Genomic DNA, 72,089 nt, shown 5'->3' with positions numbered 1-72,089 from the left:
GTATAAAAAAGGGGATTCACTCCAGAAATAAAGAGATTATTCTTCCACTCTACAAGACTCTGGTCCGGCCACATCTGGAGTATGCTGTCCAGTTCTGGGCACCGGTCCTCAGGAAGGATGTGCTGGAACTGGAGAAAGTCCAGAGAAGAGCAACAAAAATAATTAGGGGAATGGAGGACATCAGCTATGAGGAAAGACTACAAGCACTGAACTTATTCTCTCTGGAGAAGAGACGATTGAGGGGGGATATGATATCAATGTACAAATATTGTACTGGCAACCCTAGCATATGGAAAAAACCGATTCAGAGAAAGGGAATACAATAAGACACGTGGCCACTCACTAAAACTAGAGGAAAGGCAGTTTAACCTTAAAATACGCAGGGGGTTCTTTACTGTGAGAGCAGTAAGGATGTGGAATTCTCTTCCGCAAACAGTGGTATCAGCAGGGAGCATCGATAGTTTCAAAAAACTATTAGATGGGCACCTTAAAGACCACAACATACAGGGGTATACAATGTACGGTTAGCAGCAAACACACACACACATCATAGGTTGAACTGGATGGACTGATGTCTTTTTTCAACCTCACTAACTATGTAACTATAAGGTGGGGGAGCAGTGTGTCAGAGGGGGAAGCAGTGTGCCAGAGGGGGGGGAGCAGTGTGTCAAAGGGGTGGAGTTTGTCAGAGGGGGGAGCAGCGTGTCAGAGGGGGGGTTTGTGAGAGGGGGGAGCAGTGTGTGTCGGGGGGGAAGTTTGCCAGAGGGGGAAGCAGTGTGTCGGGGGGGTTGTCAGAGGGGGGGAGCAATGTGTCAGAGGGGGGGAGTTTGTCAGAGGGGGGGAGCATTGTGTTGGGGGGAAGTTTGCCAGAGGGGGAAGCAGTGTGTCGGGGGGAAGTTTGTCAGAGGGGGGAACAGTGTGTGTGGGGGGGGGGTTTGTCAGAGGGGGGAGCAGTGTGTCGATGGGGTTTGTCAGAGGGGGGAGCAGTGTGTCAGGGGGGGAAGTTTGTCAGAGGGGGGGAGCAGTGTGTCAGGTGGAGTCCACACTGACCAGTAACATATACAGTAATACACAACACATGCACCAGCCTCACCTTCCCCCCAGCATTGCCTCGCACAGCTCACCTTCCACCTACTCGTGGGTCACGGCTCAGGGCTCGTCCGCCTGTTTTATGGACTCCCTCCAGGGCAGCCAGATCCCCCAGTGCAACTGCCAGCAGCTCCCTCATCTCTGCCTCCTGCTCCACTGATGAAACCCGGAAGTAGCGGCGCGCGGAGCTGCACATGTAGTTGGACCGGGCGCTGAGAGGAGGGCAGAAAGGGCTGCACACCTAATGCCGGCCAGGAGGGAAACTATTGGCTTGCTACTAGTAAACGGGACAAAGGGGCGGAGCCCCACATATCCACTCCGCCCACCCCGACATCAGTTTGATAGCTCACAGCTCTGCACACTCCACACTCCCTCTCATTGTGGCCACCCCCTGCTTGCCCACCAATCAATTATAGTAACGCCGCATTTTATTGTCAGTAATGGTAACGGCGTTACTAAGGGGCAAACAGTAATTAATATGATTACTCGTTACTTACAAAAATAAAGCTGTTAGTAACGCTGTTTACTTATACCAGCATTATTCCCATCACTGATCTTCTGTTTGAAGTGGTTGGCGATCTCCTGGGCAGTGAGTGAGTGAAATACAATCCTCTGGCTCGCAGCTGTCAGTGTAGTAATGGACGTGGGTGAGATTCAGATGTCAGCTCCTGCTTTGGGACGCGTATAATCTTCAATAGACTTCTTCAGTGGTATCATCTTCAATAGACTTCTTCAGTGGTATCGTCTTCAATAGACTTCTTCAGCGGTATCGTCTTCAATAGACTTCTTCAGTGATATCGTCTTCAATAGACTTCTTCAGTGATATCGTCTTCAATAGACTTCTTCAGCGGTATCGTCTTCAAAAGACTTGTTCAGTGGTATCATCTTCAATAGACTTCTTCAGCGGGGGTTAAGATTATTCGCTTGTTTGGGACTGATCGATTGTTAATGGAGAATTTATTGTCTTTTTGGATTTTTTTTGTGATGCCAGTTTATTTTTTGATAGACAGGTATATAAAAAAAAAAAACACTTTTTTTAATTTTATTTATTTCACTTGGGGTGTGTTGTGATTTAGTTATATTTTGACACAGTTTATATATGTTTATACATACGCTTTCACATGTGTAGCTAATTTTGTGAACTTAGATCACTATTTTGAAAGAGATGATAGCGCTGTACTAATTCTATATTTATATTGTTGTGAGTGAGGTGAAAACACCTGTTGAGTACTGGCAGCAATCATTTTACGAATTTTCACTTTATTTTATCTAGATTTATTTAATTGCGCTGAATAAAATATACATTTTGTTGTTGGGGTCTAATAGACCCCAAATCTCTCCATAAAGAGGACCTGTCACGGCCCATGCTATCACAAGAGATGTTGTTCATCCCTTGTGATAGCAATAAAGTTTGTACCAAAAAAAAAAGTGTAAAAAAAATAAATGTAAAGTGCCCCCATCCCACCGTGCTTACGCGTAAATGCGAACTCATATGTTACAAACAAACAAAGAGCTGGGGGGGCACACCCCGAACATGCATTTCTAAAGCTGGTGCAGCTATGAACCAAGCAACATGCATATTACAGAGAATAGCGCACACATGCAAAAGAAATGATTATCAAATACTGTATAAGGGCAACCCATAAATAAAAATGGGGATTTAGTCCCACCATATGGCCATATCTTGCTCAAGCCCACCACTACATCAAAGTAACCCATTGTCAGTGGGTCCTACACTATCCATAAAAAAGAAGGATGAATCCAGCCTCTCTAACCATTGGAGATACTTACTCCTTACTGGGAGAGATGTGCAACTGCACTATGTTACTCCCGCACGCATATATAAACAGTGATTGCACCACACGTGAGGTATTGTCGCAAACGTCAGAGCAAGAGCAATAATTCTAGCACCAGACCTCCTGTGCCACTCAATTGGTAACCTGTAAAGGCGTTTAAAGTATCGCCTATGGAGAATTTTAAGCACTGTAGTTTGCCTTCATTCTACGGGCGGATGCAATTTTAAAGCGTGACATGTTAGACATCTATTTACTCGGTGTAACATCATCTTTCACATTATACAAAAAAATTGGGCTATCTTTACTGTTTTTTTTTTTTAATTCATGAAAAAAAAAAAATTTTTCCCAAAAAATTACGTTTGAAAAACTGCTGCGCAAATACCGTATGATAATACATAAAAAATTTGCAACACACACCATTTTATTCTATAGGGTCTCTGTTAAAAAATATATATATATATATATATATATATATAACGTTTTCTGTGTTCTAAGTAAATTTCTGGCAAAAAAAAAAAGGTAGAGGAGGAGCGAAGTGTCAGAATAGGCTTGGGAAGGAGGTGGTTAAAGCGATCTAGTGAGCTAGCCAGAACCACCTCTGGAGGGAGTCTATTCCACATGTTCACAGCTCTTACGGTGAAGAAATCTTTCCGTATTTGGAGAAGATACATTTATTTAGTCTCAGAGATGCAAACATAATGCTGATACGGCCTGCAATGAAATTGAGTTTGACTTTCCTGGTCTAAGAGTTATACTAGTCTAGAAAAAAGGGGTGAGTGCTTTCACAAGAGCAGTACAAAATGCTAAAATAAACGTTGGGAGGTTAGTGCCCACTGGATATCTCTCCGCTGTGACTGATTGAACACAGAACAAAATGTGGCATTAACCTGTTCCCGCCCGCCTGTCCTCAAATGACAGCAGAGTGGTGCGGTTCTCATTCTGGGACATAATATGATGAGGCCAGCTTAGCCGCAAAGGTGCACACCATGGCGATCATGGGCACGCCGTGTTCCTGGGACACAACGCGACCCGAATCTCGGCAAAGAGCCACGGCTGCAGCTCTTTACCCTTGTGATCGGCTGTGTCAATCACATCTGATCACATGTAAACAAGGAAGTGCCGTTTATCGGCTTTTCCTCTCTCCTACTGACAGTTTCCTTACAGGGAACACTTGTAAAGGTAATCAGGGCACTGATCATCAGTGTCCTGATTACAGTACAACCCCAACAGTGCCCATCAGCGATGCCACTGTGTTTCCATCAGTGACACTAGTCTGTGCCCATCAGTGCCACCTATCATTGCCCTTGAGTGCCACCCATCAGTGCCACCTATCAGTGCACCTATAAGTTATGCCAAACAGTGCTGCCCATCAGTGCCACCTATCATTGCCCATAAGTGGTGCCCATCAATGCCACCTTTCATTGCCCATAAGTGGTGCTTATCAGTGCCACCTATCAGTGCTGCCTATCAGGGCTGCATATCAGTGCCCATCAGTGATGCCACTGTGTTTCCATCAGTGCCACCAGTCTGTGCCCATCAGTGCCACCTATCATTGCCCGTGAGTGCCACCTATCAGTGCCCATAAGTTATGCCAATCAGTGCTGCCCATCAGTGCCACCTATCATTGCCAATAAGTGGTGCCCATCAGTGCCACCTATCATTGCCCATAAGTGGTGCCCATCAGTGCCACCTTTCATTGCCCATAAGTGGTGCTTATCAGTGCCACCTATCAGTGCTGCCTATCAGGGCTGCATATCAGTGCCCATCAGTGATGCCACTGTGTTTCCATCAGTGCCACCAGTCTGTGCCCATCAGTGCCACCTATCATTGCCCGTGAGTGCCACCTATCAGTGCCCATAAGTTATGCCAATCAGTGCCGCCCATCAGTGTCACCTATCATTGCCAATAAGTGGTGCCCATCAGTGCCACCTATCATTGCCCAAAAGTGGTGCCTATCAGTGCCACTTATAAGGGCTGCATATCAGTGCCCATCAAAGCTGCATATTAGAGCCAACCCTTTAGTGCCCATCAGTGCAGCCTCATCAGCACACATCAGTGTAGGAGAAAAATTACTTATTTAAAACATTTTGCTGACAGAAGCTAAGAAAAACTATTTTTTTTTTCAAAATGTTTGGTCTTTATTCATTTTTTTTTTTTTTAGCAAAAAATAAAAAAACCCAGTGGGGATTAATTACTACCAAAAGAAAGCTCTATTTGTTTGAAGACAATGATAAAAAATTTAGTTTGGATGCAGTGTTGAATGACCGCACAATTGTCATTCAAAGTGTGACAGCACTGAAAGCTAAAAATTGGCCTGGGCAGGAAGGGGGTGAATGTGCCCAGTATTGAAGTAGTTAAATAACATTTGATAAAAGATTCTAGGCAGAGGAGACTTAATTGGCTAAAGTACCTGCATCGCTTTGGATGGAATCCGATGTTCTTAAAACTGTGCATTAACACCATTTTGACAAACCTAATGGCTACCTGTGTTTTTAACCACTTGCCGACCGCCAGCAGTACGTATACTACGGCAGGTCAGCTCTGTCCCGCGAAACAACGTGACTGTACGTCGTCTTGCGGAACCGCGCGTGGGGGCGCACGCACGCCATCGGATGCGCACGCACACGCCTAATTGCCACAGGGGAAGCTGATCTGCAGTTCCAGTGGCCGCAATTGCCGCCGGGCACCCGGGATTGCTCCCCCTGGAGACAAAACGGCGATCTGTCCACTGTTCTGTCAGCAATGAACACAGGGATCCTGTTTTCCTCCTAATGAGGAACACAGGTCTCTGTGTTCATTCCATAAGTCCATCCCCCACACAGTTAGAAAGCACCCTCTAGGGACACATTTAACCCTTTGATTGCCCCTGGGTTAACCCCTTCCCTGCCAGTGTCATTTTTACAGTAACAATGCATATTTTTAGCACTGATTACTGTAGTAATGTCACTGGTCCCCCCAAAAGTGTCAAAAATGTCAGTTAGGGGTCCGATCTGTCCGCCGCAATGTCGCAGTCCTGCTAAAAATTTCCGCCATTTCTAGTAAGAAAAAAATAAAAATGACATAAATCTTTCCCCTAGTTTGTAGACGGACTAGTTTGTTGATTTTTTTTTTTCATTTTTTTTTTAAATTGGGAATGATTTATAGCAGACAGTAAAAAATATTGTTTTTTTTTCAGAATGGTTGCATTTTTTTGTTTATAGCGCAAAAAATAAAAATCGCACAGGTGATCAAATACCACCAAAAGAAAGCTCTGTTTGTCGGAAAAAAAAGGACATCAATTGTATTTGGGTACAGCGTTGCATGACCGTGAGATTGTCAGTTAAGTTTTGATCATTTGGGCACCTCACCGAAAATGAAAGTTTTATTATCTCTTGATCCTGCCAGCAGATATGTTGTTTTTCATTTCTATAGCAGGCTAAGCTGTCCAGAAAAAATGGGGCAGTGGAGGTAAACTACTGTATATAACTACTTCAGCCCCAGAACGTTTTACCCCCTTAATGACCAGGCCGTTGTTTGCGATTCGGCACTGCGTTACTTTAACGGAAAATTTGCGCGGCCGTGCGACGCTGTACCATAATCCAATTGATGTCCTTTTTTCCCCACAAATGGAGCTTTCTTTTGGTGGTATTTAATCACCTCTGCGGTTTTTAAGTTTTGCGCTAGAAACAAAAAAAGAGCGACAATTAAAAAAAAAAAAAAAAAAAACGCCATATTTTATACTTTCTGCTATAAAACATTCCCCATAAAAATTTTTTAAAAATGCAATTTTTTTTTATCAGTTTAGGCCAATTCGTATTCTGCTACATATTTTTGGTAAAAAAAAGTGTATTTTAATTGGTTTGCGCAAAAGTTATAGCATTTATAAACTACGGGATAGATTTTTGGACTTTTTATTTATTTATTTTTTTACTTGTAATGGTGGCGATCTGCGATTTTTTGTGGGACTGCGACATTGCGGTGGACAGATTGGACCCCTAACTGACATTTGTGACACTTTTGGGGGTACTAGTGACATTACTACAGTAATCAGTGCTAAAAAATATGCACTGTTACTGTAAAAATGACACTGGCAGGGAAGGAGTTAATACTGGGGGTGATCAAAGGGGGTAAATGTATGCCTAATATGTTTACTCACTGTGTGTAGGGGGGTTCTGTGACAGACACATAGAGATCGCAGTTACAGCTTAGCTGAAACTGCTGATCTGTCTCTGCCTGTCTGAGAGAAGATCCGCCTGCTTTTTTTTACATAAGCAGGTGGGTCTTCTCTCGGTTTCTCGGACGATCGTGGGAGGCTCCTCCCGCAGCCCGCCTCCCGCTGTATCTAAACACAGTGGGAGCGCGGCTCCCGCGGCACGCGCCCGCATGCACTCCAGTCACATAGTACTACGTGACTGGTAGTACTAGGTGACTGGACGCACCCAAGCCGCCCTGCTGCAATAAAAAGTGGATATTATAGGTGGGTTTTTTTTTTTTTACAAAAGTCAGGTTTTATTTTTATAGCTTAAAGCGAAACTAACGTCAGCTAATACTAACCCCCCTCAACAACAGTCCTTTTGCCAGCGCAAGATCTTCTCCCCATCTTTTTCCAGGTGTCAAGTTAATTGGCCAGTGTAGGATGACATAACTCTGATTTCTTCTAAGTCAGACAGCTAGCAGACAGACAATTTTACTCAGTGATCTCCAAACGGTGGCCCGTGGGCCAGATGCGCCCCTTTGCTTGCCTTTATTTGGCCCTTGTGGGACCATTCCTCTCACTGGTATGAGGCACTATTCATCCCACTGACACCAACAATGAGGCACTATTTCTTCCACTGACACCAACAATGAGGCACTATTTCTTCCACTGACACCAATAGTGGGACATACAGTCAGGTCCATAAATATTGGGACATCAACACAATTCTAATCTTTTTGGCTCTATACACCACCACAATGGATTTGAAATGAAACAAACAAGATGTGCTTTAACTTTCAGCTTTAATTTAAGGGTATTTACATCCAAATCAGGTGAACGGTGTAGGAATTACAACAGTTTGTATATGTACGTCCCACTTTTTAAGGGACCAAATGTAATGGGACAATTGGCTGCTCAGCTGTTCCATGGCCAGGTGTGTGTTATTCCCTCATTATCCCATTTACAAGGAGCAGATAAAAAGTCCAGAGTTCATTTCAAGTGTGCTATTTGCATTTAGAATCTGTTGCTAAAAGCTCTCAATATGAGATCCAAAGAGCTGTCACTGTTCAGTTTGCTATATCACATCCCATGGTACACAGAACATAAAAATTAAATTATTTTAGTACATATAAACTGCTAAATACCTTTTCTCATCAGTAGTATATAGCAGTCTTATGACTTCTAACAGTAACTGGCCAAGCACTGGTTAAAGCTTGTAGGAGAAGTTTTCATTCTCCTCTGACTGCTGCATGACCCCTGAACCTCTGTCTAGACAGTGCTGATTGGTCCTGTGCTGATCACATGTACCCTTCCGAAAAACCTCTCTAGCAATACACACAAAACTGAGCATGTGCAGAGTGCCTCCAAGGCTCTGTTCTATCAGCAGGTGAATTGGGGACAGTAAAAGAAGGGGAGGATCAGAGAAGACAGGATCAACCCCCCTAGGTTCCACAGTGGGTATAACAAGCATGCTTTACTGCATATACAGACTGAGTTTACTGTTGTGGGTTTAGTAATACTTTAAGAGAGGTAGATTTCCTAGCTTTTAAAAATGTGGTAATTACAGACTCAGTGATCCAATCTTTCAAGACTGGGTTTCAATAGCCATGGTGTTAACGCATTGATTGTGAAGCAGAGTGGTAAACTGTACCTTGAGAGGGGAGATCCGGTGGACAGGAAAAAGCCCTGAAGTGTCTGCCAGAAGTGCAATCATGTCTGAGTACCCTTCATCTCTATTCTGAGCAGTAAACGAGTCTGGGGTTCTAGAGGAGGAACGGTTTAGGTAGGGTTGTTCTGATCCCCCAGAGCCATCAAAGCAACCACTGCTTCTGCCAGAGAATCTCTGCATCTGGAGACAACCTCCTAAATTTGGTGTCTATGACAAGGGTCCTGAAACACTTCCGGTTGCGGATCCAAGCGCCACTGGATGTGGTAGTCTGTCTGCAAACTGTCCACACTTGGAATGGTGGACATGGCAGGATCGTGGAGTTTTGTCCAGGCTACCTCTATTACTGTGGGAAGAATTTGGTTCCTTCCTGATGATTGATGTACTGTATGCCATTATTGTGGCATTTTCCAAATAGATCCTCACCAGATGATCTTCCAGTTTAGTCATCCAGCCATGCATGGACAACCAAATCTCGCAAATTCAGAATGTTAAATAGGGAGATGAGATTCCTGTGACAACCAAGCTGCCTGCACCGATAAGGTGTCTAGGACTCCTCCCAAGCTGGTCAGGCTGGTATCCATTGTGAGTATCTTCCAAGATAGTAGGAGGAATGATTTACCTAAATCATATTCCTAGATTCCTGGGTGACCAGGCCAGAGACAGGCTGGTCTTCTGTGTTAAGTGGGGTACACACTAGTAGAAAAACTGCCGAAAATTCCCATCCAAAGTAAAATCGTATGATTTTCAGCTAGTGTGTACACAACTTTCAGCAGCTGATGCCGACATTTTCAACCAAAAAAAACGGAGGGACAAACAGCAAAATTTTTATCCTTCGTCCCCAGACGACCAATTTTCGTTTAATGTGTATGCAGTCTGTCCGTGAAAAATCGGATACGAAAGACCGCGCACGATCTGAAGTTGCTGACGACCCGGAAGTCTAGGAACAAATGTCCCAAAAAAAAAAAAAAATCGGACGAGAAATTTTGTGAACATTTATGCACTGTCAACTAAAAACGGTTATGCATGCTGAGCAAGAGAGAGAAAAATCGGAGGATATTTCGTCCGATTTCCGTCAAGTGTGTACGAGCCTTTAGGCGTATTGATTTGTTGAGATAATGCACATTCTGCAGACAGAATGTGGTGTTGTAGAGGTTTGGAGAGTGGCTCAGGAGGCTACCTTTAAGCTCAGAACTCTCATGCAGAATCACAGGGTGGTACAGCTCCTGGACTGTAGAATACAAGTCTGGAAGTGGAGAGTCAGAAATTTTCCTAGGAATAGAAAACTATGGTTTGAGCTGTGTTTAGAACTAGACCAAGATAATCCAGCAATGTGTCAGTTCAAGTGCTGATTTCCGAAGGTTCAGAATGCAACCAAATCTTTTTATGGTCTGGACTGTCCACGTCACATTGATAAAGTTTGCAGTGGGCTTTAATTACAAGAGGACGTTGAAGTATCCTACAAAATGAATACCTGGGAGCTGAGCAAAGCTAGCCCAGAGGTCAGAACCTTTTGTGAACACTCAAGGTGTAGATGAAAGCTCAAATGGTAGGGCTATAAACTGGTAGTGTAGATGCTCTGAAAAGATAGGAACAATATGCATCCTTGACGACCATCAAGACTAGGAAGTCTCCCTGATGGAGGGAGGCTATGACATACTTGGTGGATTCGATACATAATTTTTGAACTCATAGATATTTCTAAACTTCAAGTCCAGGATAGGGCGAATTACCGTTTTTGCTTTTGAAAGAGTGAAAAGGATGGAATATAACTTCTGAAACCTTTCCTCTAATAGTAAAACTGCAATAACTCCTTGGTTCAAAAGATTTGCAAATGCAGAATGGCGGTCTGCTAAGTTGGATAATATGAAGTATGGAGGAGGAAGAAAGGGGGAACCCTACCTTGTAGCCCATGGACACCAACTACCTGGTATTGGAGATGCTTTCTGACCAGGTATCCACAAAGATCAAGACATCCCCCACACTTTGAGAATTAGGGGTGTGCCATCATGATGAAGAGGACTTGTATGCAGGCTTAAAGGAGTTAGTGGCACAAGGCTTGTGGTTGTACTTGGCCCCTCACCTAGGCTTGGTTTTGAAGCAAGAAGTCTAGGAGGAACTGTTTTCCTTCAGAGGCAGGGTGAGGTTTGTCAGATTGAGGCTTAGGCTTCTTCTTCCTTGGTAAATGAGTACTTTAACCATCAGTTAATGACTCACTTTATGAAACTGTCCAGCTAAGCACCAAAAAGCTGCTATCAAAAATAAGGCTCTGGAAAGGGCTTCTAAACGTTATCAGTGGAATCCTTAAACACACAGAGCATCCTCGAAGGGTACAGTCTGTGTTTTGTTAAGGTAGGATTTTGCCAAATCCAGAGTTGGGACAGACCACTTTTTTTTTTTTTTTTTCGAAAATTCTTATAAAATGGATATTGGTCTTGAAATATTTTGGAGGAATAAATACCTTGTCATGAGTATCCCAGTCTTAGGTCCTTTCAGGGATCCCAGGCTAGTAAGAGCATTAGGAGAAGTTACTGGATGCTCTATTTTAAATGTGACTTGCAAATCATCATTAAGAGTGTAGCTATGGTAGCCTTCATTCTAGAAGCAGACTGAGGCTCCTCAAGAATGATGTCCCCCATTACCGATTTGTGAGACTCTCTTTCAGACAGTACATCTGCAGCAGCAATTATTTTTGTAAGTTGGTCCATAACATCTAGCATAACTGCAGAGAACTCTTCCCTGAGTAAAGAGGAAGAGGGGAGCACACCTGACAGAGCTATCAAAGACTTTGAGAGCTGATTTGACTAAAGTAGAGGACAAATCAGGCTATTGGTATTAGGCCTCTTAAGGGGGACTCTGCATACGGCCCTGAAATTGTTTGTGCATCATGACCTGGAGAGCACTGCAGGACTGCTGCCCTCGTGATCTGACATGTTTTATTGTGTCAACAGGTACAACCAAAAGAAAACACTAGGTGAAAACCTTGGTTTACTCACAAGAAACTGCCAACGCAAAAGATGTTAAGGACCACAAGTAACCAGGTAACAGTAGACAGCAGCAAGGACTAACCAGGGTGTGCACTGCATCTCTCTTGGGGAGCAAGAGAGAAGAAGCAGCTACTGCATTCTGAAGGAAAAAGAGCAGAAGGAGAGTGGTGAGTGCGCAAATGTGACACTCAACTAATGAGGCAGCATAGAATTCCTTGGCATGTTAACCCTTTCCAAGGAACTAACAAAATTTAAATGTTATGATGGTTTTCAGTGTTTAGTCTAGGTACCCTCATACAACTGTCCAGTTCATAAGCTTGAGTGAAGAGAGTTAACGGACATTGGGTCATAAATACTTTAGTTGGAATCCACATATCTGTCTTCCGGTAGAATCCATCATCCCAGTTTGTCATAATTTCTGAAATCATGACAGTATAGCCAGAATAAATTCATACATACCTTCATCAGTTATTGGATAGCATAAACACCCTATGCTAGGAGGTACCAGAGTGGATTAGGCCCCCCACACCCCTCCTATGAGAAATAGATATCAAAGACCTGTCATATCTATATCCATTGCAAAGCTGATTTCATGCTGGACAATAATATGCTGGGTAGCCGACTGTACCCTGCAGATATTAAGAGATATTAATACTTATAGAAAACTATCTGGGACTTGGTCACAAACGTGGTGACATCCCAGCAACCACCTCTTAGACCAGATGATTGGTCAGATGGTCTCGGTCAACACCCACCTTGATGTGAAGAAAAGTGGAATGTATCCACATTGTGACAGCTCTTGTGTACCATCAAGCAAAAGAAGACCCGTCAAGTTATGAGAGCCAATAGATCACTTTGCTCACGGACTGAAATTTGCTGAAACAAGATTTTCAAGTATTCTTCATTTTCAACTCATTTTTTTCTCTGTTGCTTTATTGTCTCTTTATTACTTTGTAACACCCTTTTTTTGTAAATATTACATTTTCACCACTTTGACCTTTTCATTATTACACAATATTTTGAAATGTGTTAAAACTAACTAAACTAACTAAACTAACGCGCTAATGCAAACTCAAAGAATCCCTGTCTCTTGAATAGTACTACTGTAAATCTCTAAACAGAGGCTGCCAAGTTCCAGGACTGCATACCACAGATACTCATATGCTGAGATACTCATAAATACGGAATTATTACTCCTTCTCTACAACATATGATCCTCTGTCATTATACTTTCTCTAAATCTTACAGGTTTACTATAAACCACCTATACTACACAAGTGAGGTTTTTGGAGTGGTCCTTATTGGGCTAATTGTTCGATCATCGTGGTGCCCCGGTGGTCCTCCAGGGCAACTACTACATTTCTTCTCTTTTCCTCATCTTTGCCTTCAACTGGCTCGTTGGAACTTGGGCATTCCTCCCCACGGTATTTAATTACCGTTTTTAATCGACAGATCACTCCAATCCTTTGTATAGACGCCAAGGGCATAGTAGGACCTTTTGGAACTCTGGTTGACCCCTGAGGAAGGGCTGTTTTAACGCCCGAAACGCGTAGGGTCTCTTTTCCGGTTCAAGGCTACCATGTGCACCTGAGCGTCTTCAATGTGGTCTGGTACATGGTCTGTCAATTGCATGCGATTTTTATATGCCCTGTCTTGTATGTGATGTTTACATTCTTCATTTGTTTGATTTATAATAAAATTTAACATTTTAACTGTGACATACAGTGTCTAGTGGCATTCATAGTCCCACACCATTGGGGATTTTTTCTATATATACTGATCAGGGATGATGGCCACTAGCACTGGGTACTAGGTGTTGGGATTGCTGTTTCTTCTACTGTAAATCTCTGAACATACAGTACCTGTCTGTGGTGACAGTGTGTGTTACAGACGTTTATTCTAAAATCAGTTGTTTTTACTAAGATTGTGAGTTTCCACCTTCTCAGGTGCCAATTTAAAGGGTTAATTGCTCAATTAACTTAACCCAGTGACAATCGCTCTAAGGCTGCTGGCAACTAGATTGTGGTCCTGCAAACTGGAAAATCTTTGTGCAGGGTGCAGCTGAGAGTGGCATTGTTACATAAGTGACAGCACGGCGTGAGATTGTCCATTTCTTTGTTACAAGTTGGTGATATGATACCGCATTTCGTCACAGTCAGAACCTTATATGGTGCACTTGAGCTGGTGCTTGGTTGCTGGAGTCCGTGTTGCATGTGTTTCTCCACACACCTGAGCTGAAGCCTTGTGATGGAGTTAATACTGCCTTTTCTTTTCTCCCACAGATTTGTGCTAGCCTTTTTTGTTTTTCTTCCCCTGCCTCTACCTTCATCTGTCATTTTTCGTATGTGGGAGCTATTTTGTGGGTTTTTTTTTTCCTTTCATCTGTGGCATTTTCTGTGGCCGACGTGCGTGCACAATCTGGTCCAGGTTTTGTGGCTGTTTCCCGTCTCATGGCCAGTTATGGCATCTATGCATGCACTGTGCAGAGGGCCTCGTGTGGCAGCCATCTTTGTTATGGTATGTCCAGGCTCACACGTGTGAGGTTGGTTTTGCACTGGAAACATCCTCTGTTTTCCCTTGCTTATACTGTATGCTGCAGGTGAATGGGGGGAAAGGAAGGCGATTTTGGCACGTCTATGATTGTAAAGGAAATTTGTAAATTCTATATAAAAATTGTCTTCTATTTTGTATGCTTTGCTTATGTATTGCACACTGAACTCATTGTGCACACGGCACTAATAATGTTTTCATTCTTCCAAGTCCTGATTATAATTTAGCCAGCCTGTTACACCCCTTGTTACCATAAAAGTACATTTGTAATATTCATCTGACACCTAAGTAATCATGTGTATAAAAAACTTTGATTGCATCTAATAAACAGAAGTTATTTTGGAAAGATGCGGAGTGTATCTTTTTGTATCTGTTCACTACTGCAGTAGTTATTATTCATTTGGAACCACTAATCAATATGAGGATAGGAGTTGCCCATCTAGAAAATTTCCAGAACAATGATCTGCTTGCTTCTTTCTCTGAGTCTCTTTCATTTCATTTTTCTGTGCAGTGCTGATATCTTTGCTCCAATATGCGCTGACTTTGGACTTGATAAAACACATTGGACCAACACCAGCAGATGACATGGCTCCCCAAATCATCACAGACTGGTCCCAGCGTCTGGAGGAAGAGTGGAGAGGCACAGAATCCAAGTTGCATGAGGTCCAATGTGAAGTTGCTACGGTCAGTGATGATTTGGGGAGCCATGTCATCTGCTGGTGTTGGTCCACTGCATTTTTATCAAGTCCAAATTCAGAGCAGCCCTCTACCAGAAAATTCTACAGCATTTCATGCTTCCCTCTGCTGACCAGCTTTATGGAGATGCTGATTTAATTTTCCAGCAGGACTTGGCATCTGCCCACAGTGCAAAAAGTACCCATACCTGGTTTAAGGATCATGGTATCACTCAGTGGCGGCCGGTGCGTTGGGGGCGCAGGGGCGCCGCCCCCTATCCATGCGTCCGGCCCCCTAATCTGCATGCAGTGGCGCCGGACGCATGGAGCTCAATGGGGCTTTTTTTTTTTGCATCACCTGGTTAGAGCCAGAGGCTCTAATAGGCTGCAGGAAAGGGTGGACCCGGGGCGCAGAGCAGTGCGCCCTGAGCCCACCCATTGTGTGACAAACACTGCTCGCAGCCAGTGAGCCAATCAGGAGATAGAGGGGGCGGGCCGAGTCACAGATCCGTGTTTAAATGGACACGCAGAGCCGCGTCTCAGGAGTGCGCCTACTTGGGCACTTAGTAGGAGGGAGGGAGGGACCAGGAGCGCCGGCGAAGGACCTGAGAAGAGGAGGATCAGGGCTGCTTTGTGTAAAACACTGCACGGAGCAGGTTAGTATAACACAGGGCTTGACAAATTTGCTTGAAATCTAGAAGCCACCTAAAAAAGTTAGGAGCCAGTTTTATTTTGCGCATGCCGAATGGACGGCTTCTGTCAGACCAGCTGCCATACACACGGGCCCGATGGCGGCCAGTTTTTAATGAACAGGCTGATGTTGCCTGGCATTCGACCTGTGTAATAACTCTTCTGAGAGATATTAAAGGAACACTCCAACCACCATGAACACTTCAGTGATTTAAAGTGGTGATGGCGTTAGGAGTCAGAAACACTGCACCAGCTGGGATATTTAAAATGACGTGCTGGGGCTAGTTACACCCCTAGCACATGTGACTTACTGCTGGCGGGTACTGCTGGTGGGTAACTCTTGCCGGTTTATGCTGGTGGTTACTGCTGGCTAGTACTGGTGGGGAGTACTCCTTTCAGGTACTGCTGTGGGTACTCCGTGCTGGTACTGCTGGGGGGTACTCAGTGCAGGTACTGCTGGCGGGGATCACGGAGCGGCGCAGTAGGAAGTATACAGAGCTGATGCTTCCTGTATCTCTCCTGTCACAGGCGGAGTGCATTTGATATCACTCCGCCTGTGACAGGACAGAGCGGGAACTACACAGAAAGCATAGGCTCCGTTCTGTCACAGCTGATAAGACACCGTTCTTTTGCCAGACATCCCAGGTCTCCCCCATGCGGGCACAGCACTTGCGGGTGTCAGGGAGCCGCAGCATGCATGCAGGAGACTTCCGCACCTCGCAGGAGACTTGGTATGTCTGGCAACAAGACACATGCCGCAAGGTAACCCAGGCGCCAGGCCGCTAATTCTAGTCGCCAATTCGACCTGGCACCTAGGGTTTGTCGAGCCCTGGTATAACATGTTTGTTATTTTATTGTTAAAAAAAAAGAAAAGGAGGGTGTAGTAATACTTTAAGTTGAGGGCAGGGAAGGGCATGGCATGCAAAATGTCTATGGAGACATTTGCAAAGCAGCAGACTGGTTGCCTCAGTGCACCTGCCTCAGGCTCCACAGGAAAGATCCAGAGCTCGTATGTCAATGGACTTCAACAAAATGACGGTATAGGCTTCCATGTCCATTGCAATAAGTTTATTTATACTTTTTGGCCCTGCCCGTTTAGCTTGTTATTCATCACATGTATGCTGCCATGTTTGCGTCAGGAAAATTGTTTCAAATACTTACCATCATTTTCCTTTCCTGATGCCAATCCAAGGCAGTATACAAACCCTCCCTTTTTGATCTTGTTATCTTTACTAAGAATGGGGGAGGAGGTTGCTCCTCTACCCTATTGGCTTAGATTACCTAATCCTGTGTCCCTTACCCTTAACAATAAAGTTAATTTTTTTCTAATAATGGATAGTGTGTGGAAGGGCTATCAACCCTGCCAGGTTTTTATTGCTGTGTCCTCACTAGGAAGATTAACCTTCTCCATTTGCCACCAGGAAAGTGGAGAATAAATCCAAACTTTGGTTGCCACTGGACCAGGACTCCATCCAAAAAACAAAAACAAAACAAAGTTTTGCCTCATGGCAGCTTTAGGCTTGTTTCACATGGGCTTGTAAAAGTGCAAAGTGAACAGCAAGCTTTGGGACAAATCTTTCAGCAAGCTTTATTGAAGCGTTTAAAGTACCATTCAACTCCAGTTTGTAAATGTTGAAAGCAGATCCTAATAGGAGTGTTGAAGCGTGCTAGCAGTTTGTTGAAAGTGGCAATTAATACTCCCATTAGGATCTGTGTTCAACATTTGCAAATGCATAGGTGAATAAAGAAGGTCCATCTCTCCAACGGGACAGAAATTAGGGGTTCTAATCAGTCATCGCTCTATCCAAAACTGAAAAAGTTTTGGTTTTAGATATGCCTAAAGAAAAACTAAAGGCAAAACTTTTTTTTTTAGTTTTGGATAGAGTGTAGAGGAAATAGAACGCCTGGCAGTTTTTTATTTTTTTTTGGCGGTCTGTGTCCCCATTAGAGAGAATGACCCTCTCTATTTGTCCTATTTACCATTATCATTGACAGTAAAAGAAAATCCCACATTTTGGGTTGTCCCCAGAAAAGTAATAGAGGGGAAATCTTCCGATAGGGACACTAGTTCTGATGACCTGGGGGTCCACAATGAATTCCCTTCTTTTCAGGGATGTCCCCTCACTTCCTGTTTGGCTATGGGACAACACTTCCTGTTTGGCTATGGGAAATGAAATACAGATGGCAAAAAAAATAGTTGTAGTTTAAAAGGCAGGAAGACATCTGCATACGCTCTGTAACATCAGCAACTGCAGCTGTATCATGATGTTGGTCATTCAAGAAGCAGAGAGGATAATCCAGGATGCTTACATATTCCCAACAAGCTGGACAATCTCTGTAAGTGGTAATGAGCTCCTCTGATGGACGAGAACATTTGTTACCGATTCTCAGTGTAGCCCAACACTCACCTTGTCCACATTCCCCTAAATTGATCCCTGATGTAACATTATTTATGGTCACCCTAAACTTTCTTGCTAGAGCCAAATGCATAAATCTGACTCGGACTTAATATATTTTACCTACTATGCCTGAAAATATTATTATTAAAAGTAAAAGTGCTTTTTATACAATGATGTGTTTTAAGTTTGATCACTAATGTCACATGATCGATCAATTAAAACCCTAACCACATTGGTGGTACACAGAAGCACAATTTAGGAAATGTTGATTTGACTATTTTTTTTTTACGACAAAGCCACTGAGATGAGGCCTACCATTAGGACTGTTCATACCCTTATGAATTCAAAAGATACAAGCCTGCACATTTTAACAGTGATTTTTCAGCAACTGGATTTTTTTGACCATGGGGTACACAGGGGACATTTATTCTTAAGCTGCTGAGTAATATATACTACTTGTTGACATCCACATCAGTGACGCAAAAAAAATGGCTGATAAGAAAAAAAGGTGCTTCCCAACAAGAGGTTAAGGAAGCTCTGTCAGCACAGAAAAATAAATTAAGCCCCCCTGCAGAAGAAGGGATCTAATAAGCCCCTTTCCAACAGGCAGGGAGTCAATATATGATACAGACGCTGCCAGTATCCAACACACTACACCTGGGTGTGTTTAATATCTGGTCCCCTGCTGGGTGCTGTGGTCCCTTTTGCTGGACACTACATCACTACAGGATGGGGGATAGAAATGTAGCAGCTGATGGGAGGAACCATGGGTCTAACCGGGGCCAGCTAACCACATAACTAAGTGTAATGGGTGCCCTTACTTCTTTGAAAAGAAACCAAATTTTGGCTCACAGTCTGCCAGAAAGGTAATCACTCTCTTTTACTTGCGTTTTCATTTTCTTACTGTAGCAAAAGGGTCACTTTAAATGACTCATCACTTCACCTCTGGAAGATTTTACGCCCCTTCATTACTAGACTATTTTTTGCTATTCAGCACTGCGCTACTTAACTGCCAATTCTAGATATGAGAACTCCGTGCTATGGTATGTGTACTGAATGTAGCTGCCTGCGCAATGATCACCTGTTGAGGGGTTCATCTCTAAATAACACCAAATATGTGTGGTGCTACCCCAAAATATTTGGTAAAGTGCTCCAATCAACTTAATTCATAATAAGTTGTTCTGTGACCTCGTGCCAATATGTAACTACTCGCATGAATTCATACAAAGGAGATCATATTATATATATATATATATATATATATAATATCACATAAATGCATATATAAAAGTGTTCCATGCTTGTGACTAAATCAATTTATATTTAATAAAGTCCATAAATATAAAGAGTTCTAATACTTAAAAATTCATAATATTCAGTGCTTCATGTACAACACTCCGCACTCACCACACCAAAGGCACTTTTCCACTGCAAGTACCGGCTAGTACCGGCTCGGCTCTACTCGGCCCTGCTTGGCCTGGTTTGCTTTTCCACTGCGGTACCGCATGGTATAGGGTCGGAACGGTTCGGTACGGTACGGTATAGGTTTGCTTTTCCACTAAAGCAGTACTAAAGTTAAGTGGGTGGGATAACAACGGGGTGGGTGGGATTCTCTGACCAATCAGTGGCTAGTAGTGACTGCATGCAAAGGATTGTGGGATATGGTACCAGTTTGGTACCTGTTGGAACCACAATCGAGTAGGTACTGTTTTTTCAGGGCCGTACCGTACCGTACCGTTCGGTTCCATGCAGTGGAAAAGCAAACCTATACCGTACCGTACCGAACCGTTCCGACCCTATACCATGCGGTACCGCAGTGGAAAAGCACAAAAGGGTGCCGAACCGGTACGGTTCCATGCAGTGGAAAAGCGCCACAATATATCAGTGCTTTGTATAAGATCAACAGCTTCTCATTTAACTGTCCCCGCAATTCCTGTTTGAATGGGCAAGTCTCCTCTGTAATATTCCATCAATCCTCCATCATACGTGCATGTATAGGGAAACCCTTAATTCCATTTATTAAAATGTATTAAAAAAACATACAAAATGCTACTCACAATAAATGATTGCTTGCAATAAACAAGCTACATGTGCATGTACCATTCAGCAAGCAATCTGCATTTCATGTTCTGGAACCATACAAACAGAAGGGACGCCAGCAAGCCCCGCCTAACGTGTTTCGTCACACTAACGTCAACGAGAGCGGCTCTGATGTTAAGAATTATGAAGCACATGGACTTTATTCACAAGCACAGAACACTTTTATATACGCATTTATGTGATTTTTTTTTTTTTATATATGACCTAATTTTTAGGAATTTATGTGAGTAGTTAACATATTGGCACAAATTCACAGAACACCTTATTATTATGAATTATGTTGATTGGAGTACTTTACCATATATTTTGGGGTAGCTCCGCACATATTTGGTGTTTAACTTTCAATTGCCTGGTCATGCAATACCGTACCCAAATTACATTTTTCTCTTTTTTTTTTTTCTACAAAGAGAGCTTTCTTTTAGTGGTATTTGATCACCACTGGGTTTTTTTTTTATCATACCTAAAAATAGATTAGGTTGAATACCTAATACCTTGAAAAAAAATATTTTTAACTTTGTTATAAAACATATCCAATAAAATCCAAGTTTCTTCATAAATTTAGGCCAAAATGTATTCTGTTATATTTGGTAAAAAAAATGAAATTGTGTGCAAGTAATAGCATCTACAAACTATGGTATAAATCAGGGATTCCCAAACTACGGCCCTCCGCAGAACTACACATCCCATGAGGAATTGTAAAACTCTGACATTTACATACATGACTAGGCATGATGGGAATTGTAGTTCCTGAACAACTGGAGGGCCATAGTTTGGGAATCCCTGGTATAAATAATGGAAATGATGACGCTTTGAAGCAGCTCTGACTGACTGCCTATCACATTTCTAGTGTGACTGTGATAATGTGGCAGGCAATCCGGGACTGGCGGGGACACTGGCTGGGAGGGACACAATCTGACGTTGCTAGTGACACTAATACAGTGATACTGCTGTACACTATCACTGTACTAATAACACTGACTAGGTGACAGGGTGATCAGGACAACCAAGGTGTTAACTGTGTGCCTAACGAGTGTATGTGTGCTGATTTTACTCAATGATGATTCGCTTTCCTCCCTCATCCCAGCTCTAAACGGTAAGTGAGATCAGGGAGCAATAAAACAGCCAGATCTACGTTCTGTCGTTTATAAAACACACTGATTTCTGTGCTGTGGTTGGCCACAGCCATCAGCAGGTTCACAGCCAAAATCATTGGCTGTGAGCCTGCTGACAAACACGTGCTGTGTCCAACCACAGCACGAGCAGCAGTGGGGGCAAACACACGCCTATGAACCTGAAAGTTCCCCCGTGACATATAGGTATGTTACGGGAAACAACAGAGCCACCAGCCAGCAGTAAAAGTGCTGGCTGGCAAGTGCTTAAAATCACTGATGCAGATTAACCTTTAGTTAATAGGGTAAAGATTAATGTGCAAAAAGTGCACCAATTTAAACCAACCAGATTTTAGTTCAGTCAGACCATCAAAGAGGAAGTAAACCCTCCCCAAAAAAAAGAAAAGAAAAAAAAAACCCTGTAAGACAAAGGCATAATGAGCTAGTATACATCACATACTAGCTAATTATGAAAACCTTACCTTAGAACAAAGCCCCCCGCAGTGCCGCCCGCACAGCGACAGGACGGGAGACATGTTCGGCCGTCCTGCTTCGTGCAGATGGCCGGAGGTACGATTACATCACGGGAGCTTCCGTTCACGGCACAGGGCTCTGAAGGAACGGCACGGATGGTTATTCCTTCAGAGCGCATGCGCCGATGACGTCATCGGCTGCATTAAAAGTAAAATATCTCCTAAACAGTGCAAGTTTAGGAGATATTTACAGTACCTATAGGTAAGGCTTATTAAAGGCTTACCTATGTAGTGGAAATTAATAGGGCTTGGAGCATAGAAACCCGATCAGTGCGCTCAAGATTAACACGCACCAAACACCATTAAACCCTTGTACTGAAAAGTGCAATGTACAGCTCTTTTGTATAAGGTTATCCAAGCGCTCGTCAGCAAAGAAATGAACAGACACGCTTGCTGTAGTCAATTCGATACCATCTGGAGGGTTCCCTGTGAATGACTGTCCCATCCAGGGCAGAGCAGGTTTATTTAACAAAAGGGGGTTAAAGGGAGTGGCTTCAAGGCCACCAATCACAGAACATGTATACATCAAAAAGTACAATAGGAACTGTGGAGTAGATGCCCATAAATGGACACCACTGAACACAGAGGTTCCCCAACTGCCACAAAGGACAGAGCACATGGCTTCTCATTGTTCATTCATGTCAATCCATAAACATGGATCCATTACCTGTTCGTGGATCCCATTAAACTTAGTATATATATATATATATATATATATATATATATATATATATATATATATATATATATATATATATATATATATATATATATATATATATATAAACCAAATCTAATATGAGTGTCCATTCTATTTGTTCAAGTTGATGAGGCTTTATCTGCATAAGATAATAGCAGCAGTATTTCAGTCATACGGATCAAATATGACTAAAAGATGCCATCCATTAATCTTGGTAAAATGATAAGAATTCCATATCACAAACATATCTCCGCAGTACGGGGCCCCGAATGGCGGGTATAGATTTGTGCGATGGACTCTCTTTGCTACAAGTATTGTGCCATCTCATCTTAATGGAAGTTTTTCACTAACAAGTCTTTCCGCAATAACAGTTAAAGCAATAATCGCTGTGAATAGCGATTACCGGTAAAACTGACACTGGGAGACATTATGACTATTTAACTAAAGAAATGTCCACAATGAAATTTCCACAACACCTATAGGTACAAGTTCCAAGAGTGGGTTTACAACCTCTTTAATTATTGCACTGTGCCTTATTAAATATACCTCACAAGCGAAAATATATTAGACAGTGACTGAAGGAAATTTCCGTTAGACTAAAGAACAGCAGAAGATTCAGGTGGTTACAGCAATTTTCTTGCCACAAACTGCATGTCTGAGAATTACATTTTAGTAAAGAAAATTTAAAAAACCTTTTCATCTCACGGCACAAATGGTAAATTACCTCTTTTTTTATTTAAATTAAAAGCCTTGTGAAAGCTAACATTGTAAATACAACATAAGTAGTGCATACTGTACAGAGAAGGGAACAAGAATTCTTCTGGTGCAGATGCCCAGTAGAAACAAGTCTACAGGGGTAAAAGTCCTGAACTGGCACCTGGTAGAGCGGATGTGCTTGCAGCACAACTGTGTCCCCCAAAACAACATTAAAGCATATTAGTGGAAGTATAATTAAGCTTGCATGTTCAGGGTTACTGGAAGAGGGGAGGTAATAAGGCACCTTCCTGCAGGGGGATGGGGGGTGTGGAGAAGTATAAAAGTGGGAATGTTCTGGTCTAGCCAACAGATTGGCGTCGGGTAACACACCCTCTCCCTTCAAGCCTATCAATGTATGATGTGCTGGTAAATAGATTACCCTTACATTTTACCAGGTAGAAAGTGCCTTTATAGTCACACAGTCACACTTTGTTCCCAGCAGGAAACTCCATATGACTGTCAAACACTCACACACTTCAGCAATACATAGGCTGCTACAGATTTGTACTTTGTCAGGCTAGTATTCCACAGAAGAAACAATGCTACTATACTGTGGCCCCTGCATTTCTCGATGGGGTTCCCAGCTGGAGCACAATAGCATCGTGTTCGGGGTCCTACATAGTTAGGGTGCGTTTTCCACTAAGCCTCACAGCTTCTTTGGCACAAGGTGTGTCTTGAAGTGCTTGCTGACGTGGTCGCTGCGAGTAAACCTCTTCTGACAATGAGGACATTCGAAGCGCTTGTCACCTGTACAGGGACAGCAGAGTAAAAATCAATACATGTCATGCCTGAGGGCCAGTTTGTCTTACATGTGCATTTTGTGCGTTCATGTTTCACACACCTGTGTGCGTGCGTGCGTGCCTCTGCAGCTCGTCGCTGCGGGTGAACCTCTTTGTACAGAATCCCCAGTTGCACACAAATGGCCTCTCCCCTGTGTGTAGACGGACATGGGCTCTCAAGAGTGATGTCTTGCGAAACGTTCTGCCGCACTCAGGAATGTGACACACGTGCCTCTTCCTGCCAGGAGGTCCCCACCTGCTGAGAGTGACAAGTGTCTCTCCTCAGCCCAAAACATCTGTCCCTTTCCATCAACCCTCCCCCACCCAGGCCCAGCACTTTATCAGCCCTGCATCCTGCCCAGTGCCCACTCTCACCCCTTCTCCCCGTCCTTGCAGTTCGGACATGTACAGGCAACCCTCCTCCTCTTCACTCCCGGCTGAATTTCCCCAGACAAGGCCTGTTCCATTTGCAGCTGTATCTGGGTAGGGCTGAGACCACTGATGGCCACGTTATTACTGGACACATTCTGGACACTGAGCTGTGGTTGCCCTAAGTAGACACATAAACACAGGAGTGGGTTGGTTTTATGTAACAAAAAGAAGAAAAGCAAGTTAAATGAATCTTAAATTTACTTTTATTTGCCTAACTGTACAACTCCTATATCATGTTACATAATCATACTGGGATATACACCTGAAGCATTGGTGATGGTAACAGGCACCCCTTGCACCGAGACTCCATTGATGCTAAAAGTTTGTAGTGCCTGGGCTGCCAACTGTGCTGTATTCAAACTAATGACGCTCCCTGCTGGAGCTATTTTGGGTAAAGACCGTTCTTTGCGATTGATGTTCTTCTTGCCAGGTATGGCAGATTGTGTTGCAAAGCTACTGGTCCCTCCTGAAGCTCTGGGCTGAGGCATAGAGGGAACATCTTGTGTTACCAATGGTTGTAGCTCTCCCGTAGATGTGCGGAAGTAGATCTGTTAAAAAAGAAGAAGAAGAGCACGTGAGGTAATAAAAATGTATTCCAAAACTAGGGGCACACAAGAAATATACAAAATAAAAAGACAAGTGACAAAAACAAACACGTAGAACCCTCTCAAGAAGATATGAAAATAGAGAAAATAAAGTAATTCTAAAGGTTGTTTTTTTAAAAATGACAAACATGATATACTACTTACTAGTGATCGACCGATATTGGTTTTTCGTTGCCAATACCGATATTTTGGCCATTGCATATCGGTATCAGCCAATATTTCCGTACATTTAACAAAAACATTTTTTTTTTTATCACTTGACAGGTACTCTTGTGGAGGGATCTGGGGGTCTAAAAGACCCCAAACCCCTCCTCTGCACTTCAAAGCATTCAAAACGCCAAGTTTGGCTGTTTTGAATGCTGTCATTTTTTTAAATCTGGCGCCAGTACCCGGAAGTAATGGCATGACATCACTTCATTGCTTACATCTTTAATTTGTAGATATGTGAGTGGCATATTCAATAATATTTGTAAACGGAATTATGCTATGTGACATCATATTACCCTCAAATGAGCAATATTTGGAATATTGGCCAGTTCCGGACCGATATAGATATATCGGCAAAAGTCAATATCAGCCCTGCCGATAATCGGTCGATCCCAAATACTTACCTGCTCTGTGTAATGATTTTGCACCGAGCAGCCCCAATCCTCTTTTTCTTGGGTCCCCCGCCGGCAGCCCTGGCTCCTCCCCTGCAGAGTGGCCCCAAAAGCAAGCCTCCCACTCCCGGGCTGCACTCCTGTGTGTCTATTCATACACAGAGAGTGGCTTGGACCCGCCCTCTGTTCTCTCCTAATTGCCTCACTGGCTGTGCTAGATAGCAGCAGGAGCTAATAAGGAGAGAGACCCAGGAGAGCTGCTGCTCTTGTGCACATTGCTGGATCAAGATGGGGCTGGGGAAAGTGTAAAGCCCCGTACACACAATCAGATTATCGAACTATCTGTCGGCCGTTTTTTGTGGCATGCCAGTCTGATGTGGAAAGTGAAGAGGTTATTTTCATACGAATTTTCCCGTACGACAGAATTCTACTTCAGAAGTGATGTCATGTGTTGGATTGCTTTGTATGTGTTCTTTCTCTCTGAGCATGCCCAATCTTGCTCTTAAGATTTTTTTCCGTTGAAATCTGTACTAATGAGACGAAAATCGGACGTTGATTTGACAGACAACAAAAATTTTATAGCCTGCACATCAGGATTTTGTTAGCCGAAAAGTCGGAGTCGGCTGTCGAAAGCACCATACTAACAATCCGAAAATCGACAGATTGGTCATCGGATGAAATTTCCCTACAAATTTTCTCATTGTGTGTACGGGCCTTAGGAGGGGGGGGGGGGCTGAGGAGCTGCACCCAGAGAGTGTTTTCCCTAATGCATTAGGGTCAAAAACCTTGAGCATTTACAACCACTTTAAAGTATACATGTTTGTCCTATCATAAAAAAAAAAAAAAAAAATGAAAACGGTCCTTATAAGAGAAAAAAAAAAAACTGCATGCAAGACGATTAGACCCAATCTCAACCTTATATTCCTTTTTTCACTTCTTAATGGTCAGTGAAGCCATCCATCATATTGAATGCCCCCATATGCATTTGACTTTTCTGTGTACAAATGAAATAATTCCAGATTTGCCCTCGCTGGTGTAATTTGGTATCATAGCTTTTCCAATCAGCTTTCATGTATATTTAACAAAGAAAATAAAGATTCTCATTTACGGTAAAATCTTTTTCTTGAAGTCCAAGGAACACAGAATACAAATAATTCTTGGACATGTCAAGCTCTACTGCTGCCTCCAACCAATTTGGACACTAGCAACAAACGTTATTCCAGACCATGTAAAGCCGCCTCCAACTGCCATGCCTCAGCTTAGTGAGCAAGCAAAAAAAAGGGTAGGACCGGTGTCCGTCAGTTGACGTCAATGAAAAGTTCTGAAGTACAAAAAACATTTGTTTATTGTCCACTGAGGAACACAGGGTAGTCGCAGTTCTTGGGCATGTGGGACATCCAAAAACAAGCCCAACTGAGGGGTGGATAAAAGTTACTGACTGATGCCCCATACACACGTGCAGATTATCTGCAGACTTTTGTCTGCAGACTTACCTTTTCTATGTAGTGCAAGGGCCTGCCGGATTGCATACAAATTGAAAGTGTTTAGGTTTGACCTCATATTATATGGTTTTGGTAAGTCTGCAGACAAAAGTCTGCAGATAATCTGCATGTGTGTATGGGGCATGATTCTACTGAAGTGGAATCTTACAACAAAAAGGTAGGAAAAATCAATGCCTGAACAAGGGCTTAAAAGGAGAGGAGTCAACCAAACATAGAAATGGTCATTTGTCAAGGGAAAGACACCCAAGAGAGGGATTTACTAAAACTGGGGAATGCAAAGAAACAAATCAGCTTCCAGGTTTAATTGTCAAAGCCTTATTTAAACAAGCTTAAGTTAGAAACTGATTGGCTACTATGCACAGCTATACCAGATTCGGAGTGCTCCAGTTTTGGAAAATCTCCCCCAAAGGATCAACCTAGTGTTCCAGTATTGAAAAGGGGAGGGGGGTGGTCAAACAGGTTAACCACTTACCGCAAAGTGACGTATGGGTACGTCGGCAGACTTTGCGGTGTTATACCGGGATGATGCCTCTAGCTAGAGGCACCATCCCGGTATCGTAGTTGGGAGCCGCTCGATCGTTACCCAGGTGAGCGGGAGGGGACGTCCCCCCCCCCTCCCGCCGCGTTCCGTGACTTTGACCCGAGCACCCAGCCGGCGCGTCCGCCGGCTGGATGAAGCCCCGATCAAAGCCGGAAACAGCTTTAATCGGGTCTCCGATGACGTAACCCGGAGGTATCGTGGTTGGGAGCCGCTCGATCGTTACCCAGGTGAGCGGGAGGGGACGTCCCCCCCCCTCCCGCCGCGTTCCGTGACTTTGACCCGAGCACCCAGCCGGCGCGTCCGCCGGCTGGATGAAGCCCCGATCAAAGCCGGAAACGGCTTTGATCGGGTCTCCGATGACGTAACCCGGAGGTGGCGTCCATGACGTCACTTCCGGGTTACTCTGCTGCAAAAGGCGGCAGATTTAAAAACGGTTGTATGCAAAAATGCAGTTTTCGGCGTTTTGAATACATGGAAGTGTAGTGGAGGGGTCTAGGGTCTTTTAGACCCTCGATCCCTCCATAAAGAGTGCCTGTCACTGCATATTGGTGTCACAAGGGATGTTTACATTGCTTGTGACAGCAATAAAAGTGATCACATTTTTATTTTTTTTTTTAAAAACCTGTAATAAAGTTAAAAAAATATAAAATAAATAGGAAAAAAAAAAAAAATTTTTAGCCGCCCTCGTCACTGTTAGCTCGTGCAGGAAAAAAAAAAAAACGTATACAGAAGTCAAGCCGCGAATGAAATCGCTGTTCAAACCACACATGTGAGGTATGGCTGCGATCGCCAGAGCACGAGCAATAATTTAAAAAAAAAAAGAGCTACACTCTAACTCTAAACTGGTAACCATACAAAATGGCGTTTTTAAAGACCGCTGCGCAAATACCACGTGACAAAAAATATTGCAAAAAATATTGCTATGACCGACATTTTATTCTCCAGAGTGGGGCTTAAGTGGTTAAACAATAACCAGAGTAGGAAAAATAACCTAGACCACCAGTGTAAAGCTGGTCAACCAAAAGTAGAGTCACTGTATCGGCTTTCTATGGGGCCCTATAGACACAGACAGGCATCTATAGACACAGACAGGGCGGCTCAGCCCTGCCCCCTCATCACAGAATGTGATTGACAGCAGCGGGAGCCAATAGCTCCCACTGCTATCAATCTGCTCTCTAAGGAGGGAGAGAGCAGAGAGATCCACTGCTGTCATGCACAGCACTGGATGGAGAATCAGGCTCAGTTTAAGTATTTAGGAGGGAGATTCTCTGGCACAGACTTTTTTTTTTGCTTTAAATGAGATGCAAAGTCAGAAGGTTTTTTATCCTAATGCATGATGATAAAAAGCTTTCTGTGTGTAGCAGCCTCCCCAGCCCCCCCTAATACTTACCTGAGCCCCCTCTGTCCAGCGATGTCCACAAGTCCCTTGGCTGTCCAGGACTCTCCCTCCTGAATGGCTGAGACACAGCAGGGGCACCATTGGCTCCTGCGGCTGTCAAAGTCAGTTAGCCAATCAGGAGAGAGGGGAATGCGTGGTCGAACGGCAACTCGGTGTCTAAACAGACACACGGAGCTGCAGCTTGGCTCGGGTGCCCCCATTGCAAGCCGCTTGCTGTGGTGGCACATGATAGGAAGGAGGGGCCGGGAGCAATGAAGAGGGACCCGAGAAGTGGAGGATCCGGGCTGGGCTGCCCTATGCAAAACCACTGCACAGGAGGTGGGCATAACAGGTTAGTGTTTTTTTTTTTTTAAATGAGACATTGCAATCACTTTAATGCATGATGCATTAAAGGTAAAAAATTAAAAAAAAAAACCTTCAGCCTTTACAACCACTTTAATACTTGACTGCCAGAAGAGGGAAATTATGTAATGGAAGCCATCTGAGAAAAAAGTAAAGTAAGAATGGATAACTAGAGCCCTCTGATCAGCAAAAATCGGCTAGTAACCCTGAATCCTGTAGAAGGATAGGGGGAGGTGATTAATCACAACTATAAAATGGATAACCTGCCCGACTGGGCATTAAAAACTGTATGAGATTGCAAGAATGTGTATACTTGGGTCTTGTAAGGGGCCAAATCCACAGTAGAGGAGCCAAGGTTAGGAATACACCTACAAGCACTTGAATAAGTGAGAAAAATAACAAAAAGGAGAAATCTTTTAGGAACCAGACCTCGTGCAGGTCCCTAGACTTAGAATATCCCAAGCAGGGAAAGGTGCACAGCCAAAATAAAAAAAATATATCTGTCTGTGGACACTCCGAGGAGATACAGACTTTAGTGATGGATGCTTCCTTAAGAGGAGGAACAAGAGGAACTTACAAGGAGGTCCCTCACGGTTTAGCTTGGGAGAACACGCAAAAGGTCTGAAAATTGTCAGGCTAGACTCAAGTGTGACAGTGGGAGAATGCTCTCAGGATAAATAAAGGGATAGTCCTCACTTTGACTAAGATCCAGGAGGGATGTACCAGAAGTAAAAAGCCTACTTTACAAATTGCCCCAACTTAGTTCGATAATTGCAAAGGACAGAAAAATGGCACAAGAAGGAACTATGTGGAGGAGTTTCGAGATGATCACAAATATTGCTTTAAGTGGGACATGGGAAAGATCGGTTAGGCTTCATGTACACACATCCTGACAAACCCCAATGGAAAAATGCAAAAATCACTTTCTTGTGATCAAAACGTTTCTATCCTGAACGCATTCAGGAGAGGGAGGTTGAAGCTCCCCTAACAGCAGCAGTTCCTACACTCAGGTAAAAGCCTATGTGTACATGGACACAAAAGGCATTTTTTGTAGTTGAGTTTGGGAGCTTTGGCAAAAAAAAAAAAAAACACACCAAAAGCTTCTAAATTTAAGTCTAGGAGCGTAGACCATAGACACCTCTTAGCAGGGACTGCGAGAAGCAAGAGCAGTGAGTTTTTAGCAAGGTGTACAAGGCATTCCATGATGGGGAAGCATGGAAAAAAAGGTGGCACCAGAGAGGACATACAATAGACCATGCTATGGATAGGGAGTAAAAAGCTACCAAAGTACACTAAATAGTCTGGTGTCACAAGGACAGTGACAGTGGAAAACGGGTCCCAATGGAACTATTAGATCATGAAATTCCTACAGAAAGGTATAGGGCATAAAACAACAGTCATATTGCAACTTAATGGAAAAGAACTCCACTGCAGAAAGGAGTAAAGGATCGTGTGAAATATGCACTCCGATATAGATTTCTACCAGGGTAGGAATCAGAGATGCCAGGTACTTGGAACAAAGACAATTTGTGACAAAATGCTCAATAAATTTGAAAAGAAGAAGAAAAAGAAGAAAGAGAAGAAAGAAAGAAAGAGAAGAAGAAAGAAAGAGAAGAAAGAAAGAGAAGAAAGAAAGAGAAGAAAGAAGAAAGAGAAGAAAGAAAAGAAAGAAGAAAGAGAAGAAAGAAAAGAAGAAAGAGAAGAAAGAAAAGAAAGAAGAAAGAGAAGAAAGAAAAGAAAGAAGAAAGAGAAGAAGAAAGAGAAGAAAGAAAGAAAGAGAAGAAGAAAGAAAGAAAGAGAAGAAGAAAGAAAGAAAGAGAAGAAGAAAGAAAGAAAGAGAAGAAGAAAGAAAGAAAGAGAAGAAAGAGAAGAAAGAAAGAAAGAGAAGAAGAAAGAAAGAAAGAGAAGAAGAAAGAAAGAAAGAAAGAAAGAGAAGAAAGAAAGAAAGAGAAGAAGAAAGAAAGAAAGAGAAGAAGAAAGAAAGAAAGAGAAGAAGAAAGGAAGAAAGAGAAGAAAGAGAAGAAGAAAGGAAGAAAGAGAAGAAAGAGAAGAAAGAAAGAAAGAAAGAAAGAAAGAAAGAAAGAAAGAAAGAAAGAAAGAAAGAAAGAAAGAAAGAAAGAAGGTGGGGGGTAGGATACAAGTCAATAAATGATTCAGGCAGACAACAGAAAGCCACCTACTTAAAAGTGGGGGTAAGTCTTCAAGCAAAGGGTTGAACAAATAAGAGGATTTTTGGCTTCTGGATCTGCCGCTTTAGTGTGAACAACAAGACTATGACAGTCTAGGAAGTACTGCTATAGAAGCAGATGAATAGGGTTGTTCTGCCTCATCTTCAGACATTCTGTGTGTAGGTAGGTGTACACTCAGACCACCAGTGGTGTCAAATAATCTTGTCTAAAGACAGGTCTACTCCTAAAGGGTGCATGAATTAAAGGTTATCTTCAGTGTGCCAGGGTAAAAACCCAAAGTGTCCTTTGCGTGATCAGACAAAAAGCCCACAGGAGATATAAGCCTAGTTTTGGACATCAGCTGTAATGAAATGCATTCGATGTTTGCTCTAAAAGCTCCAGGGTATGAGGGTTTGACCTTGAGATAGAGTGGTCTTTTTTTTTTTTGTCCACTTTGACATGGATGCAAAACTCTGAAACACTATCAATAACAGCTGAATTACTATATCCGATACAGTAATTCAAAACTGACATCTTAGAATAGAGCCCAACTGATAGGGAAATCTTTAAAAAGACAAGAATATTGTCACCCTATTTCGTGGTACATTCGTCAAGGCAGATGACTGGAGCATCACCAGCAGGCAGAGAACACCTAACAATATGTTTTCTATGTCAAAACCACTTTGATATTGTCAGGAGGAAGCCATGACTCCACAGGCTTTTTCCAGCCCTCATATAAGGAAGGTATTACAAACAGAATGTAATGTGAAGGTCTTGGGAGTCACAGTTCTACAAGACCCAATTGCCTGGAACAACAAGCTTATTATCCTCTGCTTTTAGGGTAGAAACAGAGTCTTCGGAAGAAGGCTGTGAATTTGAGATAATAGGGACCCCAGGAACGCTAAGACTCCATTCACACAAATTTGTTTTTTCATGCTTTTTGTATCAGTGCATTTTTTTTTTTTTTAAACATGGGTTCCTATGAAACACTTTCACATCAATGCATTTTTGTGCCTGTTTTTGGAAAGGGTCAGGGACTTTTTTCCTGCAAAATGCAGAGTTTTGCATTTAATAGACTTCAATGAACCCACATCCAAAACGCAAGCATTGCGTTTTGTACAGCGATTTGTGTTTTTAAATCTGTCCAACAACAAATTCCCCCCTCCCCAAAAAAAAAAAAACACCATAAAAAAACAAATGCAAATTGCGGTAAAAAAAATGTGGAAAGAACAGCAAAAAGCACTACAGAAATGTATAGGTGTGAATGGAGCCTAATGCCCCATACACACGTGCAGATTATCTGCAGACTTTTGTCTGCAGACTTACCAAAACCATATAATATGAGGTCAAACCTAAACACTTTCAATTTGTATGCAATCCGGAAGGCCCTTGCACTACATAGAAAAGGTAAGTCTGCAGACAAAAGTCTGCAGATAATCTGCACGTGTGTATGGGGCATTAGAGGTACAGCAGTGGATTCTATGCAGGGTGTGTACACAACTCTGGTGAGCAGACTGCTGCATTAATTGTTGTACACAAACTGATTAAAAAAACTCCAAAGTGGATGTAAAGTGTTACTAAACCCAGGAGCCTGCAGTCACTATATCTGGTCTCCCACAGTACACATAACATGGAAAGGCAATTATTTTAGTAAATATAAACTGCTAAATACCTTTTCTCATCAGCAGTATATAGCAGTCTTGTGACAGCTAAGTCATTTTTTTTTACTAGTAATGGCGGAGATCTGCCATTTTTAGCGGGACTGTGATATTGCGGCAGACAGATCAGACACCCAACTGACATTTTTGACACTTTTGGGGGTTCCAGCGACACTACAGTAATCAGTCCTAAAAATGTGTTAATGTAATAATGACACTGGCAGGGTAGGGGTTAACACTGTGGGTGATCAAGGGGTTAAATGTGAGCCTAGGGGAGTGATTCTAACTGTATGGGGGTTTGGCTTGTGAAATTATCACAGAGATCTGTGATCCTATATAGACAGAGAGAAGAATGGTCAGCTGTGTTTACAACAGCTGACAGTTCTCCTCTCAGCGGGGAGCGATCGCGGGTGTCAGGCGGCAATTGGAGCTGTCTGCCCCGTGCATCCGAGTCCCCGCTGCCAAATGGGGGCAGGAGCAGCTTCAGGCACGCAACCGTCGTAGCCCTACATCGGTTCGCGCAGGAGGGCCAGCCTGCCGCAGTATATATGCGGTGGGTGATCCGGAAACGGTTAACAATAGCTGGGGGGAAGGAGTGGAGGATCGGGTAAGTAAATCTTTTTGTTCTACACCCAACTAAGCAATTAACCCTTGCAGTGCAGGCACAGCCCCACTGCACAGGATATTCTTTTAGCTGGGCTTACCATGAAGAGATGGTGTGGAAGGAATTTTTAAAAAGTGCACAACAAAAACAGTGGGGTAGCTTCCAGTGCAGTAGGCTAAGGAAATACTTAAAAAAATTAAGACCATATGGCCTGGCTTACCAAGCAAGTCTGTAGAGACTAGGTCACACTAGAAGCTGAGCCAGAACTCTGGACCAGAGGAACAATCGGTGATGAACACAATGCACAAATGCCTGGAAGGCTCCAAAAATGCAAAGCTCACTGTGTGAAGATCACGATATAGGCTAGCCCACAATTTACCAGTCCAGTAGAGTGAGGGTAGGGCTTCCAAAACCAAGTGGAAGAAATACCACTATACTTCAGCCTAAAGGCTTATGGCCGGAATAAGAAAATCTGCCGAAAATTTCCGTTCAGCGAAGGATCGGCCGATATTCTACTTGTTAATGCCCAGCCATCAGTGACCAGATCGATATTGTGAACGAAAAATCCCGTTTGAAAAAAACAAAAAATTCTGTCGTCTCGTTTATGAACGAATGATATTCTATACGTTGGTGTTGAGGTCGTTCATTTAAAATCTGTAGAACATCACGCATGCACTGTTTCGATGGTCAGCGGTCAAATGGTCGGGCGATATTCGGCCTGTGTATGTTGGCAACGTTTTCGACCAACGAACACTTTTTCATAAGTCGGTGGTCGAATGATCGGGCGATATTCAGCCCGTGTATTCCAGCCATTACTCACAACCTGCAGAGACAGTATCAGACTGGAGGTATAGAAAGACTGAAAATGGTACATTCCAGGCTAGTCCTACAATCTTCGATCCAGCGGGATCTGGGTACAACCTTTAAAGCTGTTGCAGAGAATATACTAACCCAGATTGAGGTTATGAAAAGACTAACCAAAAGCAACATATTCAAAGTCTACACTGAAGTTACGGAACGGTGAATTGGGCGTCTTGGCTAAAGAAGAAAAAAAAAAAAAAAAACAACTTAGATCTTTCCACAGCAGAGCTAAGGATAAGGCATCCAACCTCCTAGACCAGTGATGGCGAACCTTTTTGAGCCCGAGTGCCCAAACTGCAACACAAAACCAGCTTATCTATTTCAAAGTGCCAGTGGGTTAATACTGGGGGTGGGAAGTTGATGTATCACCGCCCAGCCATCTGTCAACTGCCTTCTGAATATTGATCCACCACAGATTGCTTCTCAGAGGGACAGCAGGGGCTGCTGCATATGCAAATGCACCCCAATCCAGCTGCTCACCTCTGCACTCCCAACGCCCCCCTCTATGCTTACTTCTATATGACCTCCTCTGCTCACTATTGCACCCCCACAAAACTGCTGACCTCTGCACACTGCCTCTTTGCCTACCTTTGAACTCTATCCTACTGCTCACCTTTGCACTCCAAATAGTTAACCCCCCTCCTGCTGACCCAGTATTACAGAAACCTGAATGCTATACCTGATGGAACATCCAGCATTGCAGTGGCAAGCAGGACTCTCAAGCCTGCTTCTGTTTGTTTGCATCCACTTCTCTGGCACCATTCCTAAAGGTGGGTGGGAACTGAGGGAGGGGCGGAATTTGCATATGAATGCCGCGCTATTTATATATAAATAGTGCCATTTACATGGGAATGTCACACTAGTTATACATGAATACTTTGCTATTTTTTTATGAATCACACTGTAGCAGCACTGGGCAGAAATAGTGAAGGGCTCAGGGACGGGAGGAAAATTACAGAACAATGCTAAAAGCTGGCAGGAGAGAGAGGAGAAGAAGCCAGACTTCATCTGCTGGAAGGAGAGACACAGTGCAGCGTCCTGTAATTTTCCTTCCATCCTGCTACACCGTTCCCCCCTGTCGCTGGTCCTGAGCAGAGTATCTAATAAGTGGGGAGGGCAATTGCTGAGACTATTAACAGCGGCAGGTTCCAGGTGAGACCAGCCTATTGGAATCTTACCCGGCTCTGGCGTCCATTGTCGATGTGACTTCATCTAACCCGGTGTTCCGTGAAAAAAACCATACCCTTGTCACTTCCGGAGGGTATGGATTTCTCACGGTAGTTTAACTTGCGGCGGTTACATTATAACAGCTCCTCTGCATCATGCCTCATGTCCGCTCCTTCCCCTGTCACCTGATCTCGGTTAATAAATATAAAAGCGGATCACGGAGCACAGATCGCCGTCACTTACATTTTATACACCCGCCGCCGCTTTTATATTTATTAGGGGAGATCAGGGAAGTGACAGGGAGAGGAGATGATTTGTTGCAGCAGAACTGTTTTAATCTTACCGCCGCAAGTATTAGTGCCGTTAACATATCATACCCTCCGAGCATGCGCACTTGTGAACTTCTTTCTTCTTCAATTACGTCTCCGGGGCTCTGAGCATGCGCTCTGCTGTGCTGCTCTGCTGTTTCAGACCGGAAGTGACGAGGGGTATGGTTTCTTCACGGGGTATGGTTTTTTAACATTACACCGGCAGCACTGCCTTGTCTCGACCACGCCCATCCCAGATACATCATCCCCTGGCCCCAGAGCCATGTGGGAGATGTGGTTCTATGGGAGGGGGGGGGAGTGAGGTGTGGAGGAAATACACCTCGTATAGGATGTCCGATCAGTGTGCGCTCTTCTATCTCGTGTGCCCACAGAGAGGGCTCTGCATGCCAGCTGTGGCACGCATGCCATAGGTTCGGCACCACTGTCCTAGACTATTAGCAAAAAAAACAGTGGCATGATGGTTGCAGGTGCCATTATACAGGGGAAGGGGTTGGTTTGAAGTGGAACTAAGGCCCCTTTCACACTAGCGGACCGTTCAGATCCGCCTGTCAGTTTTTCAGGCGGATCTGAACGGATGCCCCATGCATCAATATGGGGCATCGGATGCCAGCGGAGATATGTCCGCTGACATCCGATCCTGTCCGTCAAATCTGGACGGATGGAAACCCTATTTTCCATCCATCCAGCGGATCAGATGAGAACGGACAGGCGGTCTGTTCTCATCCGATTCCCCCATAGAGAACAGCGGGGACCTGACAGCTCCATCTCCACACACAGCGCGGAGACAGAGCTGCCATCCGCCTGCTCAGCGGGGGAATCGGCGGATTGATCCCCCGCTGAGAAAAACAGAGTCTGTCGACGGACTCCCATGTGTGAAAGGAGCCTAAAGGCTTAAAATGTACCTGTCCAATGGCATCTTCTTCTGAGTGCCTATCTTCAGGTCTCTTTGGCCGGTAGGGGATGACATCACTCCTGTGCATGCGCAGGAAGCCGTCACCCTTGCACTCAGAACGGCCCATGCTGTAAGCTGAGCAGCTCAGTTTACAGTGCCAGAGAAGACAGCAGGCAGGTAGGGGCATTTTATTGCAGCAGAGACATTACTACAGTAAACCCATCTAAAGCCTGGTACACACTAATAGCTTTTGTTTGTTCAACCCGATGGCTTGAAAGAGAAAAAAAAAAAAAACTGACAGCTCCGGTCGGAGCCGCTGTACTAACGATCCAACGTTAATGCATCAATCTCCCCCGCTGAGCTGTTGTGTTCTGACAGGGGGATAGCCCCCCACCCCCCCAACCAGAACACTTCGGTCAGCGCTCATTGGCCGAAAGAGCTGATCGGGAGCCTGTCGGCTGCTGGTTTTCCAGCATACTCGTCCAAAAGAAGCCGGCTTCTGTCGGACCAGCTGACATACACACGGGCCAAATGTTGGCAGGTTTTTATTGAACCGGCTGAGGTCTCCCGACATTCGCCTCGTGTGTACGGCTTTTATGCATGGGTGTCTGGAGCAGCACTTATTTAAAAAGAGTAGTTTTCTAGCCCTTCTCAGTTTTATATTGACATTTCAGTATAGGTTCTTGGAACTGATAATCTGATATTATTAGGAGCAGGATATCTATGTGAAGTCAATATAACCATATTAAACACCATTATCTAAACAGCTTGCCATGGAGAGCAACTAATTGCCAACCCAGAACCGGTTACCCTGAACTATTACACTAGAGCTACAGGGACCCCCAGCCCTGCTATCATGGACAGTAGCACAGTACTGCAAAGAAATTGTATTTTGGGTTGTAGAACGTCATTCTTCACTCCATTATGTGATTTTTCAGTATGCATTTTATAGGTCTACTGTAAGCAATTGATCACACCATCCAAAATCACAGAAAATTGTGTTATAACTGTGCTTAGTCGCAGAACAGGTAACCGTGTGATCAATATCAGCCAAAAAAAAAAACCCACACCCCTCTCGGAAGAAAAAGAAAAATGTCATCTTTCATTTGATGCATACTTGTTCTGGTCTGTGGCTTCCAGTATTGAAAGTGGTAAACTCTCATACAATTTGAAGCCAAATATTGTTACCAGGTTATTAAATATGATTCAAATAAAACACTGACAAAGTGTTTACCTTTATATCTGCTCTGCCCCCCCCCCCAATTCCTTTTAGGTGGGCCATTCAGAGTGCATTTCTTATCTTTCAGGAGTCTGGAGGCGAGGCATTACACCCTCCCACTGTAATCCACACCTGCAGATTCTAACTGACATTCACCATTCAGTTCACACGCACTCACAGAGTGAGAGAAGGAGAGCGATCACAGCAGGGAAGAGACACACACCCTTTTGTAAAATATGACTGGGAGGCTCTGTATGTGTCACCTCTACACACACGGTCAGTCCGCTAGAAAAGGGGAGAACCGTCCGGATGGAGCTGCTGGAGGAGATACATGGAGATTACTGGGGAATGGGAGCAAGCCTGTGGGCAATACTAAGCTTAAATGTTTACTGCAGGTACACTTTATACAGTGCTGTCACTAGATTAATTTACACTTGCATCCAATTGAAGCCTATTTAATGGCACGAGTATGCATTGGTTAACCTATGTCTACTTGACCTACCATAATTTTTGATTGTAGAATGTATCTCTTTTTAGGACACAAGGCTTTTTATTTGGTACAAAATATTTTTTAAAACTCTAATTGTATCTGAAAATCACAGGATTAAACAGAGCAACATTAGGAACCCTGCCTAGTCTGCCAGCTAGCAACCACCCAGTGTTGTCGAATAGCTGTCAAAACGTTGCTTCATATATCCTCAGCAGGAATCATTTCGAGGACAAAAAAAAAGGAGTTTATTGGCTTCTGCACACAAGCTGTGGTCATTACAAGATACCCCCTGGAACCCTGCTTGGTAAAAGGAGCATGTACCATAGTCAATAACTATGTGAAGGTCTCTCCTTTGAAGCCTCGTGAAATAGGCCAGAAGATGCTCACATGATTCAAACCATACTAACTTCCAAGAAGTGTTAGGCCCCTTTCACACAGTCCGTCCGTAGGACGGACTCCATTTATCTCGGCGGATCGATCTGCTGATCCCCCGCTGAGCAGGAGGATGACAGCTGTTCTCCGCGCTGTCAGTTCCCCATGGGGGAATCGGATGGGAACGGACCAGTCCGTTTTCATCCGATGGACGGATGGAAAATAGGTTTTCCATCTGTCCAGATTTGACGGATCGGATGTCAGTGGACATGTCTCCGCTGACATTCGATGCCCCATAGGGATGCATGGGGGGACCGTTCAGATCCGCCAAAAAAAAACAAAAAAAAAAAAAAACGGACAGGCGGATCTGAATGGTCCGCCTGTGTGAAAGAGCCCTTATTCTTTAAAGCATGGATTGGATAAATACAAAAACATTTTATATCCATCTGTCACTTTCATCTATTTTCTGTAAAGCTAGGAAATACTTCTACATACTATACATCTTGAGAATGTTAACTTTACTGGTGGATTTATGGGTAATTTAAAGCCGAACACCAGACAACACCCCCTTCAGCCCCAAATAACGACCAACTTGGTTTTAAAAAGCCTAAGCAAAAAACCCCAATTATGTCCCTAGATCTGTGGTCACGTGACACACTGGGGGAGATTTACTAAAACTGGAGAGTGAAAAATCTGGTGCAGCTCTGCAAAGAAACCAATCAGCTTCCAAGTTGTATTGCCAAAGCTGAAATGAACAAGCTGAACCTAGATGCTTACTGGATACCATGCACTGCTGCACCAGATTCTGAATGCTCCAGTTTTAGTAAATCTCCACCACTGAGTCTCAAATCTACTAGATCCCTTCATGGTGTCCCAGTTGCTGTCAATTGAGGCTTCCTAAAATGTCCAGCAGTGATGTCCTCTTAGGACCCAGAAGATCTTTTGCATGAGGACTTCATGAAGAGACAACCAGTCAGCACTGGCACAGACTGATTACCAGTACACATCTTGATTCTGTGCCGATGAAACTCGTGGACAGGGTGTGTATAAAAGAGCATCACAAAGTATTCTGGTCAAAGGGTGTGTTTTAAGCTTTCTATGGGAGATAGGCCTTAGGCTCCATTAACACTTGTACGACTTGTCATGCTACTTTGGACATGAAAGTAACATGACAAATCGTTCCCCATATTTTGCAATGATAACTATTCATATATGTACAACAAAGTCCCAGCGACTTTAAAGCAGTTTATGCACTACTTTGGTCTAACTATCATGCAACTTGAGGGTCATAGACGTCAATGTTATCCCTCAAAAGTTGCATGAAAGTCATATCTGAATGTTATAAAGTGCAACAGTTGGCAGGTATCATTGATCAAAACCAAAGTCAGATCCAAGTCGCACCTATTCAAAGTTGTACCAAAGTTGCACTCAAAAGTCGTGCAACTTTGGAGTCGTACAACTGCCAACGAAGCCTTAGAGCATTGACTTGATAACATAAAAGTACCAAGCCCCATACAAAAAAACAGACATAAGGCTGTTATCTATAGCAATACAAGTTCCAATAAGAACAGTAAAGATGACTGAAGAAGTCTGATTGGCTACAGTGGCCACCGGCTGGTCTACACTTTTAAGTTCTAATTTTTATAAAGAAATACAAGCAATGGCTCGCAAGAGTTAATTAATACTAACGTTTGCCACTGCCACATCTACAGTGAAAGGTATAGGGAATAGAAGCGCTTGTCTAACACCAAGACCATCCTCACGAAAAAAAAAAAAAATAAAAATAGTTTGCAGAGCATTTCTCACAATCCTATTGTTTGAAAAGCATTCAAGTTGTCAGATGCACTGCTAAAAGCACCCAACACCAGAAGAGCCTAAACAACAAGCTGGATATAACTCCACAGTACAGGTGCATAAATCAGTCAGTGAAATGAGAAGCACTGACCAAATCTAATTCTTTGTGGGGGTGGAAAAGAGAAAAAAGATTTTCCTGAACTCTTCCAATCTGCAGAGAATCAAGCAATTAATTCAGCAATTGATAAAACTAGAAGAAGTTCATAATTCATAAATTGCATGACTCTTAGGGGTTAAAGGACATCAATTTGTAACAGAAAATAAAGGATAAGATTAATAGAGTGATTACATTTTTCAAGCAAGATTTTGACTGACAAGAGCAAAAAAGAACACCTGACTGCTTGCCAAAAAGATCAGCAAATACCAAGAAACAAGTGACTGGGGGTGGAAAGAAACAAAATCTCAATACAGTATGTCATAATTTGTATGTATTAGTACCTGTGTGGGTACAATCTCGGTATTCTGGACATTTTGTACTGCTTTTTGTGGCACGGCTGGCAGAGTGGCTGATGCTGCTTGAACCACCCTCAGTGCCTGTTGGGGTATTTGCACCATCTGAGTGTCCGTCTTGGGCTGTACCAGCTGAAGTACAGTCGGCTGCCCTGTGCCTGGACTCTGGACAATCACCAAGTTGTTACCCGCTTGTAGGATGTTGTCTGCTGTTGTCTCTATCACAACAGTCTCTACCTGCTCCTGGGAGGGGGAGCTAGGTGTTGGTGCTGTTTGAAAAGGTTTCTTGCGTGCCTTTTTGCACTGTTTACTTGGGAGAAGCTGAGAGCTTGCTTCATTGGAACAGTCTTGTAGACTATTAAGAGGCAATGCCAATGTGAGGCTGTTGCCAGCAGTTCCAGTCACTTTTTGTGGAGGAGCAGGCTTTATTGGTACGTGTTTGGTGGAGTTGGAGACTGGAGCAAGCTGAAGAGTTGCCCCACCATCAGTGGAACTGACAATCTGGAACTGAGTTCCCATATTCTGTGGAATTCCCTGGTTGGTGGTTTGCACATTTTGGAAACGGCCAGTTTTGCTCACAGGGTTCTGGATAGTAAAGAAGAGCTGCCCATTAGCAGAGCTGAGCTGTGGGATCTGGATGACATTTCCTTTAGTAGACAGAATGCCTATGGCAGCCTTCCCTGGACTCACTGGCAATGGTGCAGGCTTTATAGGTATCAGTCTTTTTCGGGCTGGTCGTGATGGTACAGGAGGAGTCTCAGCTGATTCAACTGCAGGGGGTCCAATCTTACTGCACGTGGCTGCAAGAAGAGCCAAGGGAGAAGGCTGTGTATCCTGAAAGGAAGTAAAACTTGTGGTTACAAATTCCACTGAAAAACGTTTTCTTATTTCTGTTTGAAAGTGTAAGAAAGCACTGTTAATTTTGGCAAAAATATTGTGAGCTGACCCCTTCATGTGCACAAGGAGGGGTTATGGAGATGAAGAGAGGTCTGTTTTTTTAATATCAGAAATTGAGTAGGTAAGGCTGGCATCAGGTGCTTAGGAGCTAAATATACAGTAGTCAACACACACACACACACATTTTATATAATATATATATATATATATATATATATATATATATATATATATATACACACACACACACACACACACACACACACACACACACACACACACACATATACACTTTTAACTAGTAAGTGCATATTTATTGTCCTTTATTCTTTTTAATAAAGCGCTACATCTAGATGGAGGCGCACTCTTGTGTTAGTTTTTTCTATATATGTGCATTAGGATCTCAAGACCCAATTTGAGAGGAGCTGCAACCACATCACCTGGTGTTCCCTACCACTCTCCTGGCCCTCTTATATGCCCTGACACCACATGTTTGCCTAAAGCCCCGTACACACGTTGCGATTGTCGGCCGCAAATATTCGGCCGCCGACCGATCGGCCGATTGTAGGCTTGTTAGTATGATGCTTCTGACAGCCGACAGCGCATTTTCGGCTGAACAGAATCTGTCCTGCAGGCATTAAAATTTTTGTAGGCCGACACCAGAACGGCCGATTGTTCGCCAGTCAGTACAGAATTCGGCCGACAGACAGCAGATTTGCAAGACTGGGCATGCTCAGAAAAGAAAAACACAGGGAAAGTTAACCATCACATGACATCACTTCTGCAGTTGGCTGTTGTTGGCCGACGAAATTCGTGTGCAGTCTTTTGCATTTTTCAACAGACACGACAGCCCTGGACAAATGACGGCCGATCGTTCGGCCGACGATCGCTACGTGTGTACGGGGCTTAAGCTAAAAATAGTGATGTGCAAAACCTAGCGCTGTACAGCCACAAGATACCTTATATGTATCTGCACTATTGAGATATCTAGCCAATAAAATGCAGTAATTTATTTATCCCGGGTGGAGCAAAATGCATTAAGCGAGTGAATACTTCCGGTGACGTCACATCCGCTCTTTGGAATGATTTTTGAGTTCCAAAGCGGCGTTCTCATTCTCACATGCCTAATTACAAGAGGAATACTTCGTAAGTGCGCAATTTGTTTTTCTAAATAAAAAAAATGGAATTACACTATGGAGTTCTCCAGGTTCCATTTCCCCAAACCCACATGAAGATTTTTTCCTACCTGCTGGAGCCCTAAGAGGGAAGAGAAACAATCGTTCACAACAGTCAACAGTCTGAGGATCACAAGCCCTTCATTACAGGCACTAAACCCACTAAAAGTTGGTGAGTGAAGGCATAAAAGGAGGGGAGCACAGCACGGCACTTCTATTATCACTACTGGCACTGGATGAATAAGACAATAACCAATATGGAAATTTGATATGAAGATAGGAACAAGGATATCAAAGATATAGTTACTGGAAATGGATACATAACATCCAAGATAATGTTTTGTGTTATTAAAAGATAATTCCATAACTTTAAAGTATGAATAAGACAATAACAAGCATGTTAAAGGACTTTTTGTTGATGCACATTTTTGCACTGATTATTACACACTTATATTTGAATGGTTTTCTTTATAAGATGAATTATGGTTAAATCACTGCATTTTATTTGACAGATATCTCAATAGTGCAGGTACACATCAGGTATCTTGTGGCTAGACAGCGCTGGGTTTTGCAAGTCACAAATTAGGAGGAATACACACCTTATACCACAGCAGCAGTCAAAGTTGTTACACAGAATTTCACACACATGGCAGCATGGGGAATACAATACTTAAAGCTAAAAACACACAGGGGTTGATTTACTAAAACTGGAGAGTGCAAAATCCGGTGCAGCTGTGCATGGTAGCCAATCAGCTTCTAACTTCAGCTTCTTCAATTAAAGCGGAGCTCCAGTCTCTTAAGGTCTTAGAATTCAAAGTCGGCAGCTACAAAAACCGCTGCTGACTTTTAACCAGTTCAGACCGCCCACCGCATATATACTCTGGCAGGGCGTGTACGTAATGTTGGGGGCGCACACACTGCCAGAGCGCCGCTCTCACTGCGATTGGGCACATCGGGAGCAATTTAGCAGGTCCGGCGGCCGCGATGGAACGGCAAATGGTGCTGCACTCTGACTGGTCCCACAGTCTTCTGGGACCTGTCATGTGTCCCAGAAGACTTAAGGAGGGGGAGGGGGAAGGAGCAGAACTTCCCCTTCTGGGTGGAGCTCCACTTTAAACTAAAAAAAATAAAAATAAAAAAATATTGGACGCTAATTGGCTTGAATGCAGAACTGCACCAGATTTTGCACTTTGCACTATGTAAACAAGGCAGACCGCTGTTCTGTCAGGGAGAAAGAGAGAGATCCTGTGTTTCAACTAACCTGAAACACAGATCTCTCTTACTCCAGTGCATCCACTCAAGCCACGTCAGCATCTTTACTATGGGCACCCGACTGAGTTTGTGGCCTCACCGCCAGATGCCCCCTGCACAAATGGTGCTGCGCTCTGACTAGTCCCACAGTCTTCTGGGACCTGTCATGTGTCCCAGAAGACTTCAGGAGGGGGAGGAGGAAGGAGGAGAACTTCCCCTTCTGGGTGGAGCTCAACTTTAAGCTAAAAAAGTTAAATAATGGACGCTGATTGGCTTTAATGCAGAACTGCACCAGATTTTCTCTTTTCTGTTTTATTAAGGCCCCTTTCACACTTGTGCAACTTGTCATGCAACTTTGGACATCAGAGTTGCACGACATGTCGTTCGCCATGTTTTCCAATGATACCCATTCATATATGCGCAACTTAAAGTTGCAGCAACTTCAAAGTAGTTCCTGCACTACTTTGGCCCGATTTTAATGCGTTTTGAGGTCCAAAGACATAGACATTGCTTCAAGTCCAGTCAAAATCGCGGCAAAAAAATCACGGTAAAATCGCACGACTTTCAAGTCGCACAAGTGTGAAAGGGGCCTAAATCAAACCCCATTGTGTTGTCATGTCTAAGAGGACGGTAGTAGCACATTATATTTCTGGCACATCAGTTATTTTTCTGTACTTACAGCCGGTTTGAAGGGATAAACCATAGAAAAACATGCAGGTATTGTGGGCGCTCTTAGTACCGTGGACTTATGTTATGGACTTTTTACAGACTCTTAACACTAGCACTCCACAATTGTACCTAGTAATTGCACCAATTTGTTTTTTCTTTTTACAGGGATGTGTTAACCCTCTCACTGTAAATGTCTTGTCAACATCAGACCACCGCCACTGCAGGGAAAGCTCGGCTTAAACTACACGCTCAAAATGACTGGAGGTGACCAATATAACCCACAGTTTTCCTGCTAATATTGTGAATGCAATTACATCCACAGGAGGTGCACAAAGAGCTTCTCCTAACCCAAAAACCAATGACTATTAGTGTGACTGCATTTTTAATTTTAAGTGTAATTTTAAGTCGCAGTGTTTGTTGAAGCAGACACTAGACACCAATCTCAATTTTGAAATACATTCCTCAAATCTTACAATCAAGCAGGCATATAGGTTTCAGCAGAAAGAATAAATCCTGTTTACCATTTGGTATTCACTGTCTACATTATATGCTGAGAATATTATTGACTCCATCACTTCTACAGAATCAACAAACCTGGGAAGTCGAGGCAGCTGGTTGTAGGTATTCACTGGGACTTACTGCAGCTGTTGCCGTCATGCTGACCTGAAAGCAAAGTTACATTTCTTTACGAGGGTATTAGAAGGGAGAATAAAATAATAAAATAAATAATCTACAAACACATAAAAAAGGATCAGTTTAAAAATAAAACATTTTCATTTTCCAAGCATGTAAACACAGTGATACCTTCGTAATCTGCATCATTAACCCATTTGGCAGATTTTGCGTTACTTCCTGTATGCGTGATGGGTGTAAGACAGAAAATGTAAGTGGAAGGAAACTTTACTCGTGACACAGGTTGCAGTAGCAAAAAAACAAGCAATAAAAAGATATATATTATTTTTAGCAGCAAAGAAAGTTTAGACCCTCTATCGGCCTTGTACTGCAGTCTGCAGAAATTCCCTTCACTTCCTGTCTAGGTTACGACTATGTCATAGAAAGGGAAGTCATTGAACAGACAGCATTTAACCACTTAAGCCCCGGAGGATTTGGCTGCTCAAAGACCAGGGCCTATTTTGCGATTCGGCACTGCGTGAATTTAATGGACAATTGCGCGGTCGTGCGACGATGTACCCAAATTAAATTGACGTCCTTTTTTTCCCACAAATAGAGCTTTCTTTTGGGGGTATTTGATCACCTGTGCGATTTTTATTTTTTGGGCTATAAACAAAAAAAAAAAAGAGCGTCAATTTTGAAAAAATAACAATATTTTTCACATTTTTTATGAAATTCCCCCCCCAAAAAAAAAAAAAAAAAAAATGTAAAAATCAAAATTTTTTAACACTTTAGGCCAATTTGTTTTCAGTTACATATTTTTGGTAAAAAAATTAAAAAAATCGCAATAAGCATATTTTGATTGGTTTGCGTAAAAGTTATTGTGTTTACTAACTAAGGGAAAGATTTGTGTAATTTTTATTGTTTTTTATTTTTTTAACTAGTAATGGCGGCGATCTGCGATTTTTATTTTTGGGACTGCGACATTGCGGCGGACAGATCGGACCCCTGACTAACATTTTTGACACTTTTGGGGGTACCAGTGACATTACTACAGTAATCAGTGCTATACATATGCACTGTTACTGTAAAAATGACACTGGCAGGGAAGGGGTTAACTTTATTAGTGATCAAGGGGTTAAGTGTGTCCCTAGGGGCGTGATTCTAACTGTCAAGGGGCGTGGCTTGGGATGTAACCACAGAGACACACAGAGACATACGATCCTACATAGCAGGATCGTATGATCTCTGCAGTTACGCCAGGGAGAATGACAGGCGGCTTTGTTTACATTAGCCGCCTGCCTTTCTCCCTCTCCAGCGGGAGATTGCGAGCAGCCGGCGGACATCGGAGCCGCCGTGAACGCGCGCGGATGGCCGTGAACGAGCGGGGGTGGGAGCGCACCTCCGGCGGCGCGTGCTCGCCCCCTACAGGCTCCTGGGCGGGTGACGTAGTACTATGTCGCCTTGCCCAGGAGGGGCTGACTGCCGCAGTAAATATACTGTGGGCAGTCGGCAAGCAGTTAAAGTGATTGTAAAGTCGTGCTTTTTTTTTTTTTTTTTTTTTAAACAAAACATGTTATACTTACCTGCTCTGTGCATTTGGTTTTGCACAGAGTTGCCCGGATTCTCCTCCTCAGGTCCCTCTTCACTGCTCCTGGCCCCTCCCTCCTATAGAGTGCCCCCACAGCAAGTAGATTGCTAGGGGGGCACCCGAGCCATATGTCTAATCAGCCCCTCTCTCTCCTGATTGGCTAAATTACTTTGATTGACAGCAGCAGGAGTCAATTGCGCCGCTGCTGTGTCTGAGCCAATTAGGAGTCAGAGTCTCGGACAGCCGAGGGACTCATGGACATCGCTAGTTAGAGAGAGGGGGCTCAGGCAAGTATTAGGACGAAGTGCAGCAACACACACAGAAGGCTTTTTATCTTAATGCATAGAATGCATTAGGATAAAAAAACCTTCCTGCCTTTACAACTCCTTTACAATCTGACAAAAATAAAAATCTCAACATAACATAGAAATATAATCCTGACAAAACAAGTTCTTTGCAATGCAAATCCTTTGGGCAAAGATTCTCCATTGCTCACTGAGTATATTCATCCTGAAACTTGTTCTGTGAGAAATGTCCTAGTGCCACTTTTAGAATCAGGCTTTCTGCATTTGAGAGTTACCAATGAGTCTGCATTAGATAGGAAGGAATTTTATGGGGAATACAAACCTAAATATTAACTGTAGGGTTAACCTCCCTGGCGATCTGATTATGTCCAGATTTCTGTGCTAAAAGCGGTACATTGTTTTGCATGGAAATCGGTTTTACATTTTAAAACTTACCTTCCCCAACGATCCCCCGCTGTCCTCCCGCTGTGTGCTCGGCCGATGTCGGCACCTGTCTTCTGGTTCCCTTCCCTGCGAGCGTTGCGATGCAGGGGGGGGGGGGGGGGTGGAACCGGCGCCATTTAAAAAATGTAAATACACTAAATGAGATGATACAAAGCTGTGATCCTAACGGATTACACTTTATCATGCCATTTCACCACAGGATTTCACCTGGTGACTTTTCCAGTGCCCTGCCTGTGCTTTTCCAGTTCTTTGTGCCTGGAAAATAGAAAACGACCATGGCGTCCAAAAAGCGTTCGTTTTGCACAAAAGCGCTTTTAGATGAACTGGAAAACAGCAACAGCGAAACTGAGTTACTTGAAGAACCGAGCGATAGCGATTCGTAGGAAAATTCGTCATCAGGTCCGGAAAGTGACGACAGCGACGATTCTGATGTCTTTCTGGCACATCGCTCCGTTGGAAATTCTGAAGAATCATTTGATAGATTTCCCAAATTCCACAAGCTGTGTGCCAGAAAGAGACATCAGAATCATCACTGTCGTCACTTTCCGTACCTGGTGACTAATTTTCCCACCAATCGCTATCGCTCAGTTCTTCAAGTAACTACGTTTCGATTTCGCTGTTTTCCAGTTCGTCTAAAAGCGCTTATGCACAAAAATAGCTTTTTGAACGCCATGGTCGCTCAAAATTTTCCAGGCACAAAAAACTGGAAAAGCACAGGCAGGGCACTGGAAAAGTCACCAGGTGCAATCCTGTGGTGAAATGGCATGGTACAGTGTAATCCGTTAGGATCACAGCTTTTGAATTTGCCGCCGGTTCCACCCCCCTGCGTCGCAACGCTCGCAGGGAAGAGAACCGTATCGGCCGTGCATAGAGTAGGGAGAGAGTGCAAGGACTGCAGGACGACGACGGGGGGAGGACGGGAGGGGTTTGGCAGGGAAGGTGAGTAACATTCTGGGGTAATCCCGAGTGTGGCTCAGGGTTACCGCTTTTGGTACTGAAAGTTAACCCCGAGCCACACTCGAGAATACCGCTAGGGAGGTTAAAGCGCTACCTCTGGGAGTAGAAAAATAAGCACAAAAACACCACCTAGAGACGGCCCCTACTGGTGGCCAAACCCCATATCTGCTATAGACAGCACAGTATAGACTACTGTATTAAGCAGTATAGACAACAAAATGCTGATGCTGTGTCCATCAGTGAGCATAGAGAAAGTTATTGTGAGGAAGTACTCAAAAATCCATTTACTCTTCCACACTTTGTATGTGTCCAGCAGCGATCACCGCTCTCCGCCGACCTGTCAGTAAAGCGTACAGGCTCAGCAGGCACAGCTAGCGACTCACAGATGGCAAAAACAGCAGCAGGGATCTGCAAATTCCTGCCACTGTCATTCACACTGCCACAAATCGCCCGTAAGGATAAAGCCTTATAGCCTGAATCAAGACTTCACGTTTATTAGTAAGTTCATGAGAGGGTAATCTCTTTATTGGTTGTCTAAAAAGAAATAGGGAGTGGCAGACTAGTTCTCAAAGTGCTAGCGACACTGATCTCAGAGTCTATGTTTGGGCAGAATACACAACTGCACTAAAACAGCATGCATATCACCAGTTAGAGGGTCAGTCTACCGAAAAGTGATAGGTTTGTCTATAGATGTAGTATGGTGGGCTGAGTCATCCTGGGAAATCTTTTAGATTTTGGACAGCACAACCTTCCTGCCAAAGTTCCTGACTCTGCTTGTGTCCACCTGGGAGTTTTGGGTGTTCCACATACCTTTGCATGTCTCAGCCCCTGCTGTTGCAAACCTTAAAATGTATTTATTTTTTTTATTATTAACTGCTTGCGGACCGCCCTATGCACATTAACTGCAGCAGGGTGGCCGCTCTGTGCCAGATCATGTACCTAGTACGTGATCCGACCCTTCTGGGTCAGGGGCACGCGCGGCCAGTACCTGCTCTTGCTGTGATTGGATACAGCGGGTGCCAATCAGCAGGTCTGAGCAACTCGATGTCTGCTGGGACCTGCCGATCGTTTGGGACAGACAGAACATCAGTCTGCCTATGTAAACAAGGCAGACGGGTGTTCTGTCAGAGGGGAAGGTACTAATCCTGTGTTTCTGTTAAGCAGGAACACGGATCTTTGCTTTCCCCTACTCAAAGCACCTCTCCCACAGTTACATACTTACATTTAACCCTTTGATCGCCCCTGTTAACCGCTTCCCTGCCAGTGTAATTAGTACAGTGGCAGTGAATATTTTTTAGCACTGTATCAGTGTCACTGGTCCCCAAAAAGTGTCAGGCATCTGATTTTCTTGCTGCATTATCGCAGTCCTACTTATAAGTCGCTGATCACCACCAATACTAGTAAAAAAAAAATAAAAATAATAAATATCATCCCATAGTTGGTAGACACTATAAATTTTTTTGCGCAAAATGGCCTGGTCATAAAGGGATGGGGGGGGGGGGGGTAAACCATCTGCAGCTGAAGTGGTTAATAGAGAGTGGAAAAGCCACAGAATTGGTCACAAGAGATGTGCACCCCAAAAATCTGTTTGGTAAGGTCATGCGTACCTAAAGCCAAAAGGTCCCCCCCCCCCCCCCACTTTGGATAGATTTTGGAAATTTAAGAGCTCTTATCAGGGTTTTTAATGCTGCCAATGTTTCCCACAATTGTGAATGGAACACCAACAAAATATGAGAACCCACAGGCCACAGCAGCTACTCACACCCACTCACATATAATAGCTCATGGAGTGATCATTCGTGAATGGACCTGGACACAATCCAGTGATCACCTGCGAGTGATAGACCCTGGACTCAGTCTACCTCTAGGGCCAATTGCGGGCGATTGCTCCAAGAGCAATTACAACATGTGAGTAGCCGTGATTAGCTGTGGGAGCGGTCGGCAGTCAGTATTCAGGGCCGATAATAGGGACACTTGTTCCAATGAAAACTACAAAAGGGGAATTCCCTCACTTTGTAGATATTTCCTCGTACTTCCTGTGGTGTCTGCAGAAAAGGAAAAAAGAAGCGAAAATTTCCACAATGAGACACAGAATGCAAATATAAATAAATGTGGACAGGTTTTAACTATTCCCTACACTGTCCAAAATAAAAAAATTGAATTTTTTTAAGAACTTACCGTAAAATTATTTTCTCTCCTCTGACAGTTGCCACCCACTCATACAGTCTTACAGTCTTCACTACTGGGTTATGGTCTTATCCACAGGAGTAAGCTAGGCAGAAGATTTTGTAAGAAAACATTCACAAAACTTTGTATAGACACACCTACAGGGGGCTGTCCCTCTGGTCCAATACCCCCCTGCTAGCAGCATTCCCAATTCAGTTTGTTAGCAAGCAGTATATAAGTCCATGAACCCCAAAAGAGGGGTGGGGGCGGCGACTGTCAGAGGACTCCGAGAAAAGAATTTTACGCTAAGTTCTTACAAAAATTCTATTTTCTCTTACGTCCTCTGACAGTCGCCGCCCTCTCATACAGTCTTCACTACTGGGATGTCCCAAAGCAGTGTAGATGTGAGGGGTGGGAAACATCTAAAAAATAATAAGAAGAAGAAAGGCTGAGACTGCAGCCCCAGGCTGGGAAAAGCCAGCTTACTCCTAACTAGGCAAAAGACAAACTGAATTGGGAATGCTGCTAGCAGGCGTGTCTATACAAGGTTTTGTGAATGTTTCTAACAAAATCTTCTGCCTAGCTTACTCCTGTGGATTAGACCAATACCCAGTAGTGGAGACTGTATGAGTGGGCGGCGACTGTCAGAGGACGTAAGAGAAAACACAATTTGGCTTTAGATTTTTACTTTTACTCCAAAAGAATCCAATGAAAAAAAAAAAAAACCAACACAAAACCAACAAATCAAAAATAAATGAATCAGCCAGGGAAAACATGCTTCCTCTAAAAATTAAAAAGGTTCCAGTCTATAGTTTTTGTGACCTAACCCCTACATGCTATATAAAGCAGACATGAGAATATTCCTAACAAAAAAACAAAAAAAAAAAACACCCACACCAGCAAATTTTAGTACAGTGCATTTTGGAGCACTTCCTGTTTAGTACAGGCCGAGTCTCAAAACAAAGATGACATACAGCTTTGTAATACTCAAAATTGTATGCATTTAAAACTAAAAATACAAGTTAACCTATTCAAAATAATAAAGATTTATTAAAAAAAAAAAAAAAAAAAAAAAAAAAAAAATGTATATACACAAGATTACCTTTGAATATTTACCTTTGTTGTATTCTCAAGAGGCAGGTGAGTAAATATAGTCGTCTTCCCGCTGTCTCATCTCATTATCTTCTTCACAAGGTCATCTTACATAGTGAAATCTATTTAAGTTCAATCAAGGAAAAAAATAATTAAAAAATTATTATATTCCACAGATTTTTTTAAATAATTGTACAAACACATCAGCTGACTAAACCAACCAATGAAATTCAACTTGCTACTTTGTGCTGAAGGTTTGGAAATACAAGGATAACTCCACCAATAAAGCCTGAATAAATCACTAGTCCTTTACTTTCACCCATCAAATTTTGCAAAGTGACCCTACAGTAGATCTAAACCCTAAATAGGGGGTATTTTGTTTCCTAAACCACTGCGCACTGCATTCACACGCACATTTTTTTTTCCAAGTAAACATTTCATACAGGACGAGGGATCCCCAGAGTACTGTGGGTTATCCAAAAAAAAAAAAACACACACACACACAGGTCTCCTTTTAGCAATGCATGACTGATCACTGAGCTGCTCATTGTCTCAGGGGATCTCTTGCAGTGTATTTGATCTCACCATCCACTTTATTAGGTACACCTTGCTAGTACCGGGTTGAACCCCCTTTTGCCTTCAGAACTGCCTTCATTCTTCGTGGCAATGTGTTGGAAACATTCCTCTGAGATTTTGGACCATATTGACATGATAGCATCACGCAGTTGTTGTAGATTTGTCGGCTGCACATCCATGTTGCAAATCTCCCATTACACCACATCCGAAAGGTTCTCTATTGGATGAGATCTGGTGAGTGTGGAGGCCATTGGAGTACAGTGATCTCATTGTCATGTTGAAGAAACCAGTGGTGAGATGATTTGAGCTTTGTGACATGGTGCATTATCCTGCTGGAAGGAGCCATCAGAAGATGGGTACACTGTAGTCATAAAGGGATGGACATGGTCCGCAACAATACTCAGGTAGGCCGTGGTGTTTAAACAATGCTCAGCTGGTACTAAGAGGCCCAAAGTGTGCCAAGAAAATATCCCCCACACCATTACACCACCACCACCAGCCTGAACTGTTGATACAAGGCAGGATGGATCCATGCTTTATGTTTTTTTACCCCAAATTCTGACTCTACCATCTGAATGCTGCAGCTGAAATTGAGACTCATCAGACCAGGCAACGTTTTTCCATTCTTCTATTGTCAAATTTTGCTGAGCCTGTGTAAATTGTATCCTCGGTTTCCTGTTCTTAGTTGACAGGAGTGGTACCCGGTGTGGTCTGTTACTACTGTAGCCCATCTTCTTCAAGGCTTGATGTTTTGTGCGCTCAGAGATGGTATTGTGCATACCTTGGTTGTAACCAGTGGTTACTGTTAACTTTCTATCATCTAGAACCAGTCTGCCTATTCTCCTCTGACATCAACATGGGATTTTCGCCCACACAACTGCCGCTCACTGGATATTTTCTCTTTTTCTGACCATTCTCTGTTGGTTGTGCATGAAAATCCCAGCAGATCAGCAGTTATTGAAATACTCAGACCAGCCCGTCTGGCACCAACAACCATGCCACGTTCAAAGTCACTTAAATCCCCTTTCTTCCCCATTCTGATGCTCAGTTGGAACTTCAGCAAGTCTTCTTCACCCAATCTAGATGCCTAAATGCATTGAGTTGCTGCCATGTGATTGGCTGATTAACAATTTGTGTTACCATGCAATAGAACAGGCGTACCTAATAAAGTGGCCGGTAAGTGTACACTAGCTGAACATGCATTACAACAGTATGTGCTGTTCATCAAAATACTGTGAGCAGTGTCCTATTAGGGTGCTGGCTCATACATCATAGTGGCAGCTATATTATATAGTCACACCTAAACATCTTTGGAAGAGGGGGCTGAGGGGTCAGCGACATAGTGGGAGCAGGGTGTGTGAATGGACTGTTCTGTGCCATCCTGGGAAAATCTCTGAAAACCAGAGAATGGAGTCTGAAGCCAGAAAGGGATAACTGATGAGATAACTGTTATACCTCCAAAAATAAAACCATCTCTTCAACCACTTACTGACTGCCGCCAGTATATTTACTGCGGCAGTCAGCCGCTCCTGGGCAAACCGACGTAGGGCTACGTCGCTCACCCAGGAGCCTGTAGGGGGCGAGCGCGCGCCTCCGGAGGCGCGCTCCCGCCCCCGCTCGTTCACGGGCTTCCCCGCGCATGTGACTGGTAGCTCTGATGTCCGCCGGCCACTCGGGATCTCCCGCAGGAGAGGGAGAAAGGCAGACGGCTGATGTAAACAAAGCCGCCTGTCATTCTCCCTGATGTAACTGCAGAGACTGTACGATCCTGCTATGTAGGATCGTACAGTCTCTGTGGTTACATCATTAGGCACGCCCCCCCACAGTTAGAAACACGCCCCTATGGATACATTTAACCCCTTGATCACCAATAAAGTTAACCCCTTCCCTGCCAGTGTTATTTTTACAGTAAGGGTCCTTTCCCACGGCCGCTCCGTGTGTCCGCAAATCATCCCATCCGTTTGCGGATGATTTGCGGACATAATGTAAGTTAATGGAACTGCGGATGTCAGCGGAATACCATCCGCTGACACCCGATTTTCCTCCTGTCAGTTCTGTTCCGTTTTTACGAATGGAACAGAACCCCATTTTTTCTTCCGTGTAAAACACGGAAAGGAAGGAAAATCGGATGTCAGCGGTGTCATCCGCTGACATCCGCAGTGCCATATACTTACATTATGTCCGCATATCATCCGCTCCGTGGAAAAAAAAATGTCATCCGCTCCGTGGAAAAAAAAAAAAAAAAGTCCCGCAGCGGACCTTTCACACGGAGCGGCCGTGTGAAAGGAGCCTAACAGTGCATATTTATAGCACTAATTACTGTAGTAATGTCACTGGTACCCCCAAAAGTGTCAAAAATGTCAGTCAAGGGTCCGATTTGTCCACCGCAATGACGCAGTCCCGCAATCGCATCTCGCCGCCATTACTAGTTAAAAAAAAAAAAAAAAAACAAACACAATAAAAATGACATAAATCTTTCCCTTAGTTAGTAAACGCAATAACTTCTGCGCAAACCAATCAAAATATGCTTATTGCTTATTTACCAAAAATATGTAGCAGAAAACAAATTGGCCTAAAATGTTAAAAAAAAAAATTTGATTTTTACATTTTTTGGGGGGGGGGGGGGGGGGGGGAATTTCATATAAAAAAAAATGTGAAAAATATTGTTATTTTTTCAAAATTGTCCCTCTTTTTTTGTTTATAGCGCAGAGGTGATCAAATACCACCAACAGAAAGCTCTGTTTGTGGGAAAAAAAGGACGTCAATTTAATTTGAGTACAGCGTCGCATGACCGCGAAAAAATGTCCGTTAAAGTCACACAGTGCCGAATCGCAAAATAAGGCCTGGTCTTTGAGCAGCCAAATCCCCCGGGGCTTAAGTGGTTAAAGTGGAACTGCACTACATCTGAGCAGCGCAAAACAAAAACGCTATTTAATTCATTTTTTAAACTTGAAAACAAACTCCCCCGTCCATCCATGTCTTAATACTTTATTATTATGTTATTTTGAAAAACATCCCCTAGCATTTCTGGCAGTGGCCATCTTGAGTAAGGGCAGATGATTCATGCATCATTTGTATGATGTATGACATCATTTGCCTAGGCATGGTAACCAGAAAGTAACTGAAGAAATGTAAAAAAAAAAAAAAGGTTTCAAACAAGGTGTATACAATATACTTTCTTTTCTATTTACTAATGTTATCAGCATAAGGAATAAAAATAGCATATGTTGATTGAGAGAGTGGAGTTTCACTTTAACCTCCTTTTCCCCACCTCAAAAATGCAACATTTCTGCCCAAAAAGGAGGTAAAAAGAGAAAAAAGGGTGGACATAGGGAAAAGAGTGAACACAGAGTAATTGTAATGAGTTTTGTAAGCTTTCATTTCTCTGCTATTTTACAGATCCCAATTTCTCCCCACAAATGGCCCACTTTTTATTTATTTTTTTAATAAGCCCGTGGTGTGTGAACACACTCAAACTAAAGCCCCATACACACACACACAACGATTATTGGCCGACCGATCGTCCGTCTTTTGTCCAGAGTTGTGTTGGTTGGAATGTGCCTAGACTGCACACAAATTTTCTCGGCCAACAAAATTCTACTTCAGAAGTGATGTCATGTGTTGGTTTGTGTTTTTTCTTCTCTGAGCATGCCCAGTCTTGCTCATCAGATTTTTCCCTGTCGAAATCTGTACTGACTGCACGAAAATCGGCTGTTGTGTTGACGGCCAACAAAAATTTTATAGTCTGCACACCAGATTTTTTTCGGCCGAAAAGTCAGAGTCGGTTGTCGGAATCATCATACTAACAAGCCGAAAATCGGCAGATCGGTCGTCGGCCGAAAATTCCCTGCCAATTTTCGACGCGTGTGTACGGGGCTTAACACCCGGTGCATAAAAAAGTGCACACACGCAAACGTGAGAAACACAGAAAGTGCTCAGGGTGTGCGGATGGTCCACCTCCGAAAAGGACGGACCCTTACCTTGATCCCCCAGGGATTGAGGTACTCACTATGGTTTGCCCGGCCGAAACCAGGCAAACCCCATTCTCTGGGAGGACTGCCGGAACAGCCCACCCCAAGTACTAGGTGGGGCTCCCCCGAAGGGAGACCCCATGAGAGAGGCAAACTAAGCCAGAAGGCCATATCCACCGCCTCCCAAGACTTTCAAGGTAGACCAGAGGACCCACACCCTACTAATCGTGAAAAAGTGAGATAGAAAGTGACAAACTACAAAGAAAAAACACACAAACAAAAGAGAGTGGGGAAGAGGAAGTGGAGAAGTGCTTGGTGTCAAGGTGCAAGACCTTGACAGGCCCATCGGCCAGGGATAAAAAAAAAAAATCCTCTGGTCCCGGCCAAAAGGCCCGTCCCTAGAGGCAGGTGCGGAAAAAGTGTGTAAATGCAGTGACCAAGGTGCCAAAACACTCAAGATGAGCTCCCCCACCTGTGAGAATTAAGGCACCACAGGCTTCTTTCGGGTCCCGGCCCTCGGCCAGACCAGTGCAGACCCATCCCTACCAGGAGGCATCAGAACTTGGACAGCTTAGGGAGAGCCTGCCTTCAACTGGGGACAAGTCTTTTTCAAGGCCAGATTCCACCCAGGAGGAAAAAGGGTTCTCGCGACCATCAACATTCCTTACCAATTACATCCAGGAGCAGTACTAACCGGAACTAAACCGGCTTTCTCGCTCCCTTCAAACTGATAAGAACAGATACTACACTTGATCTTAGCCAAAATGCAGAGAAGCCCAATCTCAATCCAGTGATATGCATGAGAGCTGAGGATCTCTCGGCTCTCTCTCTCCTCATTGACTGAGGCACAGTGGTGGGAGCCATTGACTCCTGCTTCAGTCAATCATGGCCAGTGAGGAGGGAGCAGGGCCAAGCCATGTTTGTGTGTGTGTCTTACAAATACGCAGAGCTAGCTCGGGAGTTAGCACGCATGAGTGCCCCCATAGCAAGTGACTTGCTATGGGGGCACTCGGCAGGGGCAGGAAGGAGCCCAGAGCACCGACAGGAACCTGAGAAGAGGATCAAAACCATTACACAGAGCAGGTAAGTATAAGAGGTTTGTAAAGGCACATTTTTTTTTTTTTTTAAATAAACAATCACTTTACAGTACCCCAGTTTTACAAATAAATACCCAAACCCACCCCCTTCCCTGTAAGAAGGTCCCTTCTGGAGCCTTTACCTACCTTTCCCACTTTTGTTTGCTGCCCTAATTACTGCTGTAGCCTCTACAAAGTTCCTATGGAAATGTCAGCCATTCCCTATACCATCAAACACACCACCAATAGTGACAGCACCCGGTTCTGGCAACTGTCTAGTATGAGAAAGCAGAATAAACTAGAATACTAAGTAAATATTTCATTTTAAGTGTATGTAAACTCTACAAATTTCTCTTATTTTGCTCCCTTTTGGCCTGTTAACCACTTCCGGACTGCCCACCATGTATTTACGTTGCTATTTGACGTTAAATACCAAAGTTATGGCAGCAGATAGCTGCCATAACCCTGGTATTTTCTTACACGGCCGACAGTCCTCTCTCTCATAAAAGTGGTCCAAGTGGCGGATTTGCCACAGGATCACTTTTATGGGTGGAGGGAGAGGTGCCTAACTCCCTCCTGCAGCTTCCTGGTCATTTCCCCTGCTTACCAGAGCTGTTGGTAGCGGGGAAAACAATCCAATCCACTTGCCTGATCGGCAGGAAGTCGAGTGAGGACAAGATGGCCCCCCCCCGGCTCAATGTCCTTGGAGGACCGGAGCGACATTAAATGTCACTTCGGCCCAACAGCCTTAAAGGGCTGAATTTTTTTTTGTGTGTGAACCCAGTCTGAATGGATGGAGTATGAGCTACCCGCTATCATCACTGTATAAGTCATGGAACTGGAAGTCTCGGTGCTGAAGGTTTGGCTTTTCTTTTTACATAACCCAGCAGCATCCCCAAAAGTGGGACACCCATCATTAGAGGGGAATTTATTTTTACAAACCAAACACAGCTTCTTTTCCTGGAGTTGAGCTTTAACCTTTCATTTCTTGGAAGTCTTTGTGAGTGCAGCTCTTATCTTCATCATGATACTTCCTGCCCATCAGCCCGCATCCTGTGTGAGAGTGACTGTGCCTTGGTGATGATAAGGGTCTGCTCCTGCCTAGTCTGTGGACTCCAGGTTAGAGTGCTGGAATGCTGTAGTCCAAATCAAAAGTGAGAATCCTAGGGTGACAACTCTACGATTTTGACCTAGGGCAGGGAGACTCCTAATGACAGATCAATATGAAAAACAAAGAGTAGAATATAAAAAAGGAGGAACTAATGTATCCCATTAGGTCTACCACTGAATGTTGTCTCATTACACCCATATTTAGGCCTCATTCAGGGCCTAAATATTCACCTGAGCTGGAGGAATAGTCTGCAGGTACCAGAGCATTGCACACATCCCACCAATCATGGCTGCAATGCAAAAAATATATAATTACACTTATATAATATAAAATAAATAATAAACGTAAAAAAATAAAAAAATTGCAAATATGCAGTCTCTTTATTGTAGAAGAGACATGCAATGTCCCACTGCAATAAAATACACTTACCTATATGCAATCTACTGTAGAATTTAGACTGTGCATGCGCAGGGTTCTGTCCTGGGGCCAATCCTGTTTAATTTATTCATAAATGATCTAGAGGAGGGGATATCTAGTACAATCTCAGTATTTGCGGATGATACTAAACTAAGCATGCCAATATCTTCTATACAGGATGTGGAAACCTTACAAGCAGACCTGAACAAAATAATGGGGTGGGCAACTACATGGCAGATGAGGTTTAATGTCGATAAATGTAAAGTAATGTACTTGGGGGCCAGAAACCAGAAAGCAAGCTACTCACTAGGGGGGGAACCTCTGGGTGAGTCTAGGATGGAAAGGGACCTGGGGGTACTGGTAGACAACAGGCTTGGCAGTGGCATGCAATGCCAAGCCACTGAAAGCAAAGCCAACAGAATACTGGGATGTATAAAAAAGGGGATTCACTCCAGAAATAAAGAGATTATTCTTCCACTCTACAAGACTCTGGTCCGGCCACATCTGGAGTATGCTGTCCAGTTCTGGGCACCGGTCCTCAGGAAGGATGTGCTGGAACTGGAGAGAGTCCAGAGAAGGGCAACAAAAATAATTAGGGGAATGGAGGACATCAGCTATGAGGAAAGACTACAAGCACTGAACTTATTCTCTCTGGAGAAGAGACGATTGAGGGGGGGATATGATATCAATGTACAAATACTGTACTGGTGACCCTGGCATAAGGAACAAACTATTCAGAGTAAGGGAATACAATAAGACACGTGGCCACTCACTAAAACTAGAGGAAAGGCGGTTTAACCTTAAAGTATGCAGGGGGTTCTTCACTGTAAGAGCGGTAAGGATGTGGAATTCTCTTCCGCAAACAGTGGTATCAGCAGGGAGCATTGATAGTTTCAAAAAACTATTAGATGGGCACCTTAAAGACCACAACATACAGGGGTATACAATGTACGGTTAAAAGCAAACACACACACACATCATAGGTTGAACTGGATGGACTGATGTCTTTTTTCAACCTCACTAACTATGTAACTTTACACACCGCAGAACACTTTAAAATGGATAGAAGAATCGGTACCGGTGACAAGCTTACTGATATTGGTCTCCCCCCTGCCACGACGGCCATCTTTATTGGGGCCCACTAGGTCCTCGGCTCCGGTAGAAGAAGCAGAGGCCTCCACGCACTGTGCCTGTAAACGTTCTGACAGTCTGACTGAGTCCTGGCTTCTTCTACCCGGATAGAGCAAAGGCCGCCGCCCCCTCCCTTGTGTCGGACAGTGCAAGCCACGGAGTGGAACAGCTGGATCAGAGAGGGCACGCCAGTCAGCTGCCACCGACCCACAGCAGAGTGCCAGCCAGCCACCCACAGCAAGGTGCTAGCCAACTTTAAAAGGCGGCCACAAAAATTGGTATCAATACTGAAAAAACAATATCGGTCGACCCCTAAGTACAGGTGCGCGAACTGGGCGAGTGTGTGTGGGGTATACATGTGGTAACCCTAACTGGAGCAGTGCCTCCCTGCTTGAACTGTTATTAAATGAAGAATCTTCAAAGAGTAACAGTTAAATATAATATCCGCTCAAGAATGTGTACAAAAAAAGGAAATGTGTTCTCCCTGCCCAAGACCGTTTCTCTGACGAAACGCGCAAGTTGTGGCAGCAATGTGACGTCATCACGCACAACTCCAAACGCAAGTTCATTGTCAGAAGATCTAACTGTTGGTTTTGTTTGTGGGACAATACAAAGCAATGATCCAGTTATACTATGTGAGTGCAGTCTATATTGTTTTTACATACTTTACAATGGTTTGCACCTTCTGTACTCTCTTTATGGTTTGCTGAGAACATCTATTAATGGGTGGATGTACTACTTATTTAAATTACTTTTGACCATTTGTCATTTGATGGTCAAAACGTTTTGGCAAGAGGCTTTGATAGCTTTTCACATGGGATTGGAGGTGTTGGAGAGCACATTAGTATGGAGGAACACATGGGAAGGAAGAGATTTTTGGACACATTCTTGAGTAAATATTATATTCAACTGTTATTCTTTGGAGTTTCTTCATTTGATTGCAGTTCACTTTTGTTTTACCAGTTGCACTTTGATATTTTACAAGCATTCTGATCCACGGGGGCTTGTTTGGAATTGTGGATTCAGCTATATATGCACAATTGATTTTTTTTTAAAATAAGATCATCTTTCCAAATAAGTTACACCCATAATCAGGGTGTAACATGTTACTGATGCAGCAGCCCCTGCACCCCCGTTGTGACAGTGAGCCAGGGACCCCCCCCCCAAAAAAAAAAAAAAAAAAAAAAAAAAAAAAACACATGGCCTGTGGGGCTCTGCCCACCATGTCGCATCATTCAAAGTTCTGTGAATGGGAGAACTACAATTAGCCATCATGGCCAAAGGCTTGTAGTTCTCAATGACTTACCAGGGCACTGATAAGAACTCTATGTAATCCATTGATCCTTCCTGACATTCATTTACCGTCTGGCCATACAAGGTAGGAGCAGACAGCTACGCTGACAGTCAGGAGGAGCCAGAGATTGCTGATCACAGGTACAATGCTTTCCAGGCTCTAATAAAATAAAAAAAATCACTTTTTTTTTTTAAACCTGCAAAAAGATGTGCATTTATGCCTTTGTTCAGGTGAACTTATCCTTTAAATATTTATTAAGTGATTGAAAAGCATGTTTTTAAAAAATAAACATCTCTATACTCACCTGCACAGAGTGGCCCCGAATATCCTCTTCTCGTGTCCCCTGTCTGCACTCCTCCTCTCTGTCCAGTGCCCCCATAGGAAGCCACTTCCCATGGGGACACTTGTGCATACGTGCTCCTGAGCCCTGCTGATGCCTCTGACATTATGTGACACAGACAGCAGGACTCGGGTCTGCCCTCCGCTCCCATGTCACTCACTTTGATTGACAGCACTGGGAGCCAATGGTTCCCTGTGCCCCAGCAAAGCAAGTGAGACATGGAAGTTAGGGGATAGAAGAGCAGCAGTGCTGAACAGCACTGGATCGAATGAGGGCTCAGGTAAGTATAAGGGGGGGGGGGGGAAATGGATACCTAAACATTTTTTACCTTTACAAGGAATGCATTAAAAGGTAAAAAATATTTAGGCTGTAGAACCACTTTAAATATTGTATTTTCATTTCCATATGTTTATTCCAGAGCATGGCCTGTGTGCTGGGATGACTGCCCTCCTGGGAGTGACGTCATCCCACATCAGCCAGACAAAACAACCATTTACAAGGGCAAAATAAATGCTGTGCTTAGACACCTATTTTCTCCATGAAGTAAAATATGTGCCTAAAGTCCTTGCCTGTATAAATATACGTGCGTAAAATCGTAGCCATGTCCTAAAACACAGAGCACATCTTCATGTGTAGACACAGCGGTGTGTTTTTTCTGCCCCTGTCAATGCACCCTTAAAGCGGAGATCCACTCAAAAGGGTTTCCCTCCTTTCTTCCACTGCCACATTTGGCACCTTGTATGGGGGAGTAGGTACCTGGTTTTGACTGGTATCCGCTCCCAATTTCTACTCAGTTTGCCATGGCCGCCGTTCAGACCCCCTCCTTTACCCACAGCCTTCTGGGACACTTCACAGGTCCCAGAAGACTGCGGCCCATTCGCTTCGTGCAGTAAGGAAGCGGCTGTAAAGCCGCAAAGCTTCACTGCCGGTTTCCCTTAGTCAAGATGGCAGCACCTGCACCTGAGGCCGATTGAAGAATAGACTCGGGTGAGGGTACCGCTGGATGCCTGGACAGAAAAGTGCCTTAATATTAAAAGTCAGCAGCTACAGTATTTGTAACTGCTGACATTTAATTATTTCCCCCCCTCTTTGAATCGCTTGCCGATTGTGTGTATAATATATATATATATATATATATATATATATATATATATATATATATATATATATATATATAGTGGCAAGGTGGCTCTCCTGTGCAGGATCCCATACCTAGAACGTGATCTTGCACTTCAGTGACACTCTCCCACTGTGATTGGACACAGCAGTTCTGGCAGACATGATGTCTGCTGGGACCCGGCAATCATTCGGGGGAGAAGCAAAACGGGGGTCTGCCTATGTAAACAAGGCAGGCTGCCGTTCTGTCAGTAGGGAAGGTAGTGATCCTGTGTCTCTACAAAAGCAGGAACATGGATCTTTGCCTTCCCAAAGTACAAGCACTACCATAAATATGTAGCAGAATACATATTGGCCTAAATTGATGAAGAAATTTGATTTTTTTTTTTTTTTTTTATTGGATGCGTTTTATAGCAGAAAATTTATTTTTTTTCTTTCAAAATTAACAGCCTTTCTTTATTTATAGCGCAAAAAATAAAAACCACAGAGGTGATAAAATACCACCAAAAGAAATCTCTATTTGTGGGAAAAAATTCAAAACATTTTATTTGGGTACAGCGTCGCATGACTGTGCAATTGTCAGTTAAAGCAACAGTGCCGCATCGCAAAAAAAAGACTGGTCATGAAGAGAGGGTGTAAATCTTCCGGAGGTGAAGTGGTTACGATCTCGACATCCTGCCAGAATTTTCTGTTTTTTATGTTTTGGTACATTCTCCAGGGCAGGGTCCAGCCCGTGCCATTTATTTCCAAACCCCTTGCCTATCAGCCAAGAAAATAGGCTTTATCAATTTCTAAGATTCAGCTCCTTTTGACTTTAATGGGGATCAGATTCAGTTTACAGAACCCAGCCAGGTATCCTCACCCCTAATTCTAATCCTATATGTAGTGGAGACACAACATCCACAATCAGTTTGACCTCGAAGGCCCCTTTCATACGAGCGATCTTATCAGATCCCCCTGTCAGTTTTTTAGGCGGATCTGATCGGATCCCCCATGCATCCCTGTGGGGCAGCGGATGTAAGCGGAGACATGTCCGCTGACACCCGCTGCCACCTGCATCCAATCCTGTCCGTGAAATCTGGACGGATGGAAACCCTATTTTCCATCTGTCCAGGGGATAGGATGAGAGCAGACAGGCGGTCCGCTTTCATCCGATTCCCCCATAGAGATGCATGGGGACCTGACCCCTCCATCTCCACACACAGAGCAGAGAGAGAGCTGTCACCTTCCTGCTCAGCGGGGGATCTGTGTTTACGATCCCCTGCTGAGCAGCATGGATCCGCCTACAGAGGCGGACCGTGTGAAAGAGCCCTAATGACCAAAAAATACAGAAGGGGCAAGATTAAATCAGATCCACAATTTGATTGGCTAGCAGAACGTGTGACTTTCCACCCCCTTCTGAGTTCACCCTGCCCACACAGCCTACAGCCAGCCAATCAGGTGCTATAGCCACATAAATCCCTTTAGTTATGTTACCAGAACTTACTGCAAAATTCTTTTGCCATCAGAACAGTTTGAATATGGCGGTTTTGCGATTAATCAATAGCCCTTTCCATTATTCCTTACAGCTTCACAGTTTGCTTATTCCAATTCACACCCTTGGCACGTGACATTATAAGAGACTCATTTTGATTGGTTAGAAATCCTGCCCATCAGAGCTGCAGAGAGCATCGTTTGTGTAGATTGGTTGAGTAGGGCGTCCGTCTTCTTAGATTTTTTACATTTTTTTTATGGAGGAGTTAAGTTTTATAGCAGAAAGTAACAAATCTTTTTTTTTTTTCCCCTTTTTCAAAATTGTCTGTCATTTTTTTATTTTTTTTTTGTTTATAGCGCAAAAAATAAAAACCATAGAGGTGATCAAATACTGCCAAAAGAAAGCTCAATTTGTGGGGAAACAAAAGGACATCGCTTTTTTTTTTTTTTTTTTTAGTACGACCGCCCAATTGTTAGGTAAAGTAACACAGTGCCGTATCGCAAAAAATAGAATGGTTATTAACCACTTTCCAACCGCCGCCGCAAGTACATTTACTGCGGCAGTCTGTCCCTCCTGGGCAAAGTGAAGTAGTACTACGTCACTCACCCAGGAGCCTGCAGGGGGCGAGAGCGCGCCCTGCCGGAGGTGCGCTACCGCCCCCACTAATTCACTGCCATCCCCGTGCGAATGACTGGCGAATGACCGTCCTCCCTCTGATGGAGAGGGAGGACGGGCGGCTGATGTAAAGAAAGCCGCCTGTCATACTCCCTGGTGTAACTGCAGAGACTACTATACTATGCCCACTATGTAGGATCCTATGTCTCTGTGGTTACATCAAAAGCCACGCCCTTTTACAGTTAGATTCACGCCCCTATGGACACACTTAACCCCTGGATCTCTAATAAAGTTAACCCCTTCACTGCCAGTGTCATTTTTACAGTAACAGTGCATATGTATAGCACTGATTACTGTAGTAATGTCACTGGTAACCCCAAAAGTGTCAAAAATGTCAGTCAAGGGTCCGATCTATCTGCCGCAATCCCCCCCCCAAAAAAAAAAAAAAAGAAGAAGATCGGCACCATTACTAGTTAAAGAAAAAACCAATAAAAATTACATAAATCTTTCCTGTAGTTAGTAAACGCAATAACTTTTGTGCAAACCAATATACGCTGATTGCGATTTTTTTGTACCAAAAATATGTAGTAGAACACAAATTGGCCTAAAATGTTAAAAAAATTTTGATATTTACATTTTTTTTTGAGAATTTCATATAGAAAAAATGTGAAAAATATTGTTATTTTTTCAAAATTGTCGCTATTTTTTTGTTTATATCACAAAAAATAAAAACCACAGAGGTGATCACATAACACCAAAAGAAAGGCCTGATTGTGGGAAAAAAAGGACGTCAGTTTCATTTGGGTACAGCGTCGCACGACCGCGCAATTGTCCGTTAAAGTCACGAAGTGCCGAATTGCAAAATAGGGCCTGGTCTTTGAGCAGCCAAATCCTCCGGGGCTTAAGTGGTTAAAGTAACGCAGTGCTGCATCACAAAAAATGGCCTGGTCAGTAAGGGGGGTAAATCTTCCAGAGCTGAAGTGGGTAATCAGCAAGGGCACATTTTTTTTTTTTTTGGCAAAAGGTGGAGTTTTCCTTTAAAAATAATAAAAGAGGAGAGTCAGTGTGTAAAGATAAGGTTTACTATGAAGTGTACAGGGATATACTGTGACACAATGCATAGGGGACACTCCAATCACACACAGGTGGTCAGTAAGTTTTCATACCCCCTCCCCACACACTGCACTGCTATCAGCTCCATGAGGGTGTTACCTGCTGCCCCCCAGGTAGAGTGTCAGCTCTTGGTCCCAGCCTATGTTTACAGGCTCTCCTTGGAGAGTCAATACCTGGAACATCCTGTTTACTGCGGTCCCGCCCACCCCCACCGGAAGCACCCAAACTCCGCCCCGCCCTAACCCACCGCTACCACCAACTTCTCCAGCCCCCCTAACCCTCCCCTGCCGGTACCGGAAGCTGCACAACTCACCTGGCCGCTTACGACGACATTAAATCGTAACGGGCCCGTTCCGAAACTCGATGAGACCAGCCTTTACCGGACCCGACCATTCAGCCTCTGCCCTCAGCGGAGTGACGTGAGTCCCGGCCAATAAGCAACAGGATCTAAGAAGACGGACGCGCTATTGAACCAATCCACGCAAACGATGCTCTCTGCAGCTCTGATGGGCAGGATTTCTAACCAATTATAATGAGTCTCTTTTAATGTCACGTGCGAAGGGTGTGAATTGGGATGAGCAAACTGCGAAGCTGCGGAGAATAACAGAGAGGGATGTAGATTAGAGTCGCCAAGCCACCATATTTAAACTGTTCTGATGGCAATAGCATTTTGTAGTCTATTCTGGTAACATAAAGGCATTTATGTGGCTATAGCACCTGATTGGCTGAAGGCCATGTGGGCGTGACAGTGTATACCAGAAAGGAACTCAGAAGGGGGCGGGAAGTCACGCATTCTGCAAGCCAATCATATTCTGGATCTGGATAATCTTGCCCCGCCTGTATTTTTTGGTCACTAGAGGTCAAATTGATTGTGGATGTTGTGTCTCCACTACATATAGGATTAGACACTATACAATTTTCTTTAGATTTACCAAAACCATATAATATGAGGTCACACCTAAACACTTTCAATTTATATGCAATCAGGCAGGGCCTTGCACTACATAGTTGAAAGTAAATTTAATGGAAATCTAACAACAAAAGTTGTACAGAAGCTGGATACACACTATACAACTTTTGTTGTCAGATTTACCTATAACTATGTAGTACAAGGGTCTGCCTGATTGCACACACATTGAAAGTGTTTAGGTGTGACCTCATATTACATGGTTTTGGCAAATCTAAAGGAAAAAATCTAAAGAAGATTGTATAGTGCACTGTTTCTCAACTCCGGTCCTCAGGGCACACTAACAGGCCAAGTTTGCAAGAAAACTGAAATACATCCCAGGTGATATCATTTGCTGCTCAGTGATTGCAGTATTCTAGTCTGCATCTCCCCAAGGTAATACTTAAAATCTGGCCTGTTAGTGTGCCCTGAGGACCGGAGTTGAGAAACACTGGTATAGTGTGTATCCAGATTTAGGGGTGAGTGTACCTGGCTGGGTTCTGTGAACTTTACTAAATCTGATCCCCATTGAAGTCAAAAGGAGCTGAATCTTAGAAATTGATAAAGCCTATTTTCTAGGCTGATAGGCAAGGGGTTTGGTTATAAATGGCATGGGCTGGACACTGCCCTGGAGAATATGTACCAAAGGCAGTCTCCATTGTCCTCAGTGGTGACTGGTGAGAGAGCAATATTTTGTACATTTAAAGTTTTGAAAAATAAAGACAATTTATGACACAAATCTGGTACTGAACATTTTAATTTTTGTTTAATGCTTAATGGCTGTCTGGCACCCTGTGGTGGATGGCTGTCTGACACCCTGTGGATGGTGGCTGGCTGGCTGGCACCCTGTGGTAGGTGGGTGGCTGGCTGGTACAGTGCCTGTGGCTGGCTGGTACAGGGCCTATGGATGGCTGTCTAGCACCCTGTCTGTGGGTGGCTGGCTGGCTGGCACCCTGTGGTGGATGGGTGGCTGGCGCAGGGGCTGTGGGTGGCTGTTTGGTACAGGGCCTGTGGGTGGCTGGCTGGTACAGTGCCTGTGGGTGGCTGGCTGGTACAGTGCCTGTGGGTGGCTGGTACAGTGCCTGTGGGTGGCTGGTACAGTGCCTGTGGCTGACTGGCTGGTACAGTGTCTGTGGCTTGCTGATACAGTGTCTGTGGGTGGCTGGCTGGTACAGGGCCTGTGGGCGGCTGGCTGGTACAGTGCCTGTGGCTGACTGGCTGGTACAGTGTCTGTGGCTTGCTGATACAGTGTCTGTGGGTGGCTGATACAGTGTCTGTGGGTGGCTGGCTGGTACAGTGCCTGTGGGTGGCTGGCTGGTACAGTGCCTGTGGCTGACTGGCTGGTACAGTGTCTGTGGCTTGCTGATACAGTGTCTGTGGGTGGCTGGCTGGTACAGGGCCTGTGGGCAGCTGGCTGGCTGGTACAGTGCCTGTGGGTGGCTGGTACAGTGCCTGTGGCTGACTGGCTGGTGCAGTGTCTGTGGCTTGCTGATACAGTGTCTGTGGGTGGCTGGCTGGTACAGTGCCTGTGGGTGGCTGGCTGGTACAGGGCCTGTGGGTGGCTGGCTGGTACAGTGCCTGTGGGTGGCTGGTACAGTGCCTGTGGCTGACTGGCTGGTACAGGGCCTGTGGGTGGCTGGCTGGTACAGTGCCTGTGGGCAGCTGGCTGGCTGGTACAGTGCCTGTGGGTGGCTGGCTGATACAGTGTCTGTGGGTGGCTGGCTGGTACAGGGCCAATGGGCAGCTGGCTGGCTGGTACAGTGCCTGTGGGTGGCTGGTACAGTGCCTGTGGCTGACTGGCTGGTGCAGTGTCTGTGGCTTGCTGATACAGTGTCTGTGGGTGGCTGGCTGGTACAGTGCCTGTGGGTGGCTGGCTGGTACAGGGCCTGTGGGTGGCTGGCTGGTACAGTGCCTGTGGGTGGCTGGTACAGTGCCTGTGGCTGACTGGCTGGTACAGTGTCTGTGGCTTGCTGATACAGTGTCTGTGGGTGGCTGGCTGGTACAGGGCCTGTGGGCGGCTGGCTGGTACAGTGCCTGTGGCTGGCTGGCTGGCACAGTGCCTGCGGGTGACTGGTACAGGGCCTGTGGGTGGCTGACTGGCTAGTACAGTGTCTGTGGCTCGCTAATACAGTGTCTGTGGGTGGCTGGCTGGTACAGGGCCTGTGGGTGGCTGGCTGGTACAGTGCCTGTGGGTGGCTGGCTGGTACAGTGCCTGTGGGTGGCTGGTACAGGGCCTGTGGGTGGCTGGCTGGTACAGTGCCTGTGGGTGGCTGGTACAGTGCCTGTGGGTGGCTGGTACAGTGTCTGTGGCTTGCTGATACAGTGTCTGTGGGTGGCTGGCTGGTACAGGGCCTGTGGGTGGCTGGCTGGTACAGTGCCTGTGGGTGGCTGGCTGGTACAGTGCCTGTGGGCGGCTGGCTGGTACAGTGCCTGTGGCTGGCTGGTACAGGGCCTATGGATGGCTGTCTAGCACCCTGTGTGTGGGTGGCTGGCTGGCAGATACAGATAAATACAGGGATGTAATTGCTACACACAGATGTGCAGAAAACATTGGTAGGGGGAGGATAGGTATTGTATTACTGCCAAGCTAGTTAGGGAAATATGTATCTGTGACATAACTGCTGTTTCATATATGTGATGCATAGTTGCCAACATTTGAAAAAAATTTCCAGGGACACTTTGCAGCACAGCTATCAATTACTTACCACACCCACTTCCATGAAGCTCTGCCCACTCTGCATAATTAATCTCCGCCTACTTATCAGATTATAGGGTCTACTTCATAAAGAGAGAATTACAGGAAATTGAAAAGGGAATTGAAAACTTGAGGCCAAAGTAGCAGAGTTGGAATAATTCTCCCATTCAGCTGCACTACTTCTGCCTAAAGTTTAAAATTCTCATCACAATTCCCTGCAATTATAAAGTGTCAGCTTGTCGGAAGGTGCTCTGCCTCCCCCTGCTGGCGGATTTCGGAAAGTGCACCATGCTGACACCCTGGCTCCGGTGACACGTTAAATTTGCGACAGACGGGAAGAGTGAGCGGGCACCGAGAGAGAGAGACAACCTGCTGCCAGAACAACAACACATAGCTTTTTTTTTTTTAATGATTTACATTGTCCCTGATTAACAGGGACAGTGTAAATGACCCGGGACAGGCTCCTATTTGCCGGGATTGTCCCGGGAAAAACGGGACAGTTGGCAGGTATGGTGATGTACAGGAGGTCCCCGGGTTACAAACATCCGACTTACAAACGACTCCTACTTACAAACAGAGGGAGACAACAGGAAGTGAGGAGAAATCTCCCCCTAGGAAGGGAAATTCACTCCTGTAAGAATTATCATGGGTTATCCTTGTTTCCACAACAACCCCAAATTTTCAAAATTCAATTGTCATAGGGACAGAAAGTGGGGTGACATCTTCTGACCAGGGGTACAGACACAAAAACAAATGTTACAGGGGTGTTACCCCCTTCCCTATGCTATCCAAAAATCTTAAAAATTATTCTTTTGGCTGGAGCTACACTTAAAATATATACCTGTTCTGACTTACAAACAAATTCAACTTAAGAACAAAGCTTCAGTCCCTATCTTGTTGGTAACCCGGGGACCGCCTGTACACGCTTTTTCACTCACTTAGCAAGTGGGCATGAGCTAGGCTAAGCCATTTTCGCTGGTGAATAAAAAGGTTGGATTCCGAAGCCAAGAAATTCATTCTGGGTTTCTATTTATTTGCTGCAACACTACAACTATTCCTAATATGCTATATGACTGCATCAACTTTGTGTTTTAAGATTTTTTTTTTTCATACTGATTTTAATCAGAACAAATAAAATTTATATTGGTTTTTACATATGTAAGTCATTTTCTGTGCCGGTTAAAATCCCACTTAGGTTTTGGTATACAACAACAAATCACTCACCGGCCACTTTATTAGGTACACCCTGCTAGTACCGGGTTGGACCCCCCTTTGCCTTCAGAACTGCCTTCATTCTTCATGGCATAGATTCTACAAGGTGTTGGAAACATTCCTCAGAGATTTTGGTCCATAGTGACATGATAGCATCACGCAGCTCTTGCAGATTTGTTGGCTGCACATCCATGATGTGAATCTCCCATTCCACCACATCCCAAAGGTTCTCTATTGGATGAGATCTGGTGAGTGTGGAGGCCATTGGAGTACAGTGACCTCATTGTCATGGTGAAGAAACCAGTGGTGAGATGATTTGAGCTTTGTGACATGGTGCATTATCCTGCTGGAAGGAGC

The 72,089-nt window shown here is 44.0% G+C and overlaps 1 protein-coding gene across 3 annotated transcripts; it reads right to left on the bottom strand.

Annotated features, from left to right (window-relative positions):
* Positions 1-23,182: 23,182 nt before the first annotated feature.
* SP2 (Sp2 transcription factor) lies at positions 23,183-52,765 on the bottom strand. Of its 3 annotated transcripts, none has more exons than XM_082271867.1 (7): positions 52,670-52,765; positions 46,073-46,141; positions 41,475-42,320; positions 24,697-24,982; positions 24,378-24,552; positions 24,065-24,261; positions 23,183-23,970 (listed from the first exon to the last, which is right to left on the bottom strand). In XM_082271867.1, the coding sequence occupies exons 2-7, from the start codon at positions 46,133-46,135 to the stop codon at positions 23,870-23,872; spliced, it is 1,668 nt and encodes a 555-aa protein (XP_082127993.1). In that variant the 5' UTR covers positions 46,136-46,141; positions 52,670-52,765; the 3' UTR covers positions 23,183-23,869. The 3 variants fall into 3 exon arrangements, with proteins under 3 accessions (XP_082127993.1, XP_082127994.1, XP_082127995.1); XM_082271868.1 differs by having other exon boundaries at positions 24,065-24,258; XM_082271869.1 differs by lacking the exon at positions 24,065-24,261.
* Positions 52,766-72,089: the final 19,324 nt, after the last annotated feature.

The sequence above is a fragment of the Pelophylax lessonae genome, assembly GCF_965119305.1.
Source record: "Pelophylax lessonae genome assembly, chromosome: 11".
In the NCBI taxonomy this organism is placed as follows: Eukaryota; Metazoa; Chordata; class Amphibia; order Anura; family Ranidae; genus Pelophylax; species Pelophylax lessonae.
This window is presented reverse-complemented; position numbering and strand designations above follow the sequence as displayed.

What these genes read in the sequence shown, in the direction of transcription:
- SP2 (XM_082271867.1), bottom strand. Translation starts at nt 46,135, where the DNA reads ATGACGGCAACAGCTGCAGTAAGTCCCAGTGAATACCTACAACCAGCT. An exon ending in TGCAAGGACGGGGAGAAGGG is followed by an intron (nt 24,262 to 24,377) that starts GTGAGAGTGGGC and finishes TGTCACTCTCAG; the next exon opens with CAGGTGGGGACCTCCTGGCA. An exon ending in GCACGCACGCACGCACACAG is followed by an intron (nt 23,971 to 24,064) that starts GTGTGTGAAACA and finishes GTCCCTGTACAG; the next exon opens with GTGACAAGCGCTTCGAATGT.